The sequence below is a fragment of the Cynocephalus volans genome, chromosome 12 (genome assembly GCF_027409185.1).
Source record: "Cynocephalus volans isolate mCynVol1 chromosome 12, mCynVol1.pri, whole genome shotgun sequence".
Taxonomy (NCBI): Eukaryota; Metazoa; Chordata; class Mammalia; order Dermoptera; family Cynocephalidae; genus Cynocephalus; species Cynocephalus volans.
In genome coordinates, this window is record NC_084471.1 from 62129946 (window position 1) to 62192459 (window position 62514).

Consider the following 62514-nt stretch of genomic DNA (forward strand, 5'->3'; position numbering starts at 1 on the left):
ACAGCACACTAGAACTGCATTTAGTTTCTAATCTGTTTTAGCAATACTGCATGGCAGAGTTGATTAAAATAAATATTTAAATAAAATCCAAGTTGCACAAAGCATTAACAAAAATATTTGGGCCTTTCGTGACTCAAATCTCATCAGTGATACATTGGCGCCCTCTGCTGCTCACTAGGTTTTCCAACCCCCTCAAATTTTCAGTTCTGCTTTTTCTTTTTCTTTTTTCTCTTTTAAAAACGTTGTAGTGTTTTGATTTTGGTTCCGTTTCTCGCATACAAATTAATAAAATTTTTAGTATAATGGTAATCAGAATGTATGGAATTATTTAAAATTATTATTTTTTGTGTTCCAATCTCAACTCAAAGAGGTTTCCTGGTCAAAAACACTTAGATTTTCTATTTAGCTGCGATCATGGAGTATATGTTATTGCTCTTTAAATTGTAAAATAACTCAGAAAATGCAATTTATGTAGGTATCCTGTTAGCATATCATCTGGATTCCAATTTTTATAATGTATAGATATAATTTACTCCTCATCATATATGGCCTATTTTTTAGGGTTGCCAGACTAGCAAATAAAAAATGTCCCATGTATTTGCATGGAACTTAATTATACTAAATACTAAATAACTATGCTAAAAAATACTAAATTATTGAGTAAAAAAGTATTAATTGTTTATCTAAAATCCAAATTTACCTGGGTTTCCTATATTTTATCTGGTAAAGTATCTATTTTCTTGTGTGCTCTGAATTTCATAGTTGAAATTCTTTTCTCTTATGATATTCAGACTGTTTATCTTACCATAAGAATAAATAAAAGCAAAACATCCTTCTCTGTTTTCTATTTCTTTCTTCACAATTTATGAGACAAGATAGGTTTTAACATATCAAAGCTTAAAGCAAAAATTGAATTAGCACGGTCAGCTGGGCATGAGATTAAAAACATTTGCTCTTAAAAGAAAATTTATTTAATTAATGAATGCATTGAATGAGAAAAATCCTGAATTCCTTGACATTTTTTATGCAGCAACAAAGACTATATAAAAAGTCTTGCTTTGTTTTAAGGATAGTAAGTTTTTAAAAGCCCCCAGATGCAACATTATCCTAAGGCAGTGGGTCTCAAACCTGCTAGGCTGAACACCTGTGGAACTTTCAAAACTCAAGGATGCCCAAGCCCCACCTGCAGAGCTGGAACTCAAAGAAACCTTGTGCTTAAAAGTGAACCCCTGTGATTTTGATATGCAGCCTAAGTGGCAAACTACTGTCCTCAGGCCATCAAGTCCTTTTGGGAAGTGCCTCTCAATTTTGATGAATAGATGGATCAACACAGACTGATTTAGTAGAATCAGGGCATTTCTAACTAGTCTCTAGTTGATGCTGTTGATGCTGGGCCAAGGACTACACTTTGAGGAGCAAGATTTTAAGAGAAACCAAAAAAGGAAGGTAATTTGTTTCAATAATGGAATTACATGATGTCTGAGTGAACTGAAAACACACATTACTTACAAGCACTCTACTGACATAATGTAATGGTAACTGCCATAGGAACAAAACATGAGAGCAGGGATGAAAGAAAAACTTTTCTTTGTTCTGCAGTGGGTTTACTGTATCATCTTCAGTTACTTTACTGTTTTCTGTCATAGTATCTCTCACTGGCAAAAAGGAGTTAATCTTTGCTTCCTGAATACCTTTTCAGAAATAGTATTAGAATTTGCATTAGATCATTTTATATGCAGCATCTCAAATATGCAGTAACTTAAAGCATACAAGTTTAGATCATATTAGAATTTAGTTCACAGTTCATTTCCATCAGTTTTTTTTTTTTTTTTAACCATTTTGGTCTATTGGAGTTTAAAGTAGCAATATGCAGATTGTTCAACCATGTGAAGCTGATCAAATCAACCCTTGAAAGTGTAATTGGTAAATCTCCTCATGTGCTTTTGAAAAATTAATCAAGACAGGTTTGGTGAACCTTAGTCTCTTTAGGAGAAATGACTTGGTTCCCAATATATTGTCATAAAGGGAAACTCCAGCTGCAAATCCCAAGGTGACCCATTTATCTCGCTTGAGTGGAGAATAATGACTTCTTAAGCACAGCAAATAATTCTTCTAGTTTAAAATCAATTTAGTTAATACAATTAAATGAAACTATTTGATCTTTCAGGTCCAGAAACCATCAATTTGACTCATGCAGTAACATTTTAATATGGAAACAGCCACCATAATCTTCCAATGCCTTCTAACAATGTTTTATAGAGACATGTTGTAGAAAGCAGTGCATATAGTTGTCTTTAAAATCTCTCCAGAATTAGTCATAAAAATTGGTATTGAAATATTTCTCCTTAAGCACTCATATTTCACCTCAAAGCCAATGCTTTTATAAGGTCTTTTGCAGGTATTCACCAGAGAAACAGAGGAGTTACAAACTGTGCATCAAGTTCCACTGAATAGCTGATCTCCCCTCCCCACCTCTTCAAATTGCAAGACCTCTTGGAGCACACAGTATGGTCAGTGTCAGAGACCTATGTTCAGTTCTCATTTTAATGAATCGCTCAGTGGTATTCAGCACTAGCAACCACCCCCTCTCTTCTTGGAACTCTCTTCCCTGTTCTTCCTACAGGATATCACTCCTCCTTTTTGCCTCTTTGACCACATTTTTTCCATTTCTTCCTTCTCTGACAAAATCTTAAATGCTGGTACTCTCCAGTTTCTAATCCTTGGCCCTCTTTCATTCCTGTTATATTCATTTTCCCTTCATTCTTACGGCCTCACCTATCACCTACAAAGTGATGATTCCATCTATAACTCCAGGGCTGGCCTCTCCTCCAAGCCTTGACCCATGCTCTCCAATACTGTAGCTACTAGCCTCATGTGGCTAAAAATGTAAGTGAATTAAAAGTAGATAAAATGTAAAATTCCATTCCTCAGTCACACTAGCCACATTTCAGTTACACTAGCCACATTTCAATACTCAATAACCATGTGTGGCTTTTGCATACTATGTTGGACAGTTCAGATAAAGAACATTTCCCTCATCACAAACAGTTCTATTGCACAGTATCAGCTAACAATAGCTAATACTTACATAGCATTTACTATGTGTCAGTCACTGTTATTTATATATGTGTGTGTATGCATATATATGTATATGTATAAATATATATTCCCTATCTGTATAGTTCTCTCTATATGTATGTTCTCTCTATATGTACGCACATATAGAGAGTGTATGTATAGAGAGACAGCATATATAGAGAACACATATATGAGGAGTCTTCAAAAAGTTCATGGAAAGATGAAAAGATTATCTTTTAATTCCACTTTTCCACAAACATTTTGAAGTACATGCATTTAAAGAACACATATTGCCTATCCTGACCTGACCATCACACATTGTACACAACTGAGGAAAGTCAACCTTGTACCCCTCATATACGTATAATAAATTATCTTTTTTAAAAAAGAGAGAGAACATATTGTCGTATATACATATACTCCCTCTATGTATATACATATGCTGTTCATATATATATGGTCTCTATATGTATATTCTCTGTATACAAGAGTACTTCAAAAAGTTATTAGAAAAATGGAATTAAAAGATAGTACAAATCTTCACGAACTTTTTGAAGATTCCTCAAATTTGTTTTATATATATATAAGCTCTATATTTACATATGTTCTCTATATGTGTGTGTTCTCTCTACAGATATATGTGCTTTCTATGTAGACATGTTTTCTCTACATACGTGTGCTCTTGGAGTGTGTGTGTGCAGTATTATAAACTGCCTAGGTGGTATTTGAAGTTTCTTATTTCTAGCCATCTATCTGGTTTCCTACAGACACTTGAAACTTATCACATTCAAAAATGATAATAATAACCTTATCTTCCGCCTCCCTCACCCCTAAACAACCCATCCTGTGCTCCTTATTTCAGTTAATGCCCTGTCATCCACCCCAGCTACTACCCTCCGAGTTACCCATGTCCCTTCCCTCACCACCACAGTAAAGCCATCACCCGCTCTCGTCAGGGAAGTTTCTAAGCAAGGTTGTTGGTTAATGAAATTGTTCATATGTACTGGATGAAGTAAGGACAACTGGTACCCAGGGAGTAACTGACAGGCTATGTGTGGTTTTGTAGCATTGTTGCCCATGAGTTAGCTTCCCATGGCCATTGTAACAAACTACCACCAAGTGGATGAAGACAACACGAATTTATTATCTTACTGTTCCGGAGATAGAAGTCCAAAATGAGTCATAGGTGCTAAAGTCAAGATGTAGGCAGTGCTGTGTTTCTTCTGGAGGCTCTGTTTCCTTATCTTATCCAGTGTCTAGGGGTTGCCTACATTCGTTGGCTCCTGGCCTCTTCCTCCCTCTTCAAAGATGCTTCCATCTGCAACCTCTACTTCTGTCCTCCCATCTGGTCCTTCAACCTTTGACCTTCTTGCCTCCCTCTTATTTTGATTACATTGAGCCCACCTGGATAACCCAGGATAATATACTCCCATCTCAAGATCTTCAATATCATCACATCAAAGTCTCTTTCACCATGTAAAGTAATATATTCACAGGTCCCAGGGATTAGGATACAGACATCTTCATGGGGAACCATTATTCAGCCTAGCAGACCTAATGATTCTGTAATGCTGAGCTGACACTCGAATGTTAGGGGAAAGTAATGGCAAACTAACCCTCCTTCAAATAGCAATTATAAAATCTGGGCAAAATATAAATAAAATTATTTAGAGGCACAAGGAGAGTGATCAAAAGTAGGCAGAAACTGGAGGGTATCTCAAAAGTCATGAACTGCCTCTAGTAAGATTTGAGTGAGGGTCTGCAGCTTTTCACCTGAGGCCACTCTCTTTAGCGCAGCAGAGGATGACAGAAAGCCACAGCCTTATTGGTTTTCTGTATCAGAGGAGAGAAATAGGGCTGGAAATGTAGCTGGATTGTTAGCGGAAAATCCTGTAAAAAAAGGCGCAGCAGGAATGGTGAACACCAAAAACCTGTGAATAAACCCTACCCAAACCCTTGGCTAACTGCTAAGCTACACATGCACTAGGGAAACCCCAGGAGAACAAATGAAAAACAGCAACTAAAAGCAGAAATGACTGAGTTCAGTTGCTGCCCAATCCAGAGGAGACCATATCTGGAGTACAGATAAATTAACTGCCTGCTACAACAAAAATTAACACTCTTCAGAACAACAGAACAGAATCAGGGGACTCTATAAGACATAACTCATAATGTCCATTTTTTTAAACACAACTAAAAAGCACTAGACATACAAAGAAACAGTAAATATAATCCAAACTCAAGAGAATAAGAAATCAATAAAAGCAAATCTTAATATGACTCAGATGTTGAAACTAGCAGACATCAAGTATAATAGGTTCAAGGACTTAAAGAAAAATATGCTGGAGAGTTCTCATGAGTTCTCCCAGAAGCCACCGCTCTTCCTCTTCCCATAAGCAGTCTAAGGTGATCTGTGAAAATGGTTTGCTATTCTCTTGACCCAGAAAACCCCACAAAAATCATACAAATCAAGAGGTTCAAATCTTCGTGTTCACTTTAAGAACACCCATGAAACTGCCCAGGCCATCAAGGGTATGCATATCCTAAAAGCTACCAAGTATCTGAAAGATGTCACCTTACAGAAGCAATGCATACCATTCTGGCATTACAGTGGTGGAGTTTGTAGGTGTTTTCATCCAGTGAGACTGGACCTCAGGTCAGAGGCCCAAAAAGGGTCCTGAATTTTTGCTGCACATGTTTCAAAATGCAGAGAGTAATGCTGAACTTACGGGTTTAGATGTACATTCTCTGGTCATTGAACATAACCAGGTGAACAAAGCACCCAAAATGCACTGCTGTACTTACAGGGTTCATGGTCAGATTAACCCTTCCATGAACTCCCCCTGCCACATCAAGATGATCCTTACTGAAAAAGAACAAATTGTTCCTAAACCAGAAGAGGAGTTTGCACAGAAGAAAAAGATATCCCATAAGAAACTGAAGAAACAAAAACTTATGGCACAAGAATATATTCAGCATAAAATAAATGCAAATAACAGTAATAGATATATGCTAATAATGAATAAACAGATGGAAATTCTCAGCATAAAATTAAAAACTATAAGAAAAGAACCAAATGGAAATTCTAGAATTGAAATGTATAACTGAAAAGAAAAGTTCACTATATGGGCTTAACAAAAGATTGGAGTAGGTGAAAGAGTCAGTAAGTTGAAGGCAGCTCAATAGAAATTATCCAATTTGAAAAATAGAGAGTAAACACTGAAGAAAAATAAATGGAGCCTCAGACACCTGTTTGATAATAAGGAGTAAACATATGTAAAATTTTAGTTCTAGAAGGAGAGGAGAGAGAAAATAGGATAGAAATGCCCAGGAAAGAAATAATTTTTAAAATTTCCCAGATTTGTTGACAAAATATAAATGTATCATTCCAAAAAGCTTAAACTCAAAGCAAAATAATACAAAAAAAAAAAAAGGAGGTGGGGTGAGCATAGACATATCATAGTCAAATAACTGAAATAGAAAATTTTTAAAGGAATCAGTGGGGGGAAATAGCATATTACTCACAAGGAAGGATTTTAATAATGGCTGACTTCTCATCAGAAAAAAAATGGAAGCCATAAGAAAGACATCTTAAAGTCTTGAAAGAAAAAAAAAACCTCCAACTCAGATTTCTACATCCAGTGAAATGACCCTTCAAAAATGAAGGCAAATAAACCATTTTCAAATAAATAAAAACTGAGAAAATTCACTAGCAGATACGCACAAAAGAAATCCTAAAGAAAATTATATAAGCTAAACGGAAATAATAGCAGATGGTAACACAGGCTACAGGAAGGAAGGAAGAGCACCAGAAATAGCAAAAATGTGTGTAAATATAAAATATTATTTTTTCTTATCTTTATTTAAAAGTCATGTGACTGTTTAAAGCAAAAAGTACAACACTGTATTTTGGTACTTATAACATACTTAGGTATAATACACATGACAACAATAGCACAAAGGACCTGAGAGAAAGGTAAATGGAACTATATTGTTTCAAGTTTTCTATACTTTTCATGCAGTAGTACAGTATTAACTCCAACAGATTATAAAAGCTTGAAGGTGCATACTGTAATCCCTGCAGCAACCACTAAAAATAATAGTAAAATAAATAAAGCTAAAAGGCCAATAGAGGATTTAAAATGAAATGTTAAAAATATTTTATTAATCCAAAAGTTGGTAGGAAAGGAGGAGAGGAATAAAAATAAATGAGACAAATAGAAAAATTGTAGCCCTAAGTCTAACCATATCAATAATTACTTTAAGCATGTGGGTTGATTTCTGGGTTCTCTATTCTGTTCCATTGTTCTGAGTGTCTGTTTTTATACCAGTGCCATGTTGTTTTGATTACTATAGCTTTGTAGTGTAGTTTGAAGAGAGGGAGTGTTGTGCCTCCACCTTTATAATTTTTTGCTCAGGATTGCTTTGGCTATTCGGGATCTTTTGTTGTTCCATGTGAATGTTAGGATTGTTTTTTCTATTTCTGTGAAGAATGTCATTGGTATTTTGATGGGGATTGCATTGAACCTGTAGATCACTTTGGGTAGTATGGACATTTTCACAAGGTTAACTCTTCCAATCCAAGAGCATAGAATGTCTTTTCATCTTTTTGCTTCCTCTTTAATTTCTTTCAGCAGTGATTTGTAGTTCTCATTGTAGACATCTTTCATCTCCTTGGTTAAACTGATTCCTAGGTATTTCATTTTTTTGATGACTATATTAAATAGGCTTGATTTCTTGATTTCTTTTTCTGCTGGTTTGTTATTGGAGTACAAAACGCTATTGATTTGGGGGTGTTGATTTTGTATCCTGCAATTTTACTGAAATCATTTATCAACTCTAAGAGCTTTTTTTGTTGTTGTTTTGGGGGGGGTTGTGTAGAGTCTTTAGGTTTTTCTATACGTAGAATCATGTTATCTGTGAACAAGAACGGTTTGACTTCAACTTTTCCAATCTGGATGCCCTTTATTTCTTTCTCTTGCCTGATTGCTCTGGCTAATACTTCCAATACTATGTTAAATAGGAGTGGTGATAGAGGGCATCCTTGTCTTGTTCTTCTCCTTTCTTGTTCCATCTTGTCTTGTTCAATCCCATTCAGGATGATATTGCCAGTGGGTTTGTTACATATGGCTTTTATTGTGTTGAGATACTTTCCTTCTATACCTAATTTGCTAAGAGTCTTTATCAAGAAGTCATGTTGAATTTTCTCAGATGCTTTTTCTGCCTCTATTGAAATAATCAAATGGTTTTTGTTCATGATTTGGCTGATGTGGTGTAACACATTTATTGACTTGCATATGTCGAACCATGCTTGCATCTCTGGGATGAATCCTACTTGATCATGGTATATATATTTTTTGATGTGTTGCTGTACCTGATTTCTAATATTTCATTGAGGATTTTTGCATCTACATTCATCAAAGATATTGGCCTGTGGTTTTCTATTTTGTTGTATCTTTGCCTGGCTTTGGTATCAGGGAGATGGTGGCCTCATAGAATGAGTTTGGGAGAATGGCCTCTGTTTCAATTTTTTGGAATAGTATGAAGAGAATAGGTATTAATTCCTCTTTAAAGGTTTGATAGAATTCAGCAATAAAGCCATCTGGTCCTGAGCTTTTCTTTGTTGGGAGACTGTTGATTATTGCTTCAATCTCATTGCTTGTTATTGGTCTGTTCAGATTTTCTGTGTCTTCTTGGTTCAGCCTTGGTAATTTGTATGTCTTCAGAAATTTATCCATTTCCTCCAGGTTTTCAAATTTGTTGGCGTATAGTTGTTTGTAATGGTCTCTAATGATTCTTTCTATTTCTGTGGTATCAGTTGTAATATCTCCTCTTTCATTTCTGATTTTTGCTATTTGGATCTTCTCTCTTCTTTTTATAGTTAGTCTTGCTAATGGTTTGTCTATTTTGATAATATTCTCAAAACTCAACCCACATACTTAGAGCCAACTGATCTTTGACAAAGGCAACAAGAACATACACTGGGGAAAAGACTGCCTCTTCAATAAATGGTGCTGAAGAAACTGGAAATCCACATGTAGAAAAATGAAACTAGACCTTTACCTCTCACCATATACCAAAGCCAACTCAAAATGGATTAAATCCTTAAATATGAGACCTGAAACCATAAAACTCATAAAAGGAAACATAGGAGTAAACTGAAGGATATAGGACTTGGGAAAGACTTTATGAACAGGACTCCAAAAGCACAGGCAGCAAAAGAAAAAATAAACAAATGGAATTATATCAAACTAAAAAGCTACTGCACAGCAAAAAGAACAGTAACAGAATGAAAAGACAACCCACAGAATGGGAGAAAATATTTGCAAACTATGCATCTGACAAGGGATTAATATCCAGAATATACAAAGAACTCAGACAACTCAACAGTGAGGCAACAAGTAATCCAACTGAAAAATGGGCAAAGAAGATGAATAGACATTTCCCATATGAAGATATACAAATGGCCAACAGACACAAGAAAAAATGTTCAGTATCATTCAATGTCAGGGAAATGTAAATCAAAACCACATTGAGATATCATCTCACCCTAGTTAGGCTGGCTATTATCAAAGAGATAGACAATAACAAATGCTGGCGAGGATGTGGAGAAAGGGGACCCCTCCTGCACTGTTGGTGGGGCTGTAAATTAGTGCAGCCGTTATTGAAAACAGTATGGAGGTTCCTCAAACAACTACAGACAGAACTGTCATACGATCCAGCAATCCTATTGCTAGGTATGCACTCAAAGGAATGGAAATCATCATGTCAAAGGGATACCCGCACTCCCACGTTTAGCACAGCTATATTTACAACAGCCAAAATACGGAACCAACCTAAATGTCCTTCAGTGGATGACTGGATTAGGAAAATTTGGTGTATGTACACAATGGAATACTACTCAGCCAAAAAAAAGAATGAAATTCTGTCATTTGCAGCAGCATGGATGAGCTTGGAGAAGATTATGTCAAGTGAAATAAGTCAGGCAGAGAAAGAGAAATACCATATGTCCACACCCATAAGTGGGAGCTAAAAGAAAGAAAAGAGAAAAGAAAAGAAAAAAACGATCACAATAATACATTGAACTTTCAGAAGGAAAGAACAGAACTGTAGTTACTAGAAGTAGGAAAGAGGGAGGGGAGGCAGTTAGCCAGAAACTGGTTAATGAACACAAAGAAAGATCACATTCTGTAATGATTAATATGCTAATTATCCTGATTTGATCGTCATACATTGTACACACATATTGATATTCAGCTCTGTACCCCACAAAACAAATATGTATAAAGTTATGTCTCAACAATAACAACAAAAAAAGTACATACTTGATGAATCCATGTATATGAATCCATGTGTAGAACAGGTAAAACTAATATGTGGTGAAAAAAATCAGAACAGTGGTTACCTGGAGGGTGGGAGGAGAGGAAAATGAATTGGTTGGGAAGAGAGATAAAGGAACTTTCTAGGCTGATGGAAGTGTTCTATATCTTCATTATGATGTGGGTTACACAAGTGTATCCATTGTGAACGTTGTACAGTTAATATCTGGGCATCTCAATATATGTGAAATTTACTTGGAAAAAATAATTAAGTGAAGGTTGAACAGTGGATGAAGGTATAGATGAAATAAAATGGCAGAATGTTGATGATTGTCAAACCTGAGTCATGGGTACAAGGATATTCATTACACGATTCTGTTTACTTTGTAAATGTTTGAAATTTTCTACAATAAAGTTTTTTTAGACTGGTGGACCTTAGTTAAAGATGAATATGCATTGAATTCTATACACAATAATTTTTTTTATTTACTAAAATCATATGAGATCTGGTATAACCACACAGACTTTGCTAGGTAGAAAACTGAGTGCTAAATTGTTTAGCAATTAGGAAACCATTGTTTTGTTCATTCCTGCCCTTGGGAGAAGGAAGGGAAAAGTAAAGAATGAAACAGGATAATCTCAGTCTGCAGTAATCAGAGCAGGCAATTTCAACTATTCACCTTCTCCTTCTCAAGGGGGCAGAGATTTCCAGCCAACATATTACCAAATCTAGTTATTTGTTCATTAAATTCACTTCAGAGCAATACCCTGAGTGTGTAATAAATGTTAATTTATGTTGATGATAATGTCACATTTAAATTTCTTTAACTTTTTTCTGAATTTTAAATATTTGAGAAGCAAGAGCTAAGCATTCTGCTAATAATCTGCATTTTTTTTTCTCATTAATTTCTTTCCTTTTTCTCTTTCCTGCTGATTTCTACTTCTAACTTTTGCATGTAAGTGTTAGAGTCCCAAAGAGTAGAATATAATAATACAGAAATTACCCAGTAAAATATCTGGGATTTCATACAAACCATATTGTTCATTCAACAGGTACCAATACAAGTTAAAAAGTGAAAAAAAATCATGTCACACCCTAAATGGTGAGTGGCAGCTTCTCTGAGTGCTAACTGCATTCACCCTGCCTCGCATTAAAGGTGGTAAAATAAGAGGGGAAAAAATCACACCTGGCCAAGAAAACCATCCTAACAATGCTTCAGAGTCCCAGAGCAAAGGTCAAAGCTATATGCACACTCCAAATCGGGATCTGTAGGGTCAAAGCCAGACATATCTGGGGGGATCAGGCAAGCCACTAAGAGGCCATCTATTATTAGGAGTCCCTGAGGAGCCTCATAAGAGGCAAGGTGGCTGGACTCAGAACTTGCTGAGAAACCACAGCTCCCCCTCATTCTCCCGACCACGGCATGAGGAAGAAATCGATGTGAGGAGGGAAACAGACACTGCACTCACTGTCTATTACGTACTGATATAGGCACTGGGGTAAAGAGTGACTAACATGGACTGGGTCTTTGTTGCCATGGGGAACAGCTGAACCAAGATTGAAGTAAGGGCAATTTGGGGATATATAACATGGCACTCAACCCAGGTTCAAGAAAAAATGTTCAGGGAAAATGAAATTTAAACTGAAACCTGAAGTATGAGGAGGAGAAAACAAGTCAAGGGGACAGGAAAGGAGACATCCAGACAAGAGGAGACCATTTGTGTGAAGGCCTTAGAATAGGATGGGGTGGTGGGAGGAGGGCAGCGGAAATGGATGATGTTGAACAAAGTACCTAGTTCCTAAGGAAACATTTACTCACTTCACGGGGCGAGGAGAAGCTATATTACCTGAGTGTCAAATCAAAAAGGTAAACGTCGTGGGGAAAGGATAAAATACCCTATAAATGTTTGGAGAAAAGTGGTGGACATCTGGAGAGTGACATCATCAAGATAGCAGAACAGACAGTCCCCAGCATCACTCTCCCCCATAATCAACCAATTTATAACTATTAAAAAACAAAGACTGCCAATCTGTGACCGCTGGAGCTTGGGGGAAGAAGAGGAAAGACCCTCCGAATTTGTGAAGGTGGGAGAAGCCGCAGCGAGAGGAAGAAGCCATCACTCTGACTGTTTCCAGTCCCAGCCATGTCAGGGTCAGCCCTGTGAGAGGTGGGAAGAAGCTACAGCACATGGAGCAGAAGCCAGCAAAAGCCACAGATGAGCCCCTTTCATGAAGTTGCCTGGAGTCTGCAAGGGAGAAGAGGACCTTGGAGCACACATTACCAGCCCCTACACCAGCGAGACCACTGACAGGGTTTGGTGGACCCACATAGGAACAAGGGTCCCAGGTGACCTAAGGAAACACTCAGAGGCTGGTGAGTCATCACGAGGGATCTGTGCATAGCCCACCCCACAGGAAGCATTTGGAGGTCAAGAGAAAGGCTGGCCCCTTGGGAAAACATTGGGGTGCAGAGTGGGCAACTTATCTGCCTTTCGATTGGCACAGGCCCACTCAGTGGAGACTGTTGAGGGCATTAGAACTATAGGGTGCAGTTTGCTAAGAAGACTCAGTCCTGGGAGAGAATTTCCACACAGCCCAGGTGTAAGACACAGGTAATATTAAAGGATATAACTTGGAACAAAAAATTGTCAGAAAGTGGGGGGGGGGGGGTGAGAGATGCCAAAGTACAGAATTGGCTTTGGTTTTTCTTTTTTCTCAGATATCAAAGTTGTTACAAATCTAAAATAATCTGTTATAGCTATAACATGATTTTTGTAAGCCTCATGGTAACCATGATAAAAAAAAGTATAAGAGACATGCTCAAAATAAATAGCAAGAAATCAAAATACACTACTAGAAAAAAACCACTCAATCACAAAGGAAGACAGTAAGACTGGAAAAAAGGATCAATAAAACAACCAGAAAAAAAGGAAAAAAATTTGAGTAACAAGTCCCTATAGATCAATAATAACTCTAAATATACATGGATTGAATGCTCCAATTAAAAGACATAGAGTGGCTCAATGGATTATAAAACAAGAACCAACAATAGGCTGCCAACAAGAAACTCACTTCCCCTATAAGACATGCACCATCTCAAAGTGAAGGGATGGAAAAAGATATTCCATGCAAAGGGAACCCAAAAGAGCAGGAATGGCTATACTTATATCAGATAAAATAGACTTCAAGCCAAGGAAAGTAAAAAAAGGAAAGTTGTTATATGATGATAAAGGGATCTACTCAACAAGAGTATATAACAATTCTAAATATATATGGGCCCAAACCAGAGCACCCAGTTATATAAAGCAATTACTTTTAGACCTAACAGAAGAAATAGACCCAACACAATAATAGCTGGGGACTTTAACATCCCACTTTCACCAAAGGACAGATCATCCAGACAGAAAATTAACCAGGAAACATCAGAATTAATCTCTCCTCTAGGCCAATAGGACCAAATGGATATATACAGACCTTTCATCCAAAGGCTACAGAATACACATTCTTTTCAGTAGCACATAGAACATTCTCTAGAATAGACCTTATGTTAGATTACAAGACAAGTCTAAACAATTTTAAAAAGCTGAAATCATATCAACTACCTTGTCTGACCACAGCGGAATAAAACTGGAAATCAGTAACAAAATGAACACTAGAAACCATACAAAAACATGGAAATTAAACAACATGCTCCTAAACAATAAACGGCCCAAAAAAGAAATCAAAAAAGGAAAATAAAACATTCCTGGGCACAAATGAAAGTAAAAACACAACACACCAGAACCTATGGGATACAGCAAAATCAGTTCTGAGAGAATTTCATAGCAATAAATGCCTACATCAAAAAAGAAGAAAGATTCCAAATAAACAACCTAACATTATACCTCAAGGAGCTGGAAAAACAAAAATCAACCAAACCCAAAATAAGTAGAGGGAGAAAAATAACAAAGATCAGAGCATAAATAATTGAATTCATGATTTTTAAAAAATACAAAAGATTGATGAAACAAAGAGTTGGTTTTCAAAAAAATAAATAAAATCAATAAACCTTTAGCCAGACTAAGGAAAAAAAAGAGAGAAGACTCAAATACGTAAAATCAGAAATGAAAACATTACAACTGATACCACAGAAATCAAAGGATCATAAGGGACTACTACAAACAACTATATGCAAACAACTGGAAAACCTAGGAGAAATGGATAAATTCCTGGACACATGCAACTTACCAAGGTTGAATCAGGAAGAACTAGAAAACCTAAACAGACCAATAACAAGTAATAAGATTGAAGCAGTAGTAAAAAGTCTCCCAACAAAGAAAACCCCAGGACCAGAGGGCTTCACTGCCAATTCCACCAAACATTTAAAGACAAATGAATACAAATTCTTCTCAAACTATTCCAAAAACTGAAGAGGAGGAGGTACTTCCAAACTCACTCCACAAAGCCAACATTAACCTCAAACTAAAACTAGAAAAACACACACACAAAAAAAATTATAGATCAATGTTCCTAATGAATACAGATGTGAAGATCCTCAATAAAATACTAGCAATTGGAATCCAACAACACATTAAAAAGATCATTCACCATGATCCAGTGGGATTCATCCCAGGGATGCAAGGATGGTTCAAAATATGCAAATCAATAAACATGATACACCACATCAACAGAAGGAAGGAAAAAAATATGATAATTTCAACAGATGCAGAAAGAGCATTTAACAAAATCCAGTACCCTTCATGATGAAAACACTCAACAAATTAGGCACAGAACGAATGTACTTCAACACAATAAAGGCCTTATATGACAAACCCACAGCTAATATCATACTTAATGGACAAAAATTGGAGACTTTTCCTCTATGATATGGAACAAGGCAAGGATGCCCATTCTCTGCACTCTTATTTAACACAGTACTGGAAGTTCTAGCCAGAGCAATAAGACAAGAGAAAGTAATAAAGCACATCCAAATTGGAAAGGAGGAACTTAAACTATCTCTATCTGTAGATGACATGATCATATACATAAAAAACCCTAAAGACTCCACCAAAATTAAACTAATAAATGGATTCAATATAGTGGCAGGATACAAAAATCAACACACAAAAGTCAGTAGCTTTCCTATATGCCAATAATGATATAGCTGAAGGAGAAATCAAGAAACTAATCCCATTCACAATACCTACCAAAAAAATGAAATGCCTAAGAAAAATATTTTTCACTGAAGCATAACTGATTGTACATATCTGTGGGGTACACCTTTGAATATCAATACCTGTGTGTAATATGTGATGCTCAAGTCAAGATAATTAGTATATTTAACATTACACAATGCAATCATTTTTTGTGGCCTTTCCCAATTTTTTGCTAACCCCTCTCCCCCTCCACCTTTCTCACCTCTGTTGGCCTCAGTTTAACCAGGGATGTGAAAGATCTCTGTAATGAACACTACAAAACTGTGATTTAAAAAAATTGAAGAGGGCACAAATAAATGGAAAGATATCTCATGTTCTTGGGATGGACAAATTAACATCATCAAAACGTCCATATTACCCAAAGTAATCTACACATTCAGTGCAATCCCTATCAAAATACCAATGGAATTCTTCACAGAAATAGAAAAAACAATCTTAAAATTTGTATGGAACCACAAAAGACCTCATATAGCTAAAGCAATCTTGAACAAAAAGAGTACAGTTGGAGGCATCACACTTCCTGATTTCAAAATATACTATAAAGCTAAAGTAACCAAAACAGCATGGTACTTGCATAACAATTGACCAATGGAACAGAACAGAGAGCCCACAAGTAAACCCACTGCCTTGGATTAAATGTTCCCCAAAAGCTTATTCCCCAGTGTAACTGTTGAGGGTGGGAAATCCTATGTCGAGTTAGGGGTAGGGTCTGGAACTTACAGGCCCCTTGAGCCCATTCATAAACCCTTCCCACACGTCTATGAACTAGGTAACCAGACAAAATGGTCCTTGGAGCCTTGGTTGAAGACAGAACATTCTTTATTCAGCACACACGACACTATGAACTAAGAAGTCAACAGAGAAACTCAAAAACTCAACTGCTACTGGCAAAGTACAAAGAAAAACTGAAACTGAGCAGCTGTCAGCACAGTAAACATGCTCTATTTTTAGACACGAGCTCTGTGGCCACCCTGCTTCACAAACTGCAGAACATACAACAGCAATTAACTAGAAAGATACATGGGTGCACATACCACTAAATCCACCCACACACACCTTGTTTACAAGAGAGGTGGAGGGAGCCTGACTAAATTATCCTATTTTCCCCATATCCTATTATGGTAATTGAAAGGTGGGGCTTTGAAGAAGTATTAAGTTGATGGTTAGTGGTGATCATTGGCATAGTTTTGAGGGTTTTAAAAGGAGAGGGCATGAGGAGCTCTCTCTCTCTCTACTCCACCATTTTGTGCTGTGCGAGACCCCTGCATTGCTGTAAAGCCATCACCAAAGAAAACACTCACCAGACGTGTTCCCTGGACTTTGGACTCCCCAGCCTCCAGAGCTGTAAGCAATACATTTTGTTTTCTGACAAAGTACCCAGTTCCAGGTATTTTGTTATAAGCAACATAAATGGACTAATACACGCATGCATTTATAGCCAACAGATTTTCGACAAAGGGGCCAAGAAGATACCTCTGGGAGAAGACAACGTCTTCAATAAATAGTGCTGAGAAAACTGGATATCCACATTCAGAAGACTAAAACTAGACCCCTATCTCTCACCACACACAAAAATCAACTCAAAATGGATGAAAGACCTAAATTTAAGACCCAAATCTATGAAACTAGTAGAAGAACACATAAGGGAAATACTACACAAATTGGGAGTGGGCAGCACTTTTCTAGCGAGACTACAAAGGCACAGGAACTAAAACAATGATACAGAAATGGGACTACATCAAATTGAAAAGCTTCTGCACAGCAAGGGACACTATCAACAAGGTGAAGAGACAACCTACAGAATGGTAGAAAGTGTTTGCAAACTACACATCAGACAAGGGGCTAGTATCTAGAATATATAAGGAACTCACAGCTCAACAGCAAAAAAACAAATAATCCAATTTATGAATGGGCAAAGGAACAGAATAGAACTTTCTCAAAAGACGACATACAAATGGACAACAAGCATGTGAAAGAAATGCTCAAAATCAGTAATCATCAGAGAAATGCAAATAAAAACCACAATGAGGTATCATCTCATCCCAGTTAGAAGGACTGCTATCAACAAGACAGGAAAGAGCAAACGCCAGTGAAGATGCAGAGAAAAGGGAACCCTCCTATATTGTTAGTGGTGATGTAAATTGGTATAGCCATTGTGGAAAACAGTATGGATGTTCCTCAGAGAACTAAAAATAGATCTACCTTATGATCCAGCTATCCCACTACTGGATATATACCCAAAGGAAATGAAATCAATATATCAAAAAGACACCTGCACTCCCATGTTCATTACAACACTTTTCACAATAGCCAAGAGATGGAATCAACCTAAATGCCCCTCAACATATGAATGGATTAAAAAGAAAAAAAAACCTGTGGTATATATACAAGTAGAATATTATTCAGCAATAATAAGAAATTATACTATATCATTTGCAGCAGTATACATGGAACTGGAAACCATCATGTTAAGTGAAGTCAGTCAGGCACAGAAAGACCACATGATCTCACTCACATGTGGAATCTCAAAAAACAAAAGTGGTTCTCATAGAAGTATAGTGTATAATAATGGTTACCAGATGCTGAGAGGGGAGTGGGTAGGGAGGAGAAGAGAAAATTTGTGGACTAACAGATACAAAATTATGCTATTTATCCTAAGTGAATTATTGTGCAGTACATGCATATATACCCGCAAATGTGTAAAAGTAAATGTTAAAATTTTTAAGTTTAAAATTTTTTTTTTAATTGGTGGACATCTAGAAAAATAACTTAAGTTCCTGACTTATTTCTTTACCAAAACAAATCCCAGAGATATCAAAGATGTTAATGGGAAAAAGTCATAAAAATAGCAGAATATGAGGAAAATATTTTATTATAATCTTAGAATGAGGAGTCTAAACATAAAAATCAAGAAGCCATCAAAGATAATATCGATATACTTAAATGCATTTTTTTAATTTTCCCAAAAAAGTTAAATAAAATACAAACAACATTTTCAAAGATGTTTCATGAAGTACTTGATGTTGTTCATAATAAAATAATAACTATAAATAAATTTTTAACATTTATATAAAAAACAACATAAAAAAATGAGCAAATGAATAGAAAAGAAAATACAAATGGGTGCCTCTTAAGCATAAGACATGTATAACCTTTCTCATAACAGAAATGTAAATTATGTCATATTGTCTTCATCTAAGGATCAAAAACATGGTAACACACTCTCATACATTGTTAATGAGGATATAATTGACTATACCCTCTAAGATGAGTAATGTGATAGATGTTAGATGTGATAGATCTTTCTTGATATGGAAAGATCGCAATGATATTTTCTTAATTGAAAACAGCAGGGCATTCAACAGGGAAAGGGGGAGCAGAGGGAGAATATACATATATGTTTATAAGCGACTAGAATTCCTGGATGTACACACAATAAACTAGAAATAGAAGTTTCCTCCAGGGGGCTTCTGGTCAAGATGGTGGAAAAGACGGTTCCCAGCATCACTCTCTCCCACAAATCAACCGATTTACAACAATTAAAAAGCAACAACAGCCAAGCTGGGGCCACTAGAGCTCAGGGGAAGAGGAGAGACCTACAGCGTTCATGAAGGCAGGAGAAGCCACTGTGACAGAAAGGACCGCTCCCACCATGTCAAATCCAGGCCACTTCAACGCTGGAGCTGCTGAGTGCACTGAGAAAGAGCTGGCAAAAGCCACAGCTGTGCCCTTCCTATGAAGTTGCTGGGAGGCAGCGGGGGAGAAGACCCTTGGTGGCCCCCAGGCCAGCAAGACCACTAACAGGGTTCCTGTGGACCCACGTATGAGCGAGGGGCCACAACAACTGAAAAAAGGAGCCACTCAAAGGCTGGTGAGTCACCACAAGGGACCAGCGCACAGCCCGTCCCATGGGAAGAGTTTGGAGTGTGGGCAGTGGGGGAGATGGGCCCACTGGGAGAACACTGGGGCACAGCATGGACAGCTGATCTGCCCCCCAATCAGCACAGGCCCACTCTGTAGAGAGGTCAGGAATATAGAACTGCAGGGGTGCACTTTGCTGAAAAGACTCAGATCCACACCAGCGCTTCTACACAACCCAGGTGCACCTATCTCACAAAACCCAGAAGTACCTACAAAGTCAACGATTAAACCCTGAGCTGCACAAAAAGGCTTCCCCAGGGAATTAGCAGCAAAGCAGCAATTTAGGTCAACCACAGGGCTCAACTGCTGTTCCCCACAGGAAGTTCCCCAATTTTAGAAGTAACCAAAGGACAACAAATTAGTTCCAGTGCAGAGTTTAAGTGGTGGGAACAGTGAATAATCCAACACAGAACTGAAAGAAAAAACAAAATACCCACAGACCAGAGACAAAGTTTGATATTAACTACTAAAGGTCTCACTTCAGCAATAAATAACTGCCAGATTAGAAAATAAAAAATAAAAATAAATAAAGGTCTCACTTCACCAAAGAACACCTATAAAACCTAGAAAGACTAGAAGCCCCTGGGCCCACAAGCCAGGGAGGAGGGAGGACCAGGGGTCTCAGCCATGCCCCCCAACACCCACACCCAGCCCAGCATAGACCACCAAGCCACCGCAGGAGACACTCTGGGCTCCCCAGCTGGGGCAGTGGGGGGCCAAGGGCTTTGGCCACACCCCCTGACATCTGCATTCAGCCCAACAACAACCAAGCCACCACTTGAAGCCCCCTGGTCTCCCCTGCAGGAATGAGGTGGGGGTGCCATGGGCCTCAACCACACCACCCCTCCTTCCTCCTTCTCCCACCCTATTTCCTTCCCCCTTCCCTTCTCCCCCCACCCAGCTGCTCCACAACAACATCTTAAAATGTAAAATCAGATAGAGCCAGGGACCAGCCCCTCCTCCCACAACCAGACATGCCACCACTGCCATGAGGCCTGCCCAGGGTCCTGAGGTATGGATCCAGGGACCGAACCCTCCTTCCACAACCAGGCAAGGAGCACACCAAAAACACCACTTCCATGTGGATGGCCCACCACAGCCACCACAATAGCCATGGCTGCCACAAAAGCGTCTAGATGCCACAACCAACATACAGATGGCCCATCTGCCACTCAAGTGCATTGACACACAGAGAGTCACCAGTGGAGACCACACCTCTCTCAGCACTGGACATCCAGGCAACAAATCAATAGAGTAACCGTTACTCTTTCAGAGGGAGAGAAGTCTAGGGTTATCAGAGGTGGGAGGGGGGAGGGAGAGGGGTGTGGGGAGAGATTGGATAAGGGGCTGTATTAGTCCGTTTTGTGTTGCTATAACAGAAATACCTGACACTGGGTAATTTATAAGGAAAAGAGGTTTATTTGGCTTATGATTCTGGGACAGCTGCATCTGGCACGGGTCTCAGGCTGCTTCTACTCGTGGTGGAAAGTGGCAGGTATCTGGCAGGTACAAGCAGATCACATGGTGAGAGGAAGCGAGCAAGCAAGAGAGAGAGAGAGAGAGAGAGAGAAGGTGCCAGGGTCCTATAAACAACCAGCTCTCACAGGAACTAATAGAGCAAGAACTCACTCATTACTCCCTCCTCCCCCAGGGAGAGCATTAATCCATTCATGAGGGATCCACCCCCATGACTCAGTCAGTTTCCAACACTGCCACATTGGGGATCAGATTTCCACATGAGTTTTGGAGGGGACAACACATCCAAACTCCAACAGGGGCATAAAGAATAACTACAATTTGTAAAAATGTATATGCTAATATTGATTTGATCAACATACATCAACGTTGAACCCAAAAATATGTATAATCAATTATGATTCAATAAGAAAAAAAAAAGAAGTTTTCTCCAGGGAAGAAGAATCAGGTATAGGAGAGAAAAGAAGAGTTACTGTTCATTGTGTACACTTTTCTACCTTTTAAATTTTGACTGTGTGCATGTATTACCTAAAAAATTAATTAAATGCACATTCACCTAAAATTGTTCATAATCTTTTCAAAATTGTTGTGTAAATATAATCAATGAATCTTTGTTCTAAGTATTAGGACACAATTACAATATCAATCTAGATTTTGTTGAATTTATGATAAATTTATTTTCATCATTTCAGTTTCATTTTTCAGGCTATAGCCCAACTTCATCTTTCTTTTTAACTGTATGCTATAAAACTGTTGTCCCCATTTTAATTGGATTCTCTTTAAGTGGCTTTTTTGCTAATAACAGTAATGTGGAGCTCCCAAATACCCATTTCCAAAGTTATAGTGCATACCTATTTCACCACACTCTTAAAAGTAATAAGTACAAACCTTGTTTATTTTTATAGTGACAACATACAGATAACATAAAATTTACTGTCTTAACTATTTTTAAGTGTACAATTCAGTGGTGTTAATTTCACCACACTCTTAAAAGTAATAAGTACAAACCTTGTTTATTTTTATAGTGACAACATACAGATAACATAAAATTTACTGTCTTAACTATTTTTAAGTGTACAATTCAGTGGTGTTAAGTACAGTCATATTGTTGTGTGATGGAGTTCAGATATATTGTCCTCCCAGAACTCATGTGGAAACCTGATCCCCAGTGTGGCAGTGTTGGGAGCTGAATCGTGGGGGTGGATCCCTCACGAATGGATTAATGCTCTCCCTGGGGGGGTGGGTATTGAGTGAGTTATTAGTTACCACAACAGCTGGTTGTTTAAAAGGACCTGGCTCCTCTCCTCTTCTTGCTCTCCCTCCCTCCCACCCTCCCTCCCTCCCTCCCTCTCTCTCTCTCTCTCTCTCTCTCTCTCATCTCTTTCTCTCTTCCTCTTGCCATGTGACCTGCTTGTACTCAAGTTCCAGGTGGGTACCAGCTGCCTGCCGCTTTCCAACATGAATAGAAGCAGACTAAGGACCATACCAGATGCAGCTGTCCAAGAATCCTGAGCCAAATAAACCTCTTTTTTTTTTTAATAAATTACCCAGTCTCAGGTATTCTGTTATAGCAACACAAAAACAGACTAATACATTGTGCAACCATCACCATCCTCAATCTCCAGAACTCTTTGCATCTTCCAGAAATGAAAACCTATACCCATTAAATGATAACTACCTGGCAACCACAATTCTACTTGTTCTCTCTTTTTTTTTTTTTTTTTTTTTTTTTTTTGGTGGCTGGCCAATACAGGGATGTCTCTATGACTTTTGACTGTTCTAAGTACCTCACATAAGTGGTATCATACAATATTTCTCCTGTTGTGTCTGGCTTATTTCACTTAGTATAAAGTCCTCAAGCTTCATCCATGTTGTAGCTTATGTCAGAATTTTTTTCCTTTTTAAAGCTAAATAATATTTCATTATATGGATATACCACATTTTGCTTATCCATTCATCCATCAATGGACACTTGGATCACTTCCTTGTTTTAGCTATTGTGAATGATACTGCTATGAACATGAGTGCACAAATATCTCCTTAAGACCCTACTTTTAATTCCTTGGGATATATACACAGAATCAGAATTGTTTTTTCATATTATAATTCTATTTTAAAATTTTTGAGGAAATGCAATACTTTTTTCCCCAACAGCTGGATAACTTTACATCCCCACTAACAGTACACACACAGGTTTCAATTTCTCCACATCCTCAGCAACATTTATTTTCTGTTTTGTTTTGTTTTGTTTTGTTTGCATAGTAGCCATCTTAATTGGTGTGAGGTTGTATCTCATTGTAGTTTTGATTTGCATTTCCCAAATGATTAGTGATATTGAGCATCTTTTTATGCACTTATTGGCCATTTGTAAATCTTCTTTGAAGAAATATCTATTCAAGTCCTTTGCCCATTTTTGAATCCAGTTGTTTTGTTTTCTTGTGGTTAAGTTTTAGGAATTTTCTATATGTTCTAGATATTACTACCTTACATATATTATTTGCAAATAATTTCTCCTGTTCTGTGGGTTGCCTTTTTCACAAAATCCCAATTTGTCTGTTTTTTTGTTGTTGTTGCCTGTGCCTTTGGTGTCATATTCAAGAAATCATTGCCAATGCCAATGTTATAAAGCTTTTGCCCTATCCCTATGTTTTCTTCTAAGTGTTTTAAAATTTTAGGTCTTACATTTAGATTATACATCAATTTTTATTTAATTTTTGTATACAGTGTTAGGAAAGGGTCCAACTTATTCTTTTGCATGTGGACATCCAGTTTCTCCAGCACCACTGGTTGAAAAGTCTGTCTTTTCCCCAATGAATAGTTATGCACCATTGTTGAAAATTATCTTATCATAAATATGAGGATGTATTCCTGGACTCCCTATTCCATTGCAGTGGTCTATATGTCTGTTTTTTATGATAATACCACACTGTTTTAATTACTGTAGCTTTGTACTAAGTTTTAAAATAAGGAAGTGTGGTCTTTCAAGTTTGTTCTTCTTTTTTCAGGATTGGTTTGGCTATTTAGGATCCCTTAAAATTCCATATGAATTTTAGGATGGTTTTTTTCTATTTCTGCAAAACACATTATTGGGATATTGGTAGGAATTACATTGAATCTGTAGACCACTTTAGGTAGTACTTACATTTTAACAATATTAAGTCTTCCAATCTGTGAACATAGGATGTGTTTTTATTTGTCTTCTTTAATTTCTTTCAGAAATGCTTTGTAGTTTTCATTGTCTTTTATAAGTCTTTCACCTCCTTGGTTAAGTTAATTCCTAAATATTTTATTCTTTTGATGGTGCTATAAATGGAATTATTTTATTAATTTGTCATGTTTTTAGTTGTCAGTGTATATAAATGCAACTGATTTTTGTGTGTTAACTTTGTATTCCACTACTTAGCTGAATTCATTTATTAGTTCTAATAGTTTTTTGTGGAATCTTTGGGGTTTTCTACATATAAAACCATATCATCTGTGAATGGAGGTAATTTTACTTCTCCCTTTCCAGTTTGTATGCATTTCACTTCTTTGTCTTGCACAATTGCTGTGGTTAGAACTTCCAATAGTACATTGAATAGAAGTAAGGAAAGTGGGCATCTTGCTTTGCTCCTGATCTTAGAGGAAAATCTTTCATTCTTTCACCATTTATATTATGTTTGCTATGGGTTTTTCACATGACTTCTATTACACTGAGATAGTTTTCTTCTACTCTCAGTTTATTGAGTGTTTTGGTCACAAAAGGGTGTTGAATATTGTCATATTCTTTTTCTGCACCAATTGAGATGATCATGTGGATTTCATCTTTCATTCTGTTAATGTTGTGTATTACAGTGATAGATTTCTATATGTTGAACCATCCTTGCATTCGAGGAATAAATCCCACTTCGTTGTGTTGTATAAGCCTTTTAATATGCTGCTGGATCAGGTTTGCCGTATTTTATTGAGGATTTTTGCAGTAATGTTTATAAAGAATATTTGTCTGTAGTTTTGTTTTTTAAGAATCCAATTTTTTTTTTTTTTTTTTTTTTTTTTTTTTTTTTTTTTGGTGGCTGGCTGATATGGGGAACCAAAGGCTTGACCTTGGTGTTACAAGGTTGTGCTCTAACCAACTGAGCTAGGCATTGAGCCCTATAGTTTTGTTTGCTTGTGGTGTCTTTGTCTGGCTTTGGTATCAGGGTAATGCTGGCCACATAGAATGAGTTAGGGAATGTTCCCTTTTCTTCAGTCTTTTGGAAAAGTTTAAGAAGGATTGATGTTCTTTAAACTTTGGTGGAATTCACAGATGATGCCATCAGGTCCAGGGCTTTTCTTCATCTGGCGATTTTTTTATTACAGATTCAATCTCCTAACTAGTTGTAGGTCTATTCAGATTTTCTATTTCTTTGTGATTTAGTCTTAACAGGTTTGGTGTTCCTGGAAATTTGTCCATATCATCTAGGTTATTCATTTTTTATTATATAATTGCTCTTAGTACTCTCATAATTTTTTTTTTTTTTTATTTAAAGATGACCAGTAAGGGGATCTTAACCCTTGACTTGGTCTTGTCAGCACCACACTCTCCGAAGTGAGCTAACTGGCCATCCCTATATAGGGATCTGAACCCATGGCGTTGGTGTTATCAGCACCACACTCTCCCAAGTGAGCCATGGGCCAGCCCTATAATTTTTATTCCTGTAGAATTAGTAGTAATGTCCCCACTTTTCATTTCTGATTATAGCAATTTAATTTTTCTTTTTTTTTCTTTTTTCTTTTTTTTTTTTTTTTTTTCTTTTCCAGTTCATCTAGCTAAAAGTTTGTCAATTTAGTTGACTTTTTCAAAGAACCAAACACTGGTGCCACTGATTTTTCTCTATTATTTTCCTATTCTCTATTTCATTTATTTCTGCTGTAATCTTTAATATTTCCATCCTTTTGCTAGTTTAGGGTTTAGTTTTTTCTTCTTTTTCTAGTTCCTTAAGTGATACAGTTAGGTTGTTGATTTGAGATCTCTTTTGTTTTATAATTTCAGTGTTTATACCTATGTTTATAAATTGACCCCTGAGCACTGCTTTCACTGTGACCCATAAGTTTTAGGACATAATGTTTTCATTTCAATTCATCTTTAAGAATTTTCTAATTTCTATTGTGATTTCTTCTTTGACCCATTAGTTGTTTTAATTTCTACAAAGTTGTGAATTTCCTAGTTTTCCTTCTGTTATTGATTTCAAACTTCATCCTGTTATAATCACAGAAGATACTTGGTATGATATCTATCTTTTTAAACCTATTGAAACTTAATTTGTGGCCTAACAAATGGTATATCCTGGAAAATGTCCAATGTGTACTTGAGAAGAATATGTATTCTGTTATTCCTGGATAATGTTCTGTATGTCTATTAGATCTGATTCAGTGTATTGTTCAAGTCCTCTATTTCTTTATTTTATCTTTGGTCTAGCTGTTCTATCCATTATTTGTGGGGTGGGAGGGAGGGTGTTGTATTAAAGTCTTCAACTTTTATTGTAGAACTGGCTCTTTCTCCCTATGGTTCTGTCAATTTTTGCTTCATATACTTTGATGGTCTGTCATTAGGTGTGTAAATGTTTATAATTACTATATCTTCTTGCTGTATTAAACCTTTTATTAATATAATAGTGTCCTTCTTGTTCTCTTATAACCTTTTTTTTTAAATTTACTTAAAATCTACTTTGTCTGATTTTCTTCGTATAACCATCCCTGCTCTCTGTTGGTTACTATTTGCATGGAATATCCTTTTCTATCCTTTCACTTTCAACCTATTTGTGTCTTTGGACCTAAAGTGAGACTCTTGTTTACAGCATATAGTTGGATCATGTTTTTTTATCCTTCTGAAAATCTCTGTGTTTTGACTGAAGAGTTAAATCTATTTACATTTATAGTAATTACTGATAAGGAGGGACTTCTGTCATTTTGCTACTTGTTTTCTATATGCTTTGTAGTATTTTTATGCCTCATTTCCTGTATTATTATCTTTTGGTTTTAGCTGATTTTTTTTTTCAGTGAAATGTTAAATTCCTTTCTCATTTCCTTTTTATGCATATTCTTTAGCTATTTTCTTACCATGGGGATAACATTTAACATCTAAAGTTATAACACTCTAATTTGAATTTATACTATTAACTTCAGTAACATACAAAAACTCCACTCATTTAACAACTCCATCTCCACCTGATATAGTTTGAATATGTTTGTCCCTCCAAAGCTCATGTTGGAAACTTAATCCCCACTGTGATGGTGTTAAGAGGGTGGGAAATCCAATTATGGTAATTAAAAGGTGGGGCCTTGAAAAGGTGATTAGATTGAGGACCATGCCCTAGTGAAGGGATTAATCCATTGTTGGTTCAATGGTTGTCATGGGCATGGTTCTGATGGCTACAAAAGGGGAGTGCATGAGAAGTGCTCTCTCTCTCTTGCTTCTGCCATTCTTGCCATATGATACTCTGCATCTCTGTGGAGAGTCACCACCCACCAATAAGGCCCTCACCAGATGTGCTCCCAGGACTTTGGACTTCCCAGCCTCCAAACAGTAAGCAATAAAAATTGTTTCTTCACAAACTACCCAGTTTCAGGTATTTCTGGTATAAGCAATAGATATCGACTAATACACCACCCCTTTTGGTTGTAATATCACAAAATTACATCTCAATACATGTGTCCAAAAACATAAACTAATAATTTTTTAATGCCTTAGTCTCTTAAATTATGTAGAAAACAAAATGTAAAGTTACAAACCAAACCACAATAGATTTTAGTGTAATGATTTTTTAATGTATTAGTCTCTTAAACCATGTAGAAAACAAAAAGTGAAGTTACACATCATTGTTACAATAACACCAGCTTTTATAACTGCCCATGTATTTACCTTAACTGAGATCTTTATTTCTTCATACAGCTTCAAGTTACTGTCTTTTGTCCTTTGATTTTAACCTGCAGAACTCTCTTTAGCATCTCTTGCAGGGAAGGTCTAGTGGTAACAAACTCTGTTTTTTATCTGGGAGTGTCCTAAATTCTCCCTCACTTTTGAAAGACAAATTTGCTAGGTATAGAATTCTTGGTTGATAGTTTCTTTCTTTTAGCACTTCGGATATATCACCCCACTCTCCTCTGGCCCCAAAAGTTTTTGATGAGAAATCTGCTGATAATCTAATTTAGAATCCCTTGTATGTGACAAGTCACTTCTCTCTTGCTACTTCCCAAATTCTTTGTCTTTGCCTTTAGACAATTTGATTATAACATATTTTAGTGTGGCAATCTTTGAGTTTTTCCTACTTGGAGTTTTTGAGCTTCTTGGATGTTTATATTCATGTCGTTCACCAAATATGGGATTTTTTTCTCTCTCTCTCCTCTCCTTCTGAGACTCACAGAATGCATAGCTTGGTCTACCTGATGGTGTCCTACAGGTCCCTGAGGCTCTGATCACTTTTATTCAATCTTTTATCTTTCTGTTCCTCAGACTCACTAATTCCCATTGTCCTGTCTTTAAGTTTGCTGATTCTTCTGCCTCCTCAATTCTGCCTTTGAATTCCTCTAGTGAGTTTTTCATTTATTGTACTTTCAGCTTCAGAATTTCTTTTTTTGTTGTTTGATTTGGGTTTGGTTTTGTTTTGCTTTAGGTTTTTGCTCTTTATAAATATTCTCATTTTGTTCCTACATAGTTCTCTTGGCTTTCTCCAGTCTTCCTTTAGTTGTCTGAGCATCTTTAAGACAGTTGTCTTAAAGTTTTTGTTTGGTAAATACCCCATCAGATCTTTCTCAGGAACAATTTCTGTTCTTTTTTGGGGTTTTTTTTGGGGGGCGGAGGGTTGCTTTTTTCTTTGAATGGTCTATACTTTCCTGTTTCTATGTCTTCTGATTCTAGTTGAAAACTGGACATGTAAACTTAACAATGTGGTAACTCTGGAAATCAAATTCTCCCACTTCCCCAGGGTTTGCTAGGGTTTTTTGTTTTCATTCTTATAGTTGTAGGCTGTCCCTGTGCTGAGAATCATCCTGAAGTATAAACTTAAACTCTTTTCTGAGCCTGTACCTTCCCCTAGGCATGTTCAGTGACTTCCTAATTTCCCCAATATATGAGGTTACTTTTGAATATCCTAGTCTTCAATGTCTGACTCCCAAAAAGCGAGGAGAAAAATAAAGGGGGAAAAAAGTACCAGCCCTTCAAACCCCAGGAAGTCACTCAGCCAGAGTGGGAAGGGCTTGCAACAATGGGAGGAGGTGCAACAATGGCTGCCCACCTCTTTGCAACTGTGTGATCAGAAGTGGCAATTAGCTATCAGAGCACAAATCCCTGATACTTGGAGGATACCGTCCTTTTTTGTTCACCCTGGCCTCCCACAAACTGTGTGCAATCTGCTCCAAACAGCTGCCTGCCACAGGGCTAGGGGGTATGGGATAGGTAGCTGCTACTAATGCTAAGAGCTGAAATTGACTGAAATGAACCACAATTACCATCCAAGTTTTTCCCTGTCCTGTATGTTGCAAGCTTTCAATAGACTCCAGAGTTCCAAAATAGTTGCATCAGACAAATTCTGCTAATGCAATTGTTGCCTAAGTGGGGAGACATATTTCTGGTTCTCCTACTCTATCATCTTCCCAGAATCCTCAAACCTTGCCTTTAATACTTAATAAGTTATTAGGCTTGAGGTATCACTTCAAAATTTATGTTTAATCAGATTTTAACTCAAAAAAAAGAATCCTTCTAACTTCATTATCTTTAAACTCTAATCAGCCACATCTACACATAGGCATCACCATCTTTCAGCCTGGACAGAAGCTAAGTGATGTTTGCCCAGGGCAGGCAGAAGATGCAGGTGATGCCTGTGTTGAGGGACATAGGGAAGACGACAATGTTTTCTGAATCTAAAATTCATACACATGACCTAACAAAAGATTTGAGGATGATTATATGAAAAATCTTATATATATATAAATTAAATTACGTTATAAATATAATGCACTGTCTTTGCTAAAAAAAAAAAAAGAGAGAGAGAGAGAAATCTAATCAGTACTGTCCCCAGAAAATTAAGCCATATGGTCCCCCACATATATGTGGAAAGAAGAACAGAGCAAGGATGGCATTGACCAACAAACAAACAATTCCCTACTTTCATTCTTTGCATGTTTTGATCATGACAACATCTCAATAAATGTCCTACAATAAGATCAGTACATTTTTCTTTACATTTCATATAAATATCAACAGTGGTCTCACCTGTCAACATCTTACAAGGACACACTTCACAAGTTTCATAATCAAATTTTAAAAATCCCATGTAATAAAAATAAATCACAATAGTAAAAAACATAAAAGAACACAAGTATACTGTAGAAAATGCAAAAATGTGATTTATTTATTTACCAAATGGTTAGCCATAAAGATACAATTTGGCCTTGGAGTTTAAGGCAGTTTCATTTTTGCCACAGTTACTTTTTCTGATTATATTCCAAAATTAGCACATTCCATGTTTTATCTGTGTTTAATTGATCATTTACATTTTATATCCTTGTTCACTTGGGAACCATATTTTTTTCTTAATGATCATTGAAGCTCCGTAATATAAAATATCATTGTCTTCATATATTTGAGTAATACCGATCACGGTTTTGAAAGTCTTTATGAGAATATCTTGCATAAGTCTTGTTATGTGGGATCCTTCCAAAAGGTTCATGGTCATTGAAACAAGATTCAAAAACTTCATCAACAGCCTTCTGAGCTACTTCTTTACTGATATTCCTAACAGCCAGGATAGAAAGAATGGCTCTGTCTCGCACACAAGTCTAAGGAGAAAGAAATATATGTGGCTTTAATTCCATATGAAAATTTAGTCATTAAGTAACAACATTTTATATAATGTCTGAAACACAATTAAAATTAATTTCCACTCATATTATTTTATTAATTTCTGTCCTTCCAAATAAGAAAACAAAATTAACAAAGAAATGTAACTCCTAAATTATACAGCATGTTTAGCTCAATCTAAAATTATTTAGGTTGGGCTGGCCAGTTAGCTCAGATGGTTAGAGCAGTGTTGATAACACTAAGGTCAAGGGTTCAGTACCAGCCAGCTGCCAAAAAAAATAAAAAATAAAAAAATAAAATTATTTAGGCATAAGTAAGATTTTCTCTAGTTTCTCATCTTTTCCAATAATATAAGCACGTCATTCTCTGAAGAAGTAGGCAGTGTCTGCCAAACAATAACTCCCAATTTGCAAAACCACAGTCTATAAGCAAGATCCTGATTGACTTTTTCATTAAATTTGATTAAGTTTAAAATATACTTCACTTCTGCACCTCTCTTCCTTAACTTTTCAGTTGACCAATGCTATATAACTTTTCCTGGAGGCAATAGGAAACTATACACATATACACCCAAACTTAAAAGATGCCTTACTTTTTAGGGGAAAAGAAATTAAACAACTTTTTTTTTTTCCTGAGTGCTCTTTGCATAGGTATTAAAGTTCTGTTCCTAAGGAAATAATTTACCTAATGTTACACAGGAATAGATTAGAATTTCTCAATACTCTGATATAAATATTTTAAGAAATATATGGCCCTCCATTCCAATTCTTGCAAAGCTTTTAATCTACTATTTCTCCCCAGGCCCACACTAAAACTCAAAAGAATGGTATTTGATCTGTTACAGAAAAATAATCAAATGCTGGTTTTGATGGCTGTGCATCCTGACAATCATCAATTTTCTCTGCATGTTCCCAGTTTTACTTCAGCCTGGTCAGTGTGCCAGAGCTAGTGATACTCACCAATACTGGCATATAAACCAGTGCTTCTCAACCTAAATTACACCAAATACTGATTTAAAAACTAAACCCATGGCATAAAGGAATGGGAAGGACAGAAAGAACTGTGTGGAACCACAACAGCAATTGTCAGAAAGAGAGGAAATTTCTTCCCTCCAGGGAAAAAAACTGTGCCAAAAATTTGTCTCCTGAAGCCACAGGGTTGGGAGACACAAGTGTAGACCACAATTCAGATTTACTACTTTCCAGACTTAGTAAATTTCTGTTAAAATAAATGTATGACTGTGCAATTCTACAATCAACTAACACATTTCTTGGGTGCACGTTGTACAAAAGCAAAGATAAGACTCTTCTCTCTCAACTGGACTCCTACCACCTCCACATATTTTCCATCCTACTGCTAGTTCTATTCGTTTTCTGCTGCTGCTAACCAAAGGTTAAAAAGAGAGACTTCTCTTTCAAAGACTGTGGGTCCTGGATCATATGCTTTATCCACATTATCCTCTTCTCTAGGGGTATGATGATGGGTACCCTTCTTCCATCCTCTCCACTGAGAGCCAAAATACAGAATTTATCAGAGAAGCAAGGTCTCGAGAGCAGGGAAGACATGCGGCACTAAGTTGACTTGGCACAGGCAGAAAGCCCACGGTCCGATAGGAGTAATTCTCTTTCCAGGAAGCAAGTTTGTCTTCTAGCTCCCATTCACTAAATCACAATTTCAATTAGTAGTTCACTGTGACTTTCCACCCTCTAACCCAGAGTTGAGTTACTCTCTTCTCTGGAGAACCAAGGTCCTTCCTTTTGTTCCAGGCCTGTCCTTTTTGCATCTGGTTGAAACTGCTATCCTGATCCCCACATATTTCACAAACTGGCAGCAGACTCTTCCCATAGAAAACTTCTGACCAGTTTTTTCCTAAGCGTGGACACAAAGCCCCTGGGTTGTTGTGGGCAGACTGCTCACATTCATTATTAACACATGACTTCAACGATTCCTCTCCCCATGTCCACCTATCATGGATCTTAAAGGCTTTCTAGCAGGATAATCTTGCCTTATAGTTTTCTCTTTTGTTTTGTTTTATTTGCAGAATCTCTCTCAGCTCAGCTTATCATAATCAACTCTGTGCCCACCCAAAGCTTTTCTATCACATCATATTCATTCGGCATTTAAAGGGACACTGACACACACAGCCACAACCTGTGCTGCAACAGTCTCTGTTCTGAAAGGGAGTACATTTTTTTGTCTCCAGAATACTGTGGTAGATTCAAAATATCAGTCAAGGACTATTAGGATAAAAGTAAGACAGGTTGTGATTTCACTTTTATTCTTCATCTACCCCCATCCAAGAGCGAGATCATAGCTCTTTTCACTATTTAGATTTTTCACTCACTCAGTCACATAGCTTGCCCATAATTATAAAGTAGAACTAAATTCCATCTACCTGGCTTACACAGTACACATTTTGTATCCTTTTCATATAGGTAGTTCTTTCACATTTCAAATACTAAATGTATTCCTCATTTCTTTATTCATTATTTCCACTCATAACACTCTCGAACGAAGGTGATTTCATGTTAGTTTTTACCTGATAGTGTTGTTTTAATCCAAAATGTAACCTGAATATTTCATTTACAAGTGAGCAGTCTCCACTAAGGTTAGCAGCTCGAATCTATTACAAAGACAGTAAGCAAATGAAAAAAATAAATAAATGTTCATGCTTTATGTCTTTATGATATCAATCAATTTTTAAAAACTGGAAAAAAATATAAAATTAGCATGTTTTTCTGAGAACAGAATATTCGTTAGACTTTTTTAAAGAATTTTTTAAACTCTATTGACAGCAAGAGCAGATATTCATGAGCTATGCTAGACAATGCCAAATTACAATGGGGGTGGGGGTGATTCAATTGCCTAACCAAAAGGAATTTTCCAAACTTTACACTGTAGCCTTACTGATAGAACTAATTTGTTTTGGAACCAAAAGTCAGAAAGTTGGGCCTCAGAGTTCAAGTACGTGATCTCTACAAGATACAAATGCTTCTAGAAATTATCAAAAGAACTTCATGAAAGCATACTTCCAAAGATCTCCAGAGTTTCAACGAGCTTAAAACTGAACACATCAGTATCTAAGTCACTTTGAACATAAGCCTCCCAACCCTAGCCCAAATCACTGAAACCCTCTTGGACTTTCCCTCAAATCTGTGTAAGTCCATGACCTTTCTCCAGGGCCTTCAATGTTCTATGAAAAATTAAGTCGTACAAAGCACAAAGAGTCAAGAACCTTCCAAATGGGTCATACTATAAGCACGACAGACTGAACTTAGTATTTATTTTCTAATTTACTATACTTTAATAGATAAAAGAATCTTGGAACTACTCACATAGATTCCACAGCTAGCCTAGCCACATTTTTGCCCATTCATTGCAAACAGAATTGCCTGCTTCTGGTTACTTCTACAATAACATGGCCTCATTCCTCTGTGGAGTTTAACCAACTTTAACTAGCTAACAGGCATTAATTCTCATAACACTCAAGAGAGATCTATTTAAAAACTCAAGTTTTAGTCTATTCTCCAAATAATAAGAATTATAATTAGATGTAGTGGGGACACATATTAATTTCAAGGGAAAGAGAAAATAGTCTAAGTTATAAAATGTAAGCTTGAGATTTATATTAGATTTTTAATTTCTCATTATAGTGCACTCTTCAATTAATGAAATGTAAGTATGAAATACATGTCTGTCTAGGAGCATATATATGTATACTTCTGATAGCAATCCAAAGTGCTTAATAACAAATATCTTTTTATGTTGAATTTTTGAAACTAAATGTTTTACTCTAGGGCAAGCAAGGAGCTTTACCTAGGGAAGGCAAAGAAAAGAACCTTGGTTGTAATCCTGCCTCTGCCACTTACTTGCATATATGGAAAGTGAGGCAGTTGTTTTGATTCCATAATTGTTGTGAAGATTAAATAAGAATTCACACACAAACAGAACAGTGTTTAGCACACAGCTCTCAGTAAATGTTCATTATTTTTTTATATTACATAATTTATAACACAGAAAAAATTAAGTTTATTATTACAATTAAAGTGAGTTATCACTATTATTAGGACTTAAAGGTCATATTCAAAACAATTCTAATAAGATACTTAAAAGTTCTCTAGCTGTAGCTCAAAAATTATATTCAATAATAGTTAAAAACAGAAATTCAAGACTGAGGTAGAACTATGACAGGAAGAAAAGAAATAAGTTTAAATAGATTATACTTGAATAAAATGTCCAAACACAGTGTTCTGTGGGAAAATAAGTATGTTTCACAATAAGCCCACCTCTGAGCAGGCCAGATGTCTGACACTGGTGAACCAGTCAACATGAGCACGACAATGATCGAATGCGTGAATGAGCTCGTGGGTGACCACTCTGTTCATGTGGGACTGATTACGGATGTTATTCTGGCACAAAACAATCTAGGAGGCACCAAAATAAGAGAAGATCAGTTATTTCTAAAGTCCACTTTCATTTAGTAGATTCCATCTTTGCTCCCACATGATGACAAGCTCTCTCCCACAGGCTCACCAGCTTGGAACCCTCCACCCACTTTTCTCCACTGACCACATGTCTACCCATTGGTCAAGCCCCACTCCCAACTGCATGCTCCATTAGCCTTCCCCAGTGACCAACTTCTCTCTCTCTTCCTCTGGACTACAAAAGTGCTTAGACTGAGAATATTAATCACAAACCATCCTCACTGGGCTGACTGTACCAGTCAGCCTTGGACTCCACAGCATTACGGTGAAGAGAGTGAGTTTGGAATGAAACAGACAGATTCAAATTTCAGCTCAGCCCTTACTTATTCGGTGACCTTGAGCAAGTTTTTTAACCTCTCTGTGCCTCAGTCTCCTGAACTATAAGAAGGAAATAATTAAAGTACCTAACTCATGAAATTGTGAGAATTAATTAAGAATATATGTAAAGTACTTCTTATCAAGTTTCTGAATGAACAATGAATAACCACCACTGTCCTCTACTAGAATGAGGAAAAATACCACGAAAAAAATCCACAGAAAGACCTTCAGAAAGAACAGCTAGCAGCACACTGAGCAGGACCCTATAAAAATAAGAAAGACATGAGGGCTCCTAATAATAAGAGGTTCCATTAATTGTGTACTTACTATGTGCCAGACACTGGGAAACGAGACAGATATCTTACATACATTCATCCAATATTCATTTATTCAACTAATATTTATTGAGACCTAATAGTAGATTTATAATCTTTTAATGGAGATAGAAATTAATCAAATATCTACCAAAGTGTTTAAATACACACAATGACAGTTTGGTCATGAAGAAAAACCCAGGTTGTCATGAGCACATACGATGAGAATGCCTGACCTGGTCTGGAGGGTTGGGAAGGCTTCACTGTAAAAGGAACACTTAAGTTGGGATCTGATGGATGAATGGGAGTGAAATTCGAGGAGCGGAGGGAAAGGGATTATTCTAGACAGAGAGAACAACATGTGCAAGAGTAGGGCAAGGTTGAAGAAACAGAACATTTGAGAAGCTGAATGCAGGGTCATACAGCTGGAGCACAGACTTCTGGGTGGTAGACATGAGATAAGGGTGGGGAGGTCATAAGGAGCCAAATCACTGAAGGCTTGTCTTTATCCTAAGAGCAATGGAAAGCCACCAAAAGGGAATATTGAGACAGGAGTGCTTCATTTTTTTTTCCCCCCATCCTTTTAACTATAGCTGGAAGAATAAACAGGAGATGACCAAAACTGGATGCAGAGACATTAGTTGAAGGTATTCTAGGCAAGAGACAACGGTACTTGAGCTAGAATGGTGCGAGATGAAAGAGGTTTATTGGAGGTAAATTGGACAAAACTTGATGATAGATAGAACATGGAGAGAATCGTATCAAGGATGACCTGTAAATTTCTGGATTGGCTAATAGGATGGGTGGTAGCACCATCCACTGAGATATGCAAAACTAAAAGACCAAGTTGGGTGTGATGGGAGATGGTAAAAATCATGAATCTGGATTTGGACATCTCAAGGCCAAGGTACCTTCAAAGCACTCAAGTAGAGGTATTAAGTGGGCACTTGGATATATGAGCGTAGAGTTCAAAGGAGAGCTCTGATATAGGAAAATTAATGAGATCCCCTTGCAGAGTATATAGTTAAAAAAAAAAGAAGGGATCTAAAGGATTAAGGGACTTCAACATTTAAGGGCCAGTAGAGGAAGGCAAGCTAGCAAAGGAGCAACCAAAAGAGTGTTATATACCAGAAACCAAGGGAAGAAAGTGTTTGATATTACCAGCTAAAGTGAAGTGCATACATACTATACGACCCAGCAATTCCCCTCCTAGGCCTATACTTTGGAGAAACTCTTACAAATGTGCACTAGGAGAGAAGGTCAAGAATATTCACTGCAGCATTTTTCATAATAACAAAGCTGGAAACAATCAATACTAGATAGAGTAAACTGTAATATAAACATACAATGGAATACTACACAACAGTGAAGAATAAACCAGAAAGGTATATATGACAACATGGAAAAACCTCAGAAATAATGATGAACAAAAGAATAAAGTTACAGAAGCCTATCTACCGCACTATTTCATAAAACTACCAAGTATTACGTATAGCTCAAAGTATTTCATGTATAAAGCTTAAAAGCAGGCAACTAAACAATATATTGTTGGACTATATATGTAGATGGTAAATCCATTCAGAAAAGCAGTAATGATTATCACAAAAATCAGGATAAGGAAGGAAGAGAGATGTGACTCGAGAGTTGCACACTGGTTTCTAAAGTCCTGGAAATGTTCTATTTCTCAAATCTGGGTGGCAGTTACCTAGGTGTTCACTTTATTATTATTACTGAAAATGTACATATAGGTTTTGTGCACTCTTCTGTATAAACGAGATACTTCATAATAAAAATTTTAATTTAAAAAAGTAAAAAAAAAGAGAGTACCCAACCGTGTTTAACATTGCTGAGAATGAAGATGAAAGTTCAAAATGTCCACTCTATTTAACCCGGGGTGGGCAGTGGAGGGGCAGGGAGTGATCTTACCAAGAGCCACTTTGAGACCTATAGATATTGTGATTACCAATTTACCAATAAGGAAACTGGGAATAAGAAAAATAACTTGCCCAAGGCCCACAGCTAATAAGCAGGGAAACTAGGACTTGAACTTGTCTATCTGACTCCAAAACCCAGACCTTTCACCCCTGTGCTATACTGCCATTTCTAGTTATAAATAACCAATGTACATATGAAATTCCCCAGCAGGAAACAGTTAAATTTAGTTAAATTTGGGTTATATATTCAAGTTGGAAATAGTTACTTATAACACTTTCATCTACCTTCTTCACGACATAATCCATCTATCACCTCTAAAACTCTGTCAAAACCTCCCAATGAGGGCCGACCCGTGGCTCACTCGGGAGAGTGCGGTGCTGATAACACCAAGGCCACGGGTTCGGATCCTATATAGGGATGGCCAGTTTGCTCACTGGCTGAGCGTGGTGCTGACAACACCAAGGGTTGAGATCCCCTTACCAGTCATCTTTTTTAAAAAAAAAACAAAACAAAAAAAACCTCCCAATGACTTAAAACTAAAATTTATTGAATGCTTACTATGGAACAGGCACTAGGATAAGAAACTGCTGTGGTCTGATTGAATTGTGTACCCCAAAGTTCACATATTAGAAGCATAACTCCCACTGTAATTGTTGAGAGTGGGAAATCATATTATGGCAATTGAAAAGTAGAGCCTTGAAGAGGTGATTAGATTGTAGATCCAAGCCGTAGTGAATGGATTAATAATGGTGGTCAGGGGCATGGTTTTGAGGGCTTTAAAAGGAGAGGTCTCTCTGCTTCGCCATTCTTGTCATGTGACACCCTGCATTGCTATACAGTCAACTCACCAGAGGTGTTCCCTGGACTGTGGACTTCCTAGCCTCCAAAACTGTAAGCAATAAATTTTGTTTTCTTATAAAGTACCCAGTTCCAGGTATTTTGTTATAAGCAATAGAAACTGACTAATATAGCAACATTACAAGAGATATCTAATTTAATGCTCACAATCATTCTATATGATAAACACAATCATTACCCATATGTTACAGATGAGAAAACTCACTTCCTTCTTCAAAAAATTTTCATAGGTGTTATCACTTATCATATAAAGGTGAAACCCTTTCGTTTAGCACTCAAAGCCTCCCACCATTTGGCTCTCCTTTCTTTCCAATCCTATTTCCCCTTATTCCTCATGCATTCCTACCCTCCAACTAAACTAGACAACATGTCATTCCCCAAACAAGCCTTGCAATTTCCCTGCACACCACTTTTACTCATGTTAGCCCAGCTTTGAGCAATAGTTTTTGTCTTCTCTGCCCCTGAGGAGGCATTATAGCCTCTAGCTGAATCTGCTGGCATCTTCCAATCAATCACATTACTGTCTGATGGAGTATGGATGTATTGTCCTCCCAGAATTCAGGTGGAAATCCTGATCCCCAGTGTGACAGTTTGAGTCATGGGGGTGGATCCCTCATGAATGGATTAGTGCTCTCCCTAGGTGGGGGAGTAATGAGTGAGATCTCACTCTATTAGTTCCCACAAGAGCTGGTTGTTTAAAAGACCCTGGCACCTCCCCTCTCTCTTTTGCTTCCTCTCGCCATGTGATCTGCTCATACCTGCCGGCTGCCTGCTGCTTTCCACCACGAGTAGAAGCAGCCTAAGGCCCATGCCAGATGCAGCTGTCCCAGAATCATAAGCCAAATAAACCTCTGTTCTTTATAAATTACCCAGTTTCAGGCAACACAAAACAGATTTATACACTGTCTCATTGTGGTAACCAAGCCCACCTAAAATAGTTTAACCTGCCTCAAACTTTACAATTGTCTGTGTTTATGTCTTATCTCCCCTGTGAGTATAGACTAGTTCATATTTTTAATCCTACACAAAGTCTACCAACCAGAATGTCCAGCGTGTGGAAGGTGTTCAGCAAATATCAGGTGAGTGGGTTAAAGGGAAGAAAACAATGCGGCAAGAATGCCTACCTGACATGTTGAAGCATCAAAACCTCCACTGACATTTCCGTTACAATCTTCACAAGAAAAGTGTCTTTCTTTGTTAACAGCACTAAAAGACAAGAATGGATTTAAAAGACAATGTCCAGAAGTAGTGTGTACATGGGAAACAGCCCAGGGCCAGGAGACAGGAGACTCTTCACCACATAGTAAATCTGCTCCACCACTGACATATATGAAACCTTGGGAAACCAACATCTTCCTGACTCAGTTTTCTCATCTGTACAAAAGGAGATTGTCTCTGCAAAATCTATCCTATTTCAAATTCTGTGATATGACTCCATGAAGAATTTGGTCAGCTGATTAAGACCATATTGGAAATATGTTGGAGTTCCTGCCCTTGGGCCAGAATGTTAAGAAATGGGCCTCAGAAGTCACTTCCTCTAATCCTCTTAAAGTTAAACATCTGGAAGGCTCCTACATAACGTGCTGAGATTTTTTTTCCAGTAAGGACAATGCCTAGGCTGCTGTTGTAAAAGGGCCAGGTTTGGTAATTACTATAAGAAAGATTTTGTGTACCGTCTTTACTAAATACCTGAGGTGAATGGTAGAACCAGAGATTGAGTTAGGGCAAAAGACACATAAGAGAACAAAATCTGCCTGGAGAGAACATAGTCAATCACCACCACCCACCATATGGAAAAGGCCTCGTGGCCTGAAGTGAGAACTTTTAAATACTTCCAGTTTTTTGGTTTTTTGTTTTTAACAGCCAGAACAAAGAGCAGCACTTCAAAAAGATTTACTTACCAACCCGAGTGCTTCATAGCATCAAGCAGGAGTTTGACATATGGATCTAAAAAGATATTGATTCAATTAAGAATGCTAATTGGAAAAAGTAGCACCAATCAAATTATCCAAATAGCAGTGTAAGATATTATCAAAAAGTAACTCACAAATTGTAATGAAGTAATACTATCTTAAAATTGGTAAAAATAGACATGAAAAGACAAGCTTAAATTAACATCAAAGCAAGTCATTAATGAAATAAAACACTAAGACAAATATCAAGATGGTACCACCAAGCATCTTAAATAATATCAAATATGCTTTTCAAGGTCATTTTAAGTTAAATGATCAAACACATTGTATTAAAGTATATACCAAAAGACAGAGGATTTTGGACTACATTCATAGAAAGGAACAACAGCATAGTACCAGATTTGAGGAAGGCAGGAGCCACACTGTTCTCTGTCCTGGGCAGACTGCACTGCTTACACCATGTCCCATTCTGAGTACCTCACTCTAAATGGGGGGACCTGCCAACTGAAGCTCTTCCACAGGGATGGTGACTAGAATAGCACATGACTATGCTGAGTAAGAAGCAAGAAAGGATTTGGGGACTTAGAAAAGGAGAAAGAAGACAACTAGGACCACAGTAGCTTCAAGTATCGAAGGGCCATGTGGAAATAGATTTAGTCAATATTCTTCAAAGGGCAGAACAAGGACCAAAGAGTAGAAGTTACATGTGGCAGATTTCAACTCAATATGAGAAAGGATTTTTCCAATAATTAAAGCTGTTGCAACAGACAAATAGACTCAAAAAGCATCAAAGAACAGGTTCCAGGAGAGGTCTATAGACAATCTGGTCCATGATGGCACACAGGTTTTCCTGTATGGGGGTGGGGAGGCCTAGATGATTCCTGAGGGCCCTTCTACTTCTAAGACTCTATGAGCTTATGACTATTACAGGGGAGTACAAGGAACCCAAATAGCTAACATCAACTTTTCATGTAGGCATCTTGTCGGAGAGTATAAATGCACAGCAAATTATATGACATAACCAAAAAAATAGAAAAAGAAAAGAAACCAAGCTCTCAAAAAATGTTGAAAACAAAAACAGGTGAGTAAAAGAAAAGTCGTATGGGACGATAAAGTTAGATATAAGTTACCGATTTACTAATCTACCTCCTCTTAAGAATATTAACAGTAGTATAATTAATAATAAGTATTATTAATCAAGTCTATACTAGGTGTCAGGCACCATGTGAAGGGCATTATTATTCAAGCAACTAAAAGAATTTTAAAAAGTTTAAGTGGTTTCAAAGTCTGTAGTCCCTTACTTAAAAAAAAAAAAAAATCCCAGGTAGCAGTGGTTTGGTACTTCAAAAAGGATCTGCAGCGGTATTTAGAATGAATTTGCTTTGAAGAAAAAGAACAAAAGGCCTCCCACAAGGCCTGGTTTCTCCCATCACCCCTTGCCCAAGGACAGGATTTTAAAGTTGCTGCTTGGGGCCGGCCCGTGGCTCACTCGGGAGAGTGCGGTGTTGAGAACACCAAGGCCCCGGGTTCGGATCCCATATAGGGATGGCCGGTTAGCTCGCCGGCTGAGCGTGGTGCTGACAACACCAAGTCAAGGGTTAAGATCCCCTTACCGGTCATCTTTTAAAAAAAATAATAAAGTTGCCGCTTGATGCTTTAATAGCACCAACAGGCCCTCCCAGCAGCCCGCCCCTCGGGAGGTTGGGGCCTTCTGCTTCCTCCTGTGTGGCATCCCACCCTCCTCACATCCTGCCTATTTCAACTCACCCTCCACTCCTTGGCTCTTCCACTGTAAGAACAGCTCCTGATACGCTGGCACTTGACACTCATAAAATCTACTCCTCACAAAAACCCTTAAACAGGTATTTTTATTCCCCACCACCACATTTTTTTTAACAGATAAGGATAGAGGGGATCAGAGAAGTTAAGTCACTCTTCCACACCTAATGAAGAAAGGGACTATAATTTAAACCCATGTCTAACTCTGCAACCCATGTCCTTTCCACTATATTCGACTTTGAAACACCTTAAAGGCAGGGTCCTTATTCATCTTTGTATTTCCCACACACACACACACCCTGGAATCTAGAAGGCATTCAGTACGTATTTGTAAAGTAAATACAATGTTATCATTCTCTTACTTTTTCCCTTTACTTCCCATTCTCCTCCCATCTCCCTTGATTCTCGATATCAGATAATCACAAGATTGGAAAGTCTTTGGGTGGCTGACTTCTGAACTGTGATTCGCCGGCTGTGAAATAGTAACCATGCTTTGGGAAAAGCACATTTAAGACTTTGACTTTCTAAATGTATCTGAAGTAAACTTAGGAAGTCTATGTCAATGTAAAGGAGTTCAAATCTTCTCTAGTGCAATGTCCCTGGGACTGGAGAGAAATTGGTCAGTAGGTAGTTGTGTCCCTATTTAACCCACAATCGTGGTTCTTAACCTTTTCTGGGTCGTTGGCCCCTTTGAGAATTTGAAGAAACTATGAACTTTCTCCATAGAAAAATGTACTTAGGCGTGCGCGCACGCATACACACACACACACACACAGACACACACACACACACACACACACACGATTTCGCAATCCATTTCAGGGATTTCTACACTCTGAACTCCATCCATGCATGACGGTCAAGAAGCCCTTCCAACGAAAGTAGGTTTGCAAAATTGTCTTTTTTGAGCTGTCACCAGTGGGTCTGCCTTAAGTAACGTGGCTCCTTAACCCTCTGCCTCACCTGACACTAAAGTCCCCGTGTTGCTGCATAACTTACATAAGAAATCAGAGTATGTCAGACCAGTGAGTGTGGCCGAAAAGGGCAGACAAATTCCTAGCCCAATTCTTCTTTCAGTCTACAAGCAAGGGGCCTCAGAGCCTCCTTTGCTGGGGAAACTGAGGCCTAGGCCCCCACCACCGCCTCCATAATACCGAATCTGCCTACGCTCTCAGCTGGGGTGCCCGAACCCGGCCCACCCAGTACCTGGGGTTGAATCTGCAGCCCCCTGACTGCAGGCCCTTCCCCTTCCGCCCGGTCTCAGACACCACCCCGCCCACCCCCAGCCACCAGGTCACGGCTCCTACTCGTCTCCAGCGTCTTCAGGAGCATGAGCTGGCACTTCTGGTTGTTGGTGAAGATGGGGAAGAACCCTTGCTGGGGCTTCCGAAGGGCCAGCTGCTCAGGGAAAACCTGGCACGTTACGTGTTGCTGCCCCAGCTGCTCTCCCGCCAGGGGGCCCTGCCCCCGCTCGTCCGGAGCTCCCGCCATGCCGCCCGCAGACCTCGCCGCAGCCTTCTCCCGGCTCGGGCGGCCCGGGGTGAAACAGAGGAAGATAACCTCCCTCCCGCCAACCCGACCGCCCAGGCCCTCCCTCTCTACGGCTGACCCGCAGGCGAGGTACGACGAGGACGTTCGGCTGGTGGGGGCTCAGGGCGGGGTGTGGCAAGAGGGGCAGGGGCGGGCGAGAAGCTCGTGGCGGGGCGCAGTCAGAGGAGCAGGGCGGGGCGAGAGGGGCGGGGAGGGGCATGAGGTTCGGGGCGGGGCGAGAGGTGTGGGGTGTGGCTAAAGGGACAGGGGCGGGGCGAGAGGAGGGGTATGGCGAGAGCGGCAGGGGCGGGGCGAGAAGCGCTGGGAGGTCCGAGAGGTTCCGGACAGGGGGACGGGCGAGGCGTAGGGCTGACGACTGCCCCCGCGGGCGCTAACCGGGCTGGTGTGGACTTAGTTGTTGCCCTTGGGGTTGGGTGGTCGGTCCCAATAACCGTTTGTTTCGCAGCCTCCAGATGCCTGTTGAACTGCTAAGGGCATTCCGCTTCCTCGTGTACAGTCCTCTAAGTTCTCTTTCGCCGCTGAAGTCCCTACCATCCTGCCACTCCCTGCATTCTCCACGGGCAGGCCAATTGCCATGTCTGGCCCACCTCTTTCCTAACCCTGCCGTTCCTCTGATCCACCCTACCCAAGAATGCCCCAGGCCATATTGAAAGCAGTATTTTTCGGAATCGTTTAAAAATTATAAAAAATAACTGGCCACATCAAAATCCTCAAAACGTAGGCCCCCACTACTTTTTTTCTGCTTCATGTGGACCCATTCGCCCACCCTACTCGCTTGCCACCCCACATAACTCTGTGGTAACAAAACACTCCTGTTTACTTCTACCTCCACGCCTTAATTCATACTGTTACTTCATCTTTAAGACCCTTTCCCTTAGTCCCTATTATGGGGGAGCAGGTCAAATCTACCTCCTCCACAAGGCATTCCCAAATACCTTAATCAAAATTGTCTCCTGACCCTCCAATGTACAAAGAACTTTGTACCTGTTATCACTTTCATCACAGCGTGCCAGTTTTTATTTAATTTGTGTTTCTCTTTTCCCACTAAATTATTCAGTTCAGCTCACACATTTATTCAGCACCTTCTGCCAGGGTGGTAGAGACTGAGGAAACAGATGTGTAATGTAAGAGAACTGCTGAAGTTGAAGAGCAGCATGTGGTTCAAGTAGGAAACATATGTAAATAATACAGGCTCACAAGGCCTTGATATGAACAGTGCCTTATGTGTCATAGGTGCTTGATATCCAAATTGGGCGGGATTCCAAGATTATTTGTTCATTTGAAATACTATAAAAATATGAACACCTCATATGTATAGAGACTGCTAAAGCTACAAATCAGGGCAAAAAAAGCTACTTTTCATTGAGCTCAGCTTGGATACATTATTTCTAATCCTCACTACAGCCTTACAAAATAAGTATTATTATCCATAATTTGCAGATAAAAGAGGGCTCAGCGAAAATAAAGTTTAACCAGGGCCACATAACCAGCTTTCCATCCAGTTAGAGACCTAAAATGTACCATATGGAAAACTAAACCATTATAATTTAGTGTGATTAATCAGAAACACTGAAGGAAAGCTAGATAGAGAAGGTGGGGCCTGAAATGGACCATAGCCTGTAAACGTTTAAAATACTATTTGAGGGCCGACCCGTGGCGCACTCGGGAGAGTGCGGCGCTGGGAGCGCAAGAGCACTCCCGCCGCGGGTTCGGATCCTATATAGGGATGGCCGGTGCGCTCACTGGCTGAGCGTGGTGCGGCCGGTCACAAAAAATAAATAAATAAATAAATAAAATACTATTTGAAATATATCGGATACATGAATAAACAAAAAAGTACAAATTCAAAGCTGCACTATTTTCCTACCAAATTAGCCAACACGTTTTCAATACTCGCTGCTGAAGAAACAAAGAGAGAAAAACAAAAAAAATTATACCAAAATATCAGTGGTTGTCTAGGTATTGGAATATTTTTATTATATTCTCCTAAATTTTCCTAATGCTCTACATTACATATTACCTTTATAATCAGAAAAATAAACTTTAAAAAGCTAGGTTTTGGATGCCATATGACTATATGTCATCCATACACGGTATAAAGACAGGGGTGGAATGAGAAGGCATTAGGAAAGAGATAAGAAACCGCAAATTCAAATGAGTTTAAAAGGAAAAAAATTATTACAAAGTAATGAGAGCATGGGTAAAGATTTGCTATAAAGATTTTCATTTCTAGGGCTGAGCCCGTGGCGCACTCGGTAGCGTGCTGCGCTAGCAGCGTGGCGACGCTCCGCCGCGGGTTCGGATCCTATATAAGAATGACTGGTGCACTCCCTGGCTGAGCGCCGTTCACGGAAAAAAAAAAAAAAAAAAGATTTTCATTTCTACATTGCAGCACTAATTAAGAGCAAAGAGGACAGAAACTGTTTAAATGTCCAAGACGTATAATATTACATATGCAACCATGTTATGTGTTTTTAATGAAAAGTTTTCATTGAAAGTTTGTTAAGTTACACAACAGCACATACAGTATGATTCTGTTTTGAAATTTAATTTACTATTCACATTTAGAAAGGGTCTGGAAGACTGTTCCAAAGTGTTCACAGTGGTTGACTCTGGGTGAATGGGATTTGGAGATTTTGTGTGGTTTTTTTTTTTGTTTGCCTTCATTTTCTAAAGCAAAAACAATTGCTTTTTTGCAGGAAATAAGTTAAAGTTATTTAAATCTATCACAGTAACAAATGGAGTTACATATAATTTTAAAGTGTTTACCATTTTTCACCTTAACATTTAATGTTGTTTTATTTTTAACTGATAAAAATTATATGTATTTATGGTGTACAGGATGCTCTGAAATATGTATACATTGTGGAATAGCTAAATCAAGCTAATACATGCATCTTTCGGCTTAACAACTAATGTCGAATCCATTTACCGTGGGCCAACAAAAACTCCGTGACAATCTCTTCTTAGCTTTCCAGTCATTTTGAATGTTGGGAAAGAAGAAAACAGTTCGCACCGCCCTCCGCAAGAATATGCCACACTGGGCCTCACAACTCCATCGTGACCGACAGGTACGTACTACCGGAAGCAGCCGGCCCTCCGAACCCGGAAGTGAACGAGAGAAGGCGCGCGGCATCCTGGGATGAGTTACGGACGCAGCATTGATGTTGCTGGCTGTTACTAGGGCAACCGGAGGCGGTTGACAGTTACCTGCGGTTTGAAACCGTTACCGGGAGAGGTTGAGATGTTCCGAGATCTTTCGGGATGAGCGAAAAGGTCGTGAAAGTCCTCTTAAGAGAAGACTGTCCTATCGGGAAGTTACTGAGTCGTGCCGCGCGGCGGCAGCGCTGGACCTGGGAATCTGGATCGCGCCCTCTTGTTTGAGTCTTCAGGCGAAATGAAATGTGGCCTAGTGCCTCCTCACTGTCTCTTCTCTAGTTTTCTGCCCACTTTTAGAAAACGTAATTAGAGAATTTCTGATTTACATAGTAATGTGTTCTAATGTGAAAGTAATTTATTCTTGTTTTTAAAATTGTGGAAAATTTTTAAAAAGAGGAAAAAACTTACCAGTCATCCAGAGGCTACCCAGAAGTAACTTAAATTTTTCATGTTTTGTTTGTTTGTTTGTTTGTTTTAGGATGACCGGTAAGGGGATCTTAACCCTTGAGTTGGTGGTGTCAGCACCACGCTCAGCCAGTGAGCTAACCAGCCATCTCTATATAGGATCCGAACCTGTGGCCTTGGTGTTATCAGCACCATACTCTCCCGGGTGAGCCATGGGCCGGCCCTAAATTTTTCATGTATTAATTGTCCATTTTTTTCTCTGCATAAATATTTTTACATAGTTAAGTTGCTTTGAGGGAAACCATTGTGTATCCTGTTTTTTTAATGATATGATTCTGACATTAAAATCTTAGCAACAAAGAAGGCATTGAAGATCTCAATGTAAATCTGCTTGCAGTGAGTTAAAACGACAGAGATGAAGTGGATACAGTATGTGAAGACAATTCTTTCAAGAAGTTTGGCTGTAAAAGAAAAGAGAAAGTCAGTAGTCAGAGGAGAATGGCAAGTGAAAGAAAGAAATTGAGATTTTTCTTTAAGGAAGAGATACTTAATGATATTTATTAATACATGTTGGGAAAATGGAACAATTTGGGCAGGCTCTCCACACCTTGGTGCACCTGCGAGGCAGTGCTGCTTTGGCTGGTGTTTTACTGCCTTGGGTGCCTGCCCTGCATGGCCATGTTTTTCCAGACCTGCAGCTTCCAAGGACCGTGGCTGGTTGCCTGCCTTATAGACCTGCGTGAAGGGGTCTGGTGACCCAGCCTGGTGTGGAGGGATCTGGTGACCCAGCCTGGCATGTGAGGGGTTTGTGACCCAGTCTGTGAATGGGCTTGAGGGGTCTGGGAGCTCCAGACCCAGCCCTAGCTCAACCATCGGCCCAGTCGGTGCAGGATTACCAGCACGTAAAAGAGCCATGACAACTAGCATGGTCGCCTAGCTTTACAACTGGCATCATGAACAGGATTAAGAGTTAGACAATTGGCACTGTAAGCAGTATTCACGACATTAGCCTCACAGTAGCCTTTGTCATAGCCAGACAAATTGGCAACGTCAGCAGGATTTCGACAAGAGCCCCAGCTCTACAGTACAAGAAAAAGAAACCAATAGGAAGAGGCTAAAGACACTGCCAAAATAGAAGATAACTGACTAACTCCCTAAAGAAATAGGAGGAAATGGGATGCATAGATCAAGTACATAAGTTAGCTTAGATTGGAGGTGGAACTGGCAAGGAGGATGCCAAAGTGGATATGGATGTTAATAATTAAAGAACTATTACAAAAGAGTAACAAAAATATGTCAAAAGTTATTTACACAAATGGCCAATCAGGTATGTTCAGCCATATTAGTAGTGAATACGTGGGTACTTCAAAAAGTTCGTGGAGGGCCGACCCCGTGGCTCACTCGGGAGAGTGGGCGCTGGGAGCGTAGTGGCGCTCCCGCGGCGGGTTCAGATCCTATGTAGGGATGGCCGGTGCGCTCACTGGCTGAGCGCGGTGCGGGCAACACCAAGCCAAAGGTTACGATCCCCTTACCGGTCACACACAAAAAAAAAAAAAAAAAAAAAAGTTCGTGGAAAAATAGAATTGAAAGATGATATGAATCTTTCCATGAACTTTTTAAAGTATCCTTGTATAAATGGCATATTAAATGCCTGTTAAATTGGCAAAGGTTAAAAAGAAAATAATATGTGTTGGGCAAGGATTCACTGGAACAGGCATTGCAGTTGGGACTAGAAATTGGTACATTACCTGCCACACCACACACACACACCCCACCCCCAGGCATTTTAGAACTCTGTATCAAAATCCTTAGAATGCATACGTACTTTGACCAAGCAAGCATACTTCTAGGAAGTTATCAAAAGGAAATAATCGAAACTAAACATATATATTGAGCTGGGTGGAGTTAATTGCAGCATTATCCACCAGAAAAGATAAGTTAAATATGTTAACACGAATACTTCTTAGATAACATTGTTTCAGATAAGAGAAGTTAACTCACATTAATTTGCATAACAGCATCCTCAAGTTTTCTAGGAAGGGAATATGGAGGTACAGTCTCATTGACTATCCTGGTACACAATCAGTGTACCAGGTATGCTTTGAACCATTAAAAATGATGATGTCGAAGACTTAATAAGGAAAGATTTGTAAAATACGTTGTTAAGAGAGAAAAGTAGATTATGAAAACAGTGTGTAGAGTAGTTCTTACCACATGATGTTTTTCGGGTTTTTCTTTTTAGTTATTCTGCTTTTTGCATATCTGTATTCTACATGGTAAATATATTTTGTGAGGACAAATGAAATGTTCTTTTAAAGACAGAGATAAGCTTATAAGTGGGGTAGGGAGTTTGAGAAGTGCACTCTGATGACCTTGAAATGGATGATGGGCTCTCTGTGAAGTAGGAGATCAAAGAAAGTAAGATTTAACAAGCTCTAAGAACAATTTTTTTAAATGTGCTTCATAAATTTGTATTATTTATTGATGTCGCACCTCTAAGATTGAGTACGCTTAGAAAAAGGTGTACACTAATAGGAGAAAATGAGCTGAAGAGAAACCCAAGGCAAAGGTAATTGGAAAACAAAATAAATCCATGGGTATGTTAATACCCCCAAAAAAATTCATGCCAAAAAGTCCTGTGTAATTGCTAGAGGGGTGCCACGAATTGGGCTCTGAGGTTCCCAGCAACTAAAGTAGAGGGAAAATACAGTTGTAAGTTTCACATGGTTCATAAGATTTTTTTAAGTTGTTTAAGAGAAGCACAGTTTTGGTATAAAAGCCTGCAAAAAATTTCTCCCAAAGTCCTCATCAGGGAGTAATATGAGACTCAGCTGTTATTATCGTGATTATTCTATTTTTATAGAATTTAGGAACATCTCAGAAAGGATATACTCTCATATTCATTAACTCAGTCATTGCAAGCTCTTATTAAGTACTGCAAGAAATATAAACACATGTAAGACAAGTCCCTGCCCTCATCTATTATGTAAGAATAACTACAATATACAATAGCATATTTATAATATATGATGCATAATAAGATGCATAATTAGTACAATGAATATTGGAATAACTAATATGAATAACTATAAATCAAAATTGTATAGTAGACAAGAAAGTGAGATGGGATTTCACAGAACACAGAAATGCTTTCAACTAGAGGTAATAATTATGGCTACCATTTTTTGCATATAATATGCCGGCACTATGCTAAACTCTTTGATTCACTAGATCATTTTAATTCTTAAAACAAGGGGATACTACTCCCCTTTCTCATATGAAGAAACTGAGACTTACAGAGATTAGATAAATTGCCCAACATCATATGGCTGGTAAAGGATAAACCAAGTCCATTCCAGGCAAACCACCTTCTTAACTACTGTACTTTATGGAAGAGAGAGCATTCAAATAGACTTCGAAGGGTGAAAAAAGTTTTGTCAGGCAGAGATTTGGGAAAGACAATCTAGGTGGAAAGAACAGCACTAAACGGAATCAAAAACGTTGCAAAAGCATTGGGTATGTTGGGGATACAACACACACACACTCACAAAAATCCCAGGAATATGAGACTGGAGAATAAGGCTAGAAAGATTGGGGACAGATTTTCAAGGACATTATAACAATGCCAGGCTAATACATTTTATCTTCTTTACACAGGAGTCATTGGTTTAAGCCGTTCTTTAAGAATCATAATTTTCTAGAACCTCACAGGAAAGTAGCTTCACTTAGGTTTTAGCTTACTTGGTGTTGGGAAAATAGAATAGTTTGGTCAGGGCCCTCGCCTCGGATCCAGTTGGGTGTGGTTTTAGAACATCCTTTGTAAGCAAATTGTGTGTGTGTGTGTGTGTGTGTGTGTGGAGTTAGTGCACATGCACGCCAATGTATCTTTTTAGTTTTGTTACTATTCTTGTGTTCTTGAGAGAGAGAGAAAGAGGGAGAGAGAGAGTTTTAGTGAAGCAGGCTGGTGGGTGTCTGCCTCGGGCATCTGCCTGGCACAGCCATGCTTTCCAACCTATGACTCCAAGGACATTTTGTCCAGTTACCTAGCTCATAGACCTGCATGTAAAGAGTCTGGTGACCCAGCCTAGCATGTGAGGGGTCTGGGGACCCAGCCTGGCATGTAAAGGGTTTGTGACCCAGTCTGTGAATGGGCTTGAGGGGTCTAGGAGCTCCATACCCAGCCCTAGCTCAACAATTGGCCCAGTTGGTGCAGGATTACCAGCAGGTAAAAGAGCCCAACAACTGGTGTGGTCGCCTAGCTTTACAATTAGTGTCACAAACAGGATTAAGAGCTCTACAATTGGTGCTGTCGGCAGGGTTCTGTAGACATTAGCCATGGCTCCACATTGGCATACTCTGCAGCAGGAGTCTGAGCAGGTACAGGAGCCAAAAGTCCTTGGAAAAAGGAGGAAATGTGGCTACTTGTGAATATGCTCTGCCCTATGGCCACCTTCCTGTTGACTGGGATCTGGTTGCTGCACAGCATACAGCAACCCAGGCACTATAGCAGAAAACCCCTTGGGAGGGGGAGGAAATGTGGCTGTCCTTGAACATGCGGTGCCTGGTGGCCACTTTTCTGCTAGCCAGAGCATGGCTATTGCTCACTATGCTGCAAACTGATCGAGATTTGCAGCAGAAAGCAGAGTTGTTGGAAGCATGGATGAATGTCCTGGAGGACGACATGCAGCTACTGGCCACTCCTGCCTCTCACACCAGGGAAGATGACCAACTTGGTGGTGAGTTGGGGAAACTGTGCATCTCCAGGCACAACCTGTTGTGCATGAGAAATTGAGACAGTAAAGCAGCAGAAACAGGGAAAGCCCCTGGTGGCTGCAGTCTATGAGACCTAGGGGTGGATGGTGTAACGTGCTCTAGAGACTCTGAAGTAAACGCATGTTGCCATGTTGCGTTTGTCTGAAGGCAAAAGGCTCAGAGGGTGCCACTTAAACCTGATGGCCACCTGGGTGCTGTAAAACCCAAGAAAAGAGTGCCACATGCAGATGGGCAGATGGCCCAAGGATGGGTGCCCCTGCAGAATTTCAAGTATGTTTTCACCTGGTGAAAAGCTGGAAAAGTTAGTCTTCATTACTATGTGCCTGTCTCGGTGGCAGCGGTTACAAAAGAGCTGCAGATATGCACAAGGGCAAGGCAGCCACACCTTGATGGACTGGGAAAATGCAGCTGTTTGAACTGTGTGGGCTAATGCTGCTGAACTGCCTGAGACTGAGTGAATAGCCAGTATAAGCTGAGCTAATTGAAGCAATTCAAAACCCAGAATATAAAAGGGAAGCAGAGCATAAAGATTTGGAAACTTTGCAGCCTGGCCATGCAGTAAAAAAGTGGAGAGCAGGAGAAAAATGAAAGGGTGAAGCAGATAAACTCTTTGCTAAAGACATTATCTTGGAGGTGAGGCAGCCAGATGCTAAGAGCCAAGACGATGGGGAAAAAAATGCCCTAAACACATTTGAAAAGTCTGGATGGGTGCCTCACCCATCACAGGCCCTGAGGGCATTTGAGAAGTTTGGGAGAGCACCCCTCCCATCCTAGGAAAACTGACTTGTCCTGGAGGGCAGATCTGAGGTGTCATTGCCCTCAGCAAACTGCTCCCTGCATCCCAGCCGCTCTGGCTGGACCAATCCCGCCTCAGCACCTCCAAAGAAAAAAAGCCAAAAACCTTGGTGGCATTCATGTTGTGTTAAGTTTGCAGGCCAGCAGTATGTGAAAGCAGTGGAGGCATGGCAGCCTCCACCTAGATTTCAGAAGATGTATGAATAAGCCGGGGGACTCAGGCAGAGACCTGCTGCAGGCGTGGAGCTGCTGTGGAAGTTATCTATGGAGCAATGTGGAGCAGAAAAGTGGGGTCAGAGCCCCCACAGAGAACCCCCACTGAGGAAATGTCTAGTGGAGCTAGGATGGCGGGACTGCGACCGGAGCCCAGAACCGTGGGGCTGCTGGCAGTGTGCAGCGCCACTCTGGAAAGGCTGCAGGCACCAGGGCAGCTCAATGGGCTGCACTTGGTGGAGCTGTAGGAGTGAGGTTGCCCAGTGCTTTGGGGATCCAGGTTCACAGCTGGAAGGACTTCTTTTTTTGGTCTCAAAGGAGACTTTGGACTTTGGACTTTTCAGTTGGTGCTACAACAAGCTAAAACTTTTGGGACTGGGATGGAATGTGTATGCATAAATGTAAGGGTAATTTATCCTCGCTAAGGGAACATCACAGAAGATTCTGAATGCATAGATTGTACAGTGAGGACCCTGAAGGGGTGAATTGTTGGGAAAATAGAATAGTTTGGTCAGGGCCCTCGCCTTGGATCCAGTTGGGTGTGGGGTTTTTTGGTTTGTTTTTGTTTGTTTGTTTGTTTGTTTTTCTGACCAGTAAGGGGATCGCAACCCTCGGCATGGTGTGATCTGCACCACGCTCAGCCAGTGAGCGCACCGGCCATCCCTATATAGGATCCAAACCCGCCGCCTCGTCACTCCCAGCGCCGCACTCTCCTGAGTGAGCCACGGGGCCAACCCTGGGTGTGGTTTTAGCACATCCTTTGTAAGCAAGTTGTGTGTGTGTGTGTGTGTGCGTGTGTGTGTGTGTGTGTGTGTGTGTGTGGTTAGTGCGCATGCATGCCAACGTATCTTTTTAGTTTTGTTGCTATTCTTGTGTTCTAGAGAGAGAGAGTTTTAGTGAAGCAGGTGGGCAGGCATCTGCCTCGGGCGTCCACCTGGCACAGCCATGCTTTCCAACCTATGGCTCCAAGGACATTTTGTCCAGTTACCTAGCTCACAGACCTGTGTATAAGAGGTCTGGTGTCCCAGCTTGGTGTGTGAGGGGTCTGGGGACCCAGCCTGGCATGTAAAGGGTTTGTGACCCAGTCTGTGAATGGGCTTGAGGGGTCTGCGAGCTCCAGACCCAGCCCTAGCTCAACCATCAGCCCAGTCGGTACAGGATTACCGGCAGGTAAAAGAGCCCATCAACTGGTGTGGTCACCTAGCTTTACAATTGGAGTCACGAACAGGATTAAGAGCTCTACAATTGGTGCTGTCAACAGGATTCTGACATTAGCCAGAGCTCCACACCTGGTCTCAGGCTTCAGGGCACAGTGATAAAGCTATGTTTTAAGCACAGAGACCTTGAATCTGAAAATTTAATGTGAGAGTCCTGTGTAGGGGATATGACACTGGGACTAGATTAGGGACTTAATCCACTAAAGTGAGGGAGGGGTCTAATGGCATATAATAGAATCATGTTACATGTTAGCTGTATGAAATTGATGGAGTAATGTAAGTCCTTTGGATCTCAGTTTCTCTATCCCTTAAAGGGTGGAGAGAGGAAGAGGGAGGAGATTGGTAGGTGATTTCTTAGTATCTCTTTCAGTACAAATATTGTGTGATCATATAGGCCAGAGATTGCAATCTACAGCAGACTGATTCTCAGCTCCCCACCCTGCCCTCACTCCAACACTTGATCCAGACATGGCCAATGTAAACCCTCATTGGTACTCTTGCTGGCACTATAAGGAAAATGACTCTCTTCCTCTGATGTTGGAGATGCTAAAGACCATATAAGCATGGAGCAGACAGGCCACCTTTGCAACCAACCACATGGTGACTTGTCTAAAATTGAAGCTAAAGAAGCCAACCTGGAAGACAAAGACCAAGTCCTGATGACATTGTTGGAGCCCAGGGATCCAGACATGCCAAAAAACTTCCTTTACCACTTGTACTTCTCAATTAAAGGAGCCAATAAATTCTCTTTTATACCTAGATTCAGGTTTTACCTGGATTTTTGTCATGTACTACTCAAAATATCCTAATACAGAGGTATACATTATTAAATCAACATTATTTCTTTTTCTTCTCTGTCTTATTTTAGGTGTGTTATTCTATAAAGTATTCTACAATTCTCAATCCATGAACTTCGTAAAATTCCAATTTTAATCCTAATAATATTTTAAGAGCTTCTTTTTGTTGTTTGTTTGCTTGTTTTGTAACTAAACAAAATTATTCCAGAATTCACAGAGAGAAAAAACATGAAAATACCAAGAAAATAGAAAGAGAATCCCGAAAGGGAACTGTATTATCAGATATTAACACGTAAAGCAAGAATAATAAACACAGAGTGGTAACGGAGTACTCATGGAAAAGAATTCAAAGCCTGAATATATATATATATTTATTTATTTATTTATCTTTACCATATTTGATATATGATGCGTCAAGAAAGGATGAATTCAATAAAGTATGTAAGGACAATGAGCTATATTTAGGGGAGAACAATAATTAGATCTTTACCTTATCATCCCAAAATAAATTCCAAATGTACTTATGACTTAAATGTAAAAATTGAAGCCAGATTCTCAGTATATATTGGTTGGCATATAACTGATACAGTCTTTAACAACCAATTCTTAAATATCAACAACTTTTTTTAAAGATGACTGGTAAGGGGATCTTAACCTTTGACTTGGTGTTATCAGCACCACACTCTCCCAAGTGAGCCATTGGCCAGCCGAACATCAACATCTTTTAACATAGCTTTTCAATTCTTAAAATGTATCTTTTAGAAACAAAATATATAAGATAAACATGGATAATATAGCATTGGAATATCAAAAGTAGTACACAAGAAATAATTAAGGTATGGAATATTTTATACCATGCATTCTTGAAGGGGTAATACCATGATGAGGTAAAAATTGGTTCTTGCAGGGGATAAGAAAAATATTTATTATAAAGCATAGATATGTATGAAAGACATAGCCCTTTCCATAGGATGGAAAATGGAGATTGCATTGAAAACATATTCAACAAAATAGTGGCAGAAAACTTCCCAGGTATAGGAAAAATCACAGATCTTCAGATCCAGGAAGCTCAATGATCTCCAAACGTATTCAACCCAAAAAGGCCTTCTCCAAGACATGTTATAGTCAAATTGGCAAAACTCAGAGACAAAGATAGAATCTTAAAAGCTGCAAGAGAGAAGCGTCAAATCACCTATAATGGAGCCCCAATCAGGCTAACATCAGACTTTTCATCACAAACCCTAAAAGCTAGAAAAGAATGGGATGATATATTCAAAATACTAAAAGACAGATTGTCAGCCAAGAATACTCTACCCTGCAAGGCTATCCTTCTGAAATGAAGGGCAAATAGTATATTTCTCAGACAAACGAAAACTGTGGGAGTTCACTACCACACGACCACCCTTACAAGAAATTCTCAAGGGAGTACTGGGTTTGGTTCCTGAAAAATAACTACCACTACCATAAAAACCCAAGAAAAATCTAAACCCACTAGAATAATAAAAATGGCATTCGTGAAGAGAAAACAAACAAACAAAAAGGCTATCTACAACCTAAGGAACCAACAAACACAGAAACCAAACAGTAAATCAGAAAGCAAGGAACAAAAGACACCTAAGACAACCAAACAACAATCAATAAAATGCTAGGAATAAATCAACACCTTTCAATAACAACTCTTAATGTAAAAGGCTTAAATTCCCCAATCAAAAGACACAGACTGGCTGACTGGATTAAAAAGGAGGACCCAACTATATGCTGCCTACAAGAGACCCACCTCACCCATAAAGACTCACACAGACTAAGAGTGAAAGGATGGAAAAAGATTTACCATGCAAATAGAAAAGAAAAATGAGCTGGAGTAGCTATTCTTATATCTGACAAAGTAGACTTTGAACTAAAAACCATAAAAAGAGACAATGAGGGACACTACATAATGATAAAAGGACTGATCCATCAAGAAGACATAACAATCATAAATATATACGCACCCAATGTTGGAGCAGCCAGATTTATAAAACAAACTCTGTTAGACCTAAAGAAGGAAATAGACACTAATACCATAATAGCAGGAGACCTGAACACCCCACTGTCAATATTGCAAAGATCATCTAGGCAAAGAATCAGCATAGAAACACAAGATCTAAACAATACTCTAGACCAATTGGACTTGGCAGATATCTACAGAACATTCCATCCAACAACCTCAGAATATTCATTCTTCTCATCAGCACATGTATCATTCTCCAGGATAGATCACATATTTGGTCACAAATCAAGTCTCAACAAATTCAAAAAAATGGGAATTATCCCATGTATTTTCTCAGACCATAATGGATTAAAACTAGAAATCAATAACAAACAAAATTCTGGAAACTATACAAACGCATGGAAATTAAACAGCATTCTACTTAATGACATATGGGTCCAAGAAGAAATCAAGCAGGAAATCAAAAAATGTATTGAAACTAATGAAAATAATAATACATCATACCAAAACCTGTGGGATACTGCAAAAGCAGTATTAAGGGGGAAATTTATTGCATTAAATGCTCACCTCAGAAGAATGGAAAGATGGCAAGTGAACAACCTAACACTTCACCTTAAAGAACTAGAAAAACAGGAACAATCCAAACCTAAAGTTAGCAGATGGAAAGAAATCATTAAGATCAGAGCAGAACTTAATGAAATTGAAACCCAAAAAACAATACAATAGATCAATGAATCAAAAAGTTGGTTTTTTGAAAAGATAAATAAAATTGACAAACCATTAGCATGGCTAACAAAAAAAAAGAAGAGAGAAGATTCAAATAACAAAAATTAGAAATGAAAAAGGCGATATTACAACTGATTCATCTGAAATACAAGGAATCATTCGAGACTACTATAAACAACTCTATGCCAACAAATTTGAAAATCTAGAGGAAATGGATAAATCTCTGGACACACACAAGCTCCCAAAACTGAACCATGAAGATGTAGAAAATCGGAACAGACCAATAACAATAAAGGAGATTGAAGCTGTTATCAGAAAGCTCCCAACAAAGAAAAGCCCAGGACCAGATGGATTCATAGCAGAATTTTACCAAACATTCAAAGAGGAATTGACACCGATTCTTTACAAACTATTCCAAAAGATTGAAACAGACGCAAATCTCCCAAACTCATTCTATAAAGCAAACATCATCCTGATACCAAAACCAGGAAAAGATATAACCAAAAAAGAAAACTACAGGCCGATAGTCTTGAAGAATATAGATGCAAAAATCCTCAACAAAATACTAGCAAACAGAATACAGCAACACATACGTAAAATTATTCATCACGATCAAGTGGGATTCATCCCAGGGATGCAAGGTTGGTTCAACATACGCAAAGCAAAAAATGTGATACACCATATTAATAAACTCAAACACAAGGACCATATGATCATCTCTATAGATGCTGAAAAAGCATTTGATAAAGTACAGCACTCATTCATGACAAAGACCCTCTATAAGTTAGGTATAGAGGGAAAGTATCTCAACATAATTAAAGCCATATATGCCAAACCCACTGCCAATATCATCCTGAAAGCTTTCCCTTTAAGAACAGGAACTAGACAAGGATGCCCACTCTCACCACTCCTATTCAACATAGTGTTGGAAGTACTAGCCAGAGCAATCAGAGAAGAGAAGGAAATAAAGGGCATCCAGATCGGAAAAGATTAAGTCAAACTGTCCCTGTTTGCAGATGACATGATCCTATATATCGAACAGCCTAAAACCTCTACAAAAAAACTCTTGGAATTGATAAATGATTTCAGCACAGTAGCAGGATACAAAATCAACACACAAAAATCAGTAGCATTTCTATTCTCCAATAGTGAACATGCAGAACAAGAAATCAAGAAAGCCTGCCCATTTACAATAGCCACCAAAAAAATAAAATACTTAGGAATTGAGTTAACCAAGGAGGTGAAAAATCTCTATAATGAGAACTACAAACCACTGCTGAGAGAAATTAGAGAGGATACGAGAAGATGGAAAGATATCCCATGCTCTTGGATTGGAAGAATCAACATAGTGAAAATGTCCATACTACCCAAAGTGATCTACAAATTCAGTGCAATCCCCATCAAAATTCCAAAGACATTTTTCTCAGAAATGGAAAAAACTATCCAGACATTTATATGGAACAATAAAAGACCACGCATAGCCAAAGCAATGCTGAGCAAAAAAAATAAAGCTGGAGGCATAACACTACCTGACTTTAAGCTATACTACAAAGCTATAATAACCAAAACAGTATGGTACTGGCATAAAAACAGACACACTGACCAATGGAATAGAATAGAGAATCCAGAAATCAACCCACACACTTACTGCCATCTGATCTTTGACAAAGGCACCAAGCGTATTCACTGGGGAAGGGACTGCCTCTTCAGCAAATGGTGCTGGGATAACTGGATATCCATATGCAGGAGAATGAAACTAGATCCATACCTCTCACCGTATACTAAAATCAACTCAAAATGGATTAAGGATTTAAATATACACACTGAAACAATAAAACTTCTTAAAGAAAACATGGGAGAAACACTTCAGGAAATAGGACTGGACACAGACTTCATGAATACGACCCCAAAAGCACGGGCAACCAAAGGAAGGATAAACAAATGGGATTATATCACAATTCCCCACAGTTGGAGTTTTGCTGATCACATCCCCAAGGTGCCATTAAATAAGTTTTTTTGTTCCCTCTTTTTCATGTAAATTGATGCTTAGATCTAGGAGCTTGATGAAATTCAGGTTCAAAATTTTTAGCAGTATTATTCACAGCAACATGGATGAACTTAGAGAAAATTGTGTTAAGCGAAATAAGCCAGGCACAGAAAGAGAAATACCATGTGTCCTCACTTATAAGTGGGAGCTAAAAAAAAATAAGCAAATAAGAAAAGAAAGAAAGACACAACAATCACAATAATTCGTTGAACTTTCAAAAGGAGAGAACAGAACTGAGGCCACCAGAGGTGGGAGGGCGGGTAATGAGAAATTGATAAAGGGCCACGAAAAATGATTACATTGTGTAATGTTGAATATACTAATTTTCCTGATTTGAGCATCACATATTGCACACAGGTATTGAAATTCAACTCTGTACCCCACAGATATGTAAAAGCAATTATGTTTCAATAAATAAAATATAAAAAGTAAAAAAAAAAACAAGAGCCTTCTTGCTGGGGCAGGGCTTACAGACCCCTCGAGCCCATTGTCCAGACTGGGTCACAAACTCTTCACACGCAGGTCTACGAGCTCGGTAATAGGAAAAGGTCCTTGGAGCCCTTAGTGAAGAGATAATAGGCTTTACTCAGAGCTAGGAGCAGCCAACCTAAGACGGCTTCCCGAGAGCGTCCTCTTGAAGCTTCACACATCTGCGCCGTTAGTTCAAAAAAACACCCGAGGGCTGGCCCATGGAACCCTTGGGAGAGGTGGTGCTGACAACACCAAGCCAAGGGTTAAGATCCCCTTACTGGTCACCTTTAAAAAAAAAGAAAGAAAAACGCCCGGATGCACATGTGCAATCACACCTCGAATGCTCCAAACATCCAAGGGGCCCTGACCATTTTTTTTCCTATGTTTTCCCAACACTTGCAAAAAAAGAATTTGGCGATATTTTATAGGTGAGTGTTGTGTACATCCATCAGAGGCACGTAAAATCTTTCTTTTTAATTGAGCTATAATTAAGATTAAAATAAAATGCACAGATCATAACTGTTTGATTAGTTTTAACAATTCTGTACACTCATGTAACTACCTCCCAAAACAAGATAGAGGATATTTACATTACCCCAGAAATTTCTCTCATGAGTCCCCTTCAACTCCAGAGCCAGCCACTTTCTCACTTCCATCATCATACATAGTGTCTCAGTCCATTCGTGCTGCTATTTAAAAAAAAATGCCTTAGACTGGGTAATTCATAAATAATAGAAGTGTATTTCTCACAATTCTGGAGGCTGGAAAGTCCAGGAACAAGGTGCCAGCAGATTTGGTATCTGGCAAGGGCTTGTTCTCTGCTTCCAAGAATGGCGCCGTGTTGCTGCGTCCTCACATGGTGAAGAGAAAAACACTGTCCTCCTGTAGCAGAAGAGATGGAAGTGCCGGGAGCTCTCTGAAGCCTCTTCTATAAGGGCATTAACTACTTCCCAGAAAGCCCCATCTCTTAATACCGGCACAATGGGGATTAAGTTTCAACAGGAATTTTGGAGGGGCACAAACATTCAGACCAAAGCAGATAGTTTTCCTGTCCTTGGACTTCATGTAAATGGAATCATACAGTATGTACTCTTTTTTGTCCACTTTCTCAACAAAACGTTTTTGAATTTTATCCGTGCTGTTGCAAGTATCAGTGCACTAGTTCGTCCTTTTTTATTGCTGAGTAGTATTCCATTATATGGATATACCACGATTTGTTTTTTCATTCTCCTTTTTATGGATATTTGGGGTGTTTCCAGCTTGAGACTATTATGAGGCTACTATGAACATTCTTATACACAATTTTTTGTGGGCATTTTTATTTCTTCTGGGTAAATACTTAGGAATGAAGATGATTATTTAATATTAAAAGGGACCATCCAACACACACACACACACACACACAAAACCAGGGTGGGGGGGAAGAAGATATAACAACCACAATTACTTGAAGTTGATACGACAAGCAAACAGAAAGGACATTGTTGGGGGGGAAGGGGGGGGAGGGAGAAGGGAGGGAGGTTCTGGTGATAGGGAGCAATAATCAACCACAATGTATATCGAGAAAATAAAATTTAAAAAAAAAAATCAGAATTCAAAGCAAAAAAATAAATAAATAAAAAGGGACCATCCAATAGTTCAAAGTGGCCATTCCATTTTACATTTCCAACAGCCGTTTTTGAGAGTTCCAGTTGCTCCACATCCTTTCCAACATTCAGTGTTGGCAGCCTTTTAGATTTTTGGTGGTGGTTGTGTGTATATGTGCTGTTAGCATCTATTCATTTTCATTACCTAGATACATTAATTTATTAGGGTTTACAAAATGGTAATATTCTAATTCTGCCATTCCTTTATTGCTGAAATACTTCCTTGAAAAGAAACTTCCCTTCAATGTGTATGTGGTTTCTTTGAAATATAGTTCATATAGGAAAGGCAGGATTAATGCTCAGTTCTTTCCCTTTA

General features: G+C 38.7%; 1 protein-coding gene and 1 pseudogene across 3 annotated transcripts; one reads left to right on the forward strand and one right to left on the reverse strand.

Annotated features, from left to right (window-relative positions):
- Positions 1 to 5497: 5497 nt before the first annotated feature.
- On the forward strand, positions 5498 to 11670 carry LOC134391668 (large ribosomal subunit protein uL22-like; annotated as a pseudogene).
- An 18665-nt stretch (positions 11671 to 30335) lies between these two features.
- ATP23 (ATP23 metallopeptidase and ATP synthase assembly factor homolog) lies at positions 30336 to 44121 on the reverse strand. 3 transcript variants are annotated; one of them, XM_063075715.1, is made up of 6 exons: positions 43716 to 44121; positions 40618 to 40663; positions 39841 to 39922; positions 35094 to 35231; positions 33347 to 33430; positions 30336 to 30785 (listed from the first exon to the last, which is right to left on the reverse strand). In XM_063075715.1, the coding sequence occupies exons 1-6, from the start codon at positions 43897 to 43899 to the stop codon at positions 30582 to 30584; spliced, it is 738 nt and encodes a 245-aa protein (XP_062931785.1). In that variant the 5' UTR covers positions 43900 to 44121; the 3' UTR covers positions 30336 to 30581. The 3 variants fall into 3 exon arrangements, with proteins under 3 accessions (XP_062931785.1, XP_062931784.1, XP_062931782.1); XM_063075714.1 differs by lacking the exon at positions 35094 to 35231 and having other exon boundaries at positions 43716 to 44038; XM_063075712.1 differs by lacking the exon at positions 33347 to 33430 and having other exon boundaries at positions 43716 to 44038.
- Between the last annotated feature and the right edge of the window lie 18393 nt (positions 44122 to 62514).

What these genes read in the sequence shown, in the direction of transcription:
- ATP23 (XM_063075715.1), bottom strand. Translation starts at nt 43,899, where the DNA reads ATGGCGGGAGCTCCGGACGAGCGGGGGCAGGGCCCCCTGGCGGGAGAG. An exon ending in GCTATGAAGCACTCGGGTTG is followed by an intron (nt 39,923 to 40,617) that starts GTAAGTAAATCT and finishes CTTGTCTTTTAG; the next exon opens with TGCTGTTAACAAAGAAAGAC. An exon ending in TTGATGCTTCAACATGTCAG is followed by an intron (nt 35,232 to 39,840) that starts GTAGGCATTCTT and finishes GGTGCCTCCTAG; the next exon opens with ATTGTTTTGTGCCAGAATAA.